This window comes from Camellia sinensis, chromosome 6, assembly GCF_055761805.1.
Source record: "Camellia sinensis isolate YWXY chromosome 6, ASM5576180v1, whole genome shotgun sequence".
NCBI lineage: Eukaryota > Viridiplantae > Streptophyta > Magnoliopsida > Ericales > Theaceae > Camellia > Camellia sinensis.
Window position 1 is genome coordinate 90,341,275 of NC_138966.1, and position 72,089 is coordinate 90,413,363.

The window sequence follows — 72,089 nt, forward strand, 5'->3', positions numbered from 1 at the left end:
TTGCAACTTGTTATTTTTTAATAAGAATTTATGTTTCTTTTAGATATTTTTTAATATACAAATTATTTTTTTTAGATTTTTGTATAAAAACAATTTAACAATCTCATTACTAACCATAGTGTATGGAAGTAGTTGAAAAGGGTGCGGCAGTAAGCATGAGAGGAGTCAAAAAGGCTTAGAAAATTTAGCTAAAACCCCTCTATTGGACCTTTGTTTGGTGAAAAGGATAGCCCATTTTATTTTGCTTCATAAACCTTATAAGGAGAAAACACATAATTGAGTAAGGATAGAGTAAAATATCTTCTTTTTTTGTATAAAAACAATTTAACAATCTCATTACTAACCATAGTGTATGGAAGTAGTTGAAAAGGGTGCGGCAGTAAGCATGAGAGGAGTCAAAAAGGCTTAGAAAATTTAGCTAAAACCCCTCTATTGGACCTTTGTTTGGTGAAAAGGATAGCCCATTTTATTTTGCTTCATAAACCTTATAAGGAGAAAACACATAATTGAGTAAGGATAGAGTAAAATATCTTCTTTTTTTTTTCTTGGACAATATTGTTAGAGTAACATGTTACTGTCAGACAGAAAAACATATTACTGTGAGACACAATAACATGTTACTGTCAAATAGAGTAACATGTCGTAATAATTTTTTTTAAAAAAAGAATTTCATAACCAACATGGATCTTATTTGATAGATATTGATGAGAGAATTCTAAAAATATTAATTTTATTAAAAATCGACATCTACATCACAAGTTATAATCGACATCCAAACACAGTCATATTCAATGACAACAGTTAAGAAATTAGTTTCAATTCACCTAATCCTCATGCAATTTCCACAACAATTATAATTATTCTCCGCCGATAGCTCAAATAGATATTTCTAAACAGATATATAATCTCCAAAACAGATAAACATTTTAAATTTCCATAGGTGAAAGATAACAATGTCCAACTCCACCATTTATATAAATATCTGTCCAATTACACATTTCCCATACCAATTCCATTATTTATACAAAATAATCATTTGAAACATTTTAGGGCAAAACTCCATTTTCTTCCAAATCCAATTCATGTGTCAAAATCAACAAATTTAACACAACACATCCTCATATCTATACCCATAACCATTTTCAATACATTCATTTGAAAACCACTCCTTTGATTTTAAACCAAAACCGTAGGTTTGCCTAAAATCCTCTGAATCCCAATATTAATTACACAATCAACAAATAACTAAGTTAAAAATTATACGAGAGTATAGAAAGTCCCTACCTCAAGCTTAGAAGACTAAAGCAACAATGGAGGAACTTCAAAGACGCCGAAACCAAATCTTGTTCGGACCAAAATAGAGCTCTTGAGACATTCTACCTTTTTAACAAAGGCACACGGGTAGAGAAACCAATGGATCTAGATGAAAATGTAGAGATAAGTTAAGTTTTAGAGAGAGAGGCACTAGATCTAGGGTTTTAGAAGGAAAAGAGATGAAAAAGTGATATATGAGGAGGCTGCTACGAGCTGATATATGCACAGTCCGCTCGAGCGCAAGAAATGACGCTCGAGTGTCAAACACAATAAGTTGTTCTGCTTGAGCACAAGAAACGACGCTTAAGCGTAGAATGCACACTCTTAATAGTTTTGCAGACAACAAATTAACCGCTTGAGCGCAAGAAAGGCCGCGTTCACTCTCCCAGTAGTTTTGCAGACCTGTAAAAGTACTAAGAGTTTACAAAGCCCGCTCAAGAGCAAGAAGTGCCACTCAAGCGGAGGAGCAAAAATTTGGGCAACAAAAGTTTGGAAATTAAGCAATCAACCTATCCCAAACGCAACCACAACAACCCAATAGCCGAATTCAAAGAAACACAAGGGAAGAAAGACAAGATCAACAATACAACACCATGAAACCCGAGTCCAGAATACAATAATGGTCGGGTCAAATCGGAATCACTATAAACAGGGTTGAGAGTGCTCATGCTAGATTGAAAAGGTAATTACGTCCAAGACAAATGACATTTGAGATTTCATTTGAAAAAAATATATTGTCTACTTGAGTTGTAGCACATTCAAATAAAAGCATCATTCGAGAAGAGTTTGACAACTGTGCATCATCAATTCAAACCTTCTCAATTCAGAGAGCTCCAGGGTAATGTATCTGTTTGTGCATTGGAGTACGTGTTGGCAGAGAGTAAGAAAGCAAATTCAGTTGGAATTAATGTTGCAACATGTGGATGTGTGCTTAGGCGCACGCATGGTTTACCTTGTGCTCACTAGATTGTAGATTACATAAGACAAGGCCATCCTATTCCACTCAGTAGCATACATGTACATTGGGCGCGACTTACTATATGTGTGCATAATCCAAGGTTGAGAAATTAGAATAGACTTGTATCTCAAAACTTGAGATGATTTTGAAGCGGTTCAATGAGTCTGGCATTGCTACGCAATTGGATATGTTGAAGAAGTTTAGGGAAATTGCAAATCCAGTGAGCACTTTTCTTATTGAGCTTGATGTGAAGTCTAATCCACGTTAAGGACATAAGAAAATTGATATATTTTGTCGTCATGACCCGTGTGCATTTGAGTTGGTTGGCGATGGCCATGCTAGCCAAAGCACACATTAGCTTCCAATCAATCAAAGAAGAAGAGAGCTTTGAAAGTGTATGAGAAGAAGCGGAATGTGAAGACAAAGACATATCGTACAAGAACAAGTTTACCAAGTGCATTTGCTGGTGACTTCCCACCTATGTTAATACCATTCGTAAAGTTGATGAAGGATGTAGATGGTGATGGAAAAATTGGTTTTAGAGCTATTGCGAGTTTACTTGGTCTTAGAGAGAATGGCTGGGTGCAAGTTAGGCGTGATCTGCTACATGAATTGAATAATCACATAGATGAATACGTTGTACTATACGGGGTCGCATGAGAGGGTTGAGGAGCTAACACACATCCTTTCATATTTTGAAGATAGCCCAGGCTTTGATCATTGGATGACTATGCCTAACATGGGGCACCTTATTGCATCATTTTATAATGTAGTCTTGTACCACTTGTCATTGCCATAGTGTCTCACTTTCTTACCTTTGAGATCACCGCCAGTAACCCCAGCTAATCATCGGGAGATTGCCATTGGATTTGTCAATGAAAATCATTTTGTGCAAGTATAACTTATGAAAACAACCTAACATTGTTGTTTAATATTTGTGTAATTACAAATTTGATAGATTTAGTAAAAATATGAAATTTTTTGGATGTACGTGCAAGTATTTTTGGAGGCCAGTCATCCAGTTCCTCCCATTGTTGTACTTTGGCGAGTTCACCATCACCCTTGCGCATTAGAATGGGAGAATGCATATGTTAGCCACATTCAACAATTCAAAGACAACATAGGACCTAATGTAGCTACTCGAGAGATATTTGATGTAGTTGACATAGATTGATATATTAGAGAGCAGTCATGAGAGGTTTAAGACATTAGTTTTTATGATTTACTAGCATGGAGTAACTAGATGGATATCATTTTCCCATTGAATTTTGTAATGGTCATTTTTTTTAATACAATAGCATATGAGTTATAGTTCTCTTATTTATGGAATGGATGTCATATTATTTTTACATTGTCTGAACACAAAACGTAATGAAAATAATATTTGCCAAGTGCAACTACTGTTAAAGATTATTCATATTAAACAACAAGTATCTAAGAAGAAATAGTAATATTAACTAGTAGTTCAATCCATCCACATCATCACAAAATATATGCCTCCTAGTACATAAGCCAAAGATAATAATAATATTTTTCTCCTTATACATCCACCAACACCATCAAAAACCGCGTGTGCTAACATTATGAACTACTATCAACTATGTGACCGGCGAGTGTAATGTGCTCCAAAACGATGTACAGTAGAAGAGCTAGGTGCAGACCGACCCTAAGCGGATGTGTTGGGTACAGCTTCACTAATATGCTGATCTTGAAGAAACTGTTCAATTGCATCAATTGCGTAGTAAAGTCTATCAGGATGTTGAACACTGTCCTCATAGCCAGCCTCAACGAAAGAATGAGTAATCTGATATATCTGTGACATACGTTGTATTACGAGAACAAATACAGCATTATATACAAACCTATAACAGTTTACATAAATAATTTGTAATGTAAATGAAAAAAAAATTACATGTGCTTCTTGGCAACGATATTGATAATGATGAATATTCGGGTCCACCTGAGAATGACGGGCAGGGTTTTGAACATACATATGGGTAATGGTTTGGCACCAATCCATGTAACCAGGAACACAATCCCAAGGTTGTCGTATCGATGTACTCGTCCTCCGATCAAATAACACATGGTTGTTCCATGCCACCCAAATGATGTCCAAGTATGCATACATAACATTGTAGCGTGGAACTGTGGCTTCTCGAAAAGCATGCATAGGGCCAATTGGTGGATTAGGGATTGTCTGCACTCTCCAAATATGTCTCAAAACTCTATCAGGGTGATATGGTTCAACTACTTCCAAACACTTTAGACAACCATGGTAGAATGTAACTAGGTGACACGGATAGACATCTTTGCAACTCTGGTACGAGTCCCAAATAACCTACAAACAATAACAACTGTAAGATATGACAATTATAAATTTTGTATGACATAGAGTTTCAAATTTTGAAAGACTTTTTAACTTACATCATGTACACCAAACCTATCAAGCTCCTCTCGAAAAGCCTGCAATTGTCTCTTCACAAGACTCTCTCCGAGAAGTCCAACGGTAAATATGTGGCATGTCTTGAGTGTAATTCATATTCAAGTGTGGTCGGAATCCACGAAAGTGCTCATAAATCCATTCCTCAACGAGTATCATGTAACTGGCTATTTGTTTCACGTCGGACCTACTAGCGTACCCCATCTGTCTATATAAGTATGCCAATGCAGCAACACCCCAAGCATATGAAAATACAATCGTCAAGTCGAACAACAAACTCTAATAAACAGTGGGAACCCTAGTACCAATCTTGTCACTGAAAAGTGTATAACCCAACAAAAATAGCAAGTATGCTCTACTTGCACATGCAATTCTTTCCATTGAATCATTGTCTGTGACATTATGAAAGTGTGCCATCAACCACTCAAGCCTCACTGAATTACCTCCAGCACTAGACATCTCATGTCTGACCTCAACCACTCAAGCCTCACTGAATTGCCTCCAGCACTAGACATCTCATGTCTGACCTCTTGCTCATCAATTTCCAAGGTATTAACTACTAATGCAATGGCCCTCCTTTCTGAAAACTTTCGCACACTAATAGATTTGCCTACAATAGGATGCCCTAAGATAGTGGCGACATCATCCAACGTGATAGTCATCTCTCCAACGGTCAAATAGAAGGTGTTTGTCTCCAGTTTCCATCTCTCAACAAAACTAGACACTACAATTTTGTTGACAAAGCGGTACGTGCTACGAATTAAGGGTGCAAGTCTTGACATCTCCACAATGTTTGCAAATGTAGTGTTGTTTCCTTGTTCCCATCATGGCCACGAACGAATCTTAGACGAATGATTATGACACTTCAAGGGCCCCCTTTCATTAGCACCATCCAAATACCTGCGGTAACATGACTTTTAAAACTTTCAAGAATTGATGGATCAGTTGGCCCTCTCAGAAATGGCTGAGTAAGGATATCTTCATCAACAATGTTCGCATCATCACCAGTAGGGTCATCATCCATAGCAATATCATCCATAACTGGTGCATCATGTATAGGATCATCATCTATGGCAATGTGTGTGTCATCAACATGCACTCGAGCACGTCCACGTCCAGCATTCTCTAATTCACGAAGTCTTCTATTTGAAGTTGTTATTGACCGACGTTGACTAGGACCAGTATTCATCTGCATAAGGAAAATTGTTCTCATCAACCTAATATAGCATTTATAGTGAAAACACTGACAAATATAAAATCAAATAGTCAAATTATAGTCATCAACCAACATAGCAATAACAACTACTTAAGCTAACAATGTAATGTGGAAATATCAATACTGTATAGATTTTTGTTTCTATTGTTATGCAATGAATTTCGCAAAAAACAATAAACACATAAACATACCCATAAATAAAATTGTTGGAAAAGAACTTAAAGTAAAACCAATCTTGGTGGCCTATGTAACTTGGTGTAAATTTATATATCATTAAAAAAAAAAAAAACTTCAGTGTCGAAAAACACACAAAGATTTCGGAAATCAAATACCGAAAGTATTGCATTACTTTGGAACTATAGAACCGAAACAATGTATTAGATTCGGCAAACAAACTTCAAAAGTTTATACTTTTTTCGGATCTAATTGGTCGAAATAATACAACTTATTCGGTGATTAAGTTCTGAATTAAACAAAAAAAATTTGGACAACCAGTGCCGAAAGCTCCAAACTGTAAACAACAAGGGAAAAATCGATGGTTTTATGCCAATGGAGTGCAAGGATATCCAAAAATGGTAAATGCAATAACAAAATGATAAATATAATAATAAAATGAAAAGATTTCTTACCTTAAACAAGGGTTTTCAATGATTTTTAGTAGAGGTTCAATGGAGGTCTTCAAGGTCTTCAATGGAGGTGAGGAAAGCTCAAAGGCTCTTGTTTTTCCTGTTTGAACAAAAGTTGGTTTGGTCTTCCCTTTTATGTCTCCAACAATCAAATGTGAATTAAGGTCAATAAAAGTGTGTGGATCTGGGGGTGAAGTGTATGTACCATGGTTATGAGTGAATGATGTAATTGTAATTTTAAGAGTGTGGATTGAGAAAATTAGTTAATAATCAAACTAATAGGTGTGTGTATTAAGAAAAGATTTGCCTTGAGTTAATAAGGTGTGTGGAAATAGAATTTCCCAAAGCTATCTCTTTTGGGTTCTAAAAAGCAAACATACATAACAGACTCAACCATGGCGTAAGAGTTTGTAGCATTGGCTTCTTGTAGCAAAGAGGCAGAGTGACTAAGTAATCTCTTGTTAAAGATTAAGATATAGCCAAAACCTATGCCACCAATATCTTTGCATTGCGCTAGTAAAGCAACTCTATCACGGGCTTATCGCCATGTCTATAATGGAAAGTACAGGCATATAGGACTGAGACATAGCTGTGTTAGGCAGTTAATCATAGAAGACGTGATTACCATTAGTTATATAAAGTCAAGTGAAAACTTGGCTAACCCCTTAGTAAAGGGACTTGCAAGGGATTTGGTGTGGAAAACATCAAAGGGGATGGGTCTTAGGCCCACTTAACATAATCACTCGACTCAACGCTTGAAAAAACATCAAGTCTTGAGTTCAATGAGCCCAAGTATACCATAGGTCGTGATTTCAAGCACTTAGTTTTATTTCATTTTCATCCCAAGTTTGAAGTGCTTAGTACCTGTAATGTGAAAAGAAAATGATAAGTTAGCAAACTCTTAATAAGCTTACAACTGGGTTGTTAGGGTACTGTAAATTACAAGGGTACTCTCAGTAAGCTTACATATGTGAGTGTAGGAGGTGGTGCCGCTTCCTATGAGTCCAAGGGCTTGACTATAGAGCGCTCATGAAACAGGATATAGACATAAGGCCAATTCACGTGTCTATTTATTTGAATACTTGAGGTAACATGTGCTGTGCATGAGACATTTCCGGTTAGTTGTATAAGATTGCTAGTTCAAAGACAAGGCTACGATGTCATCTTGACTAACTTTGAAGTGTCTTCACTAAGTGGATGATTCAAATCGTAAGATATCTTCACCTATGCATAAGGCTGCCAAGTAAACCAATAATCATCATCTGATATTTTGAAAATGATGTGGGAATGTTGGGGAATTTTCAAAATTTATAGTTTAGTTTTTAGGTGTTTTCAAAATATTCCTTGTTTTTCTTTAGAAAGTTTAGAAATAAGCTTGAGGACTTTCTCTTACATCGGAAAGAGAGAAAAACATGGAGCACTAAATAAAAATATGGAATTGTGGGATGGATGTTGTGTGAATGCACTCACACAGCAAAGATGGTGCTTTGTACCATCCGCACACACACACGCATATGCGTGGACGCATAGCGTGGACAGTGGGCAGTGTGACGTTTGATGGCGCACTTTACACTTTGCATCGACGCAAAGCGCCATGAAGGCGCTTTCCAATTTGCATTGAACAGGTTGAAGCGATGACGTGGATCCAACGTGGCATGGGTGATGTGGAATACAGTCAGCTCTGCATGGTAGTGATGTGGCGTCCTTTGGCGATGAGTCAACCAATCGATCTAACGGTTGTGTATCCGATCTAGAGCGGTTTGATCACTACAACACGTTGGGTCTTGAATGATGAATTTTTTTTGTCTCCAAAGAGCTAATTTCGTCACTATAGATATTTGTGAGGAAATATTTTCCTCACCGGTTTCGTCATTGAATGTTTGTTACTAAAAACCACTGCGACAAAAAATAATTTCCTCACCAATGATATTACTTTAGTGATGAAATTGTTTGTCACCAATAAAACAACATTTTGTCATCAAAAATCCTCATTTTCGTCAGTAAATAATTATTCCGTACCATATTTATAACTTTAGTTGACGAATAAATTTGTCACACATGTTGATCATTGATGAGGAAATAATTTTGTCACCATAAGATGTAAAGATGACAATATTTTTTGTTTCCAAAAGTCATACATGGGGGACGAAATTTATTTCATGACAAAAATATATATACGTGACAAAATTTTTGGTCACCAAACAACAAAATTAACCAAATATTTCATATATAAATTGCAATAAAGTTTGTCATAAAAAATATTTATTAACGACAAATAATCACTTTGTCATAATAACTAGTACAAATAACAAAAAAAAAATCCGTTACTGAACTTGTTCCATATTTTATATTTCAATTTAAATTATTATTTCACAAATATTCCTACTCATATCTCAATAGCCTTTTAAATGTACTAAGAAATCCACTAGTTGTTATACACCATTTCATAAAAAAATTCACTAAACAATTTATATTATAAATGAAAATATATCCATCAAACAAATTTAATAATAATCCATCAAGTATAAGAAAAAATTAAAAAAAAAAAAACTATCGTAGCAAATTCCAAAATGAACTAACGTTGAGTCCAAAAATAAATAAATAAATAACATTCGATCTTGATTTGCAACTAAAACTAAGTATCAATTCAGGAAAAAAAATTCAACAGTTGATCTTCATTTGCAAGTATGCTTCCAAACGTCATCAAAAACCAATCTGCAAAGAAAATAAACAAGGAAAGCATTAATATATTATCAATTACATCTAAACTCATATATAAATAATTTTATTTTATAAACCAAATTAGTAAAAATGCATATAACAATTCAAAATTTCAAAAAGTTGAGGTGATCCTTGATGATAAAGCAACACGGATAACAGAAAATGCCAAAAGATTGCAAGAATACCATATATCACTATCACTTATGGCAGAATATATATAATAGCTCCAAAATATAATGTAGCATTGAGGTACATTTGATTCACGACAATGGGCCGATGACTTCTTCAATGAGGTAAATTTGATTAGTGGAATTCAACATAAGAACCTTGTAAGACAACACAAGAATCTTGTAAGACTTTTGGGTTGTATTGAAGCACCTCAATGCCTTCTTGTTTATGAATTTGTACCCAACAAAAGCCTTGATCAAATCCTCTTGTGTAAGGAACCCTTGTGATTTTTAGTTTTTATTTATAAACATGCTCATGATCTTTTGGCTCTTTGGTTTTTTAATTTTGGCTGCTTTTGGCTAAATATAAAATACTGAATTGTTTAAATTATTGGCTTATTTTCATCTTGTTGCAATAAAATACACATTTTTACATTTCTTCAGATATTTAGAAGCCCCCATGTATCATTAGATTTGTGTAATTGAACTCAATTGTGTAACTTGCATTGCTACACAAATTAAAGGATTACTGAATTCACTCAAAATTGCAGTTATAGATGTATTCATATAATCATAGCACATAACAAACCATGCAAACATGCTTTCCTTTTTCCATTCATCTACTTATATACCTATTACTACTTTTACTATCACCTTATCTATGTGAGATTAATCCTACTCCCTTATGGAGTTTCACATGACTATGACCTGAAACTTGTGACTTTATTTATTTATTTATTTTGGCTATATCATAATTGACTAAAGCATATAAAGCAAAACCTGAGATATCCTTGCGCATTCTTTCAATTGTATCTTTAAGTGGAGACACTCTTTTATTCCATGCAGATAAGAACAAGACTCAAATTATAAGTTGCAAGCAGCGGTTCGACATCATATTGGGAATAGCAGAGGGGCTTGCATATCTCCATGAAGGTTCTCAAGTGAAAATTATCCACAGAGACATCAAAAGCTGGGTTACAGAGACATCAAAAGCTAGCAAATAATTACTCCAAATAATAGCTCTATCCATGTCAATACAAATTGTGTACACAATGACTCTAGCTTAAAAACTAGAAGTTCCTTTCTACATGGTAAGGTCCTATTAATCACATCACTAACTTAGAGCAACTCCAATATTGCCTAGCAAAAATACACAAAAAAGTAAACACATAGTTTTGTCTCTACTTTGGTTAGTGTGTATTTTAACTAAGGTCATGCTAAGTAAGAATTTTGATAATGAATCTATTTTCATTAAATACTTCTTGAAACTTGTTAAATCTTAGTTAATAAGTAGTCAAACTGCTGTGCTTTAACTAGTATATACTAACCAACATGAAAAAAATAAAAAGGTAAAACAAGCGAAACTTACCAAAAAGGTGATGTACAAGTTCATGAGATACCTCCTCCAAGGCTGTTCCAAGGCTATTCTGGTTCTAATTTGGCCTGGTTTTGGTGTGGTCCGATGGACTGGGTGGATCGTCTGATACCAAAATTGATGAAAAAGGATTGTGGATTGTCTAATACCAAAATGAATGCAGCGGACAGTAGAAGGAAAGAAAAAGCAAACAAGGGAAAGTAGCCAGACAAGAGTTGGGAAAGAAGAGAAGAATAAGAAGAAGAGACGGCCTGAGAGAGAGGGGTGAAGTATATAAGTTCCGTTCTCAATATTATGGCAATAACTCCAATAATTCAATACACTCAAGTCCTATACATAGACCAAAGTAAAGGAACAATCCAATAAGGCAACAAAAAAAATATTAAGATATAAAAACCTAATTAAACTTTTAACTCCTAAATAAACTAAACTCTTAATTGTTGCCTCCTTCGTGATCTCCATTAACCCCCTTATTCATTCTACCTTGTTAGTTTTGTAAAGTTGTACCACAGGACCTCTTGTCAACAGCGGACTTTCATTCCACGTGGAAAATTGTTACGTCCATTCTAAATATCAAAGAATAAAACTTATGTTCTGCCTTTTGCAAAAAAGGTACATTTTTTGCAAGCAAATCAGCGCGTAACTAATGATGATAGTGGAAATACCTTCAAGGAGTATTATCAAAAGAGGTTGCAATCTACTATTTTCATCCATTTGTCTTACATTATTCTCACACTTAGCGAGATTGTCCAAAGTTCGATCAGCCTTCTCAACAGTCAACAGATTTTTTGATTTGCTGCTAGTCATTCCAACCAATATAAGAATTGCTCCATTAACAGAACCAATCTTTTCACACAAAGTTTCAGACTTGGAGAGCTCAAACAGCAGAGAGACAGCCTCTTCCCTCTCTTTTGATTGCTCATGAGACAAGAACTTAACTATTGTTCGTACTGTGTTCCCTCCAGCCATTATCTCCAAAATAAAATTAAAATAAAATAAAAGTCATAAATAAGAGGCATTAATTGCATCCATGCCCTGATTGTTGGATAATTTGAACAATGACCCACCTTATTATCAGAGTCTTCCTCTGGTACAATTCGAAGAGTTTCCAAAGCTTTGCAACGAACTCTACGACTGCTGCTCTTCAACATGTCAACAATCGTAGGTATCAGCTCCGCATTGCGAATAACATATTTATTTGACCAGCTAAGCTAATTAACTTGTGTTTTGTTTTGAGAGAGAGGAGATAGGAAAACTGATAAACAAAAAAAAAAAAAAAAAAAAAAGGAAAAAGTTAGTAGTCTATTTTTTTTTTTTATCGCCCAATATGTCAAAAATTTCCTTCCAAAATTAGTGACAAAATAATTTCCTCACTAAAAAGTCTCAAAATATTAAAAATTATTAGTGACAAGAATATATTTCTCACCAAATGTTCTGCAAATATTTAAAATCAAGTTTCTCAAATATATATATATATATATATATATAATTATTAGTGACGAAAATATATTCCTCACTAATAATTTTATAATTGGTGATAAATTTTTTTCTCACCAAAAGTCTCAAAATTTTGGCACCACCAAACAAGAATTAGTGGAAAAACTTTGGGTGACGAAACTTAATTTTTCCTCACCTAAAAGAAGTATTTGTTGACGAAAATAAATTTCGTCACCTATTATTTTTTTTTATTATATGTGACAAAATTTTATAATTCGTCACGGATTATTTTTATTTAGTAACGAAATTTATTTTCTTCACTACTTTTCGTCACCATAAATTACTTTTGTTGTAGTGATAGCCGTTGATTGCGACTTAAAATACCAAATTTCTATTCTATATAAATAAGTTTATTGCCAAGTTTGAAAGACCCGAAAACTACCAACGGAAGAAATTAAGACGAATTGTTTCAACATTGCTTCCAACTTGCCAATTATTGTTCTCTTCTTGATCCAATCTCAACCTCTATCTATATCTTCCAGGGCAAAACTTAATAAAAGCAAATTAGTTTTTTGGCCCCAAAAAAAATTTTTTTTTTTTTTAAAAGTTGTTATTAGTTACAAAAAATTAAGTGTCACATTATTATTATTATTTTTCTTTTCATTCCCAGAAGAATACTTTTTAATAGCTTCTCAAACATATTAATTTTTTTAACACGTAAAAATGCCAAAACACCAATGTAATAAATAATAAAAAAAGTTAACCCCAAACCCTCTCTCAATATAATAAAGGGAAAATTACAGATCAGCCTAGAAAAAAAAATAGTACCAAAAACATGGAGGACACAAATTTTTTTTTGCCAAAAAACTAAAGCAAAAGTTGCACTTCATCTTTTAATAAGTATTTTTCTTACTTATTATGGTTTTGTAATTTTCACTATAATAAAAGATGATAGAGAAATAGAAAGTTTGGTTTGGAATTTGCAAAAATAATATTTTGAGTTTTCAATTTGTATTTTATTTTTGATTTTAGTGATTTTTGTTAATATTTTAATCATTTTTTTCAATTTTTAGATCCACTTAATCTATATACACTTAAAAAGTATAAAATTTTTACAAATTTTTTTTTAAAATTATTTGACACAAAAAAATATGAAAATATTCTGGGTCTTTATAAATATATATTTTTTGAAAGAATTTTACAAGTACACTTAAATAACGTGAATCTAAAAAATAAAATAAAAAATAATTAAAGTTTTAAAATTTTTTACTAAAAATATTAAAAAAATTTAAAAATAATTTTGAAAACTCCAAACTAATGAGATGAAACTGGAGAATGAATGCGGAGATTGGTATTGTCAATGTCTGCCCCTTTTAGTCAGAGTCAAAGGCTCCTTCAAGTGCAATAATGCCAATAATGGTAGAGCCTTTCAATTTGTTTGGTTGGTTGGATTTGGACTGGTCTCCCTCCCTCCATCCCTTTTTCCTCACCACTCATCCAGCCTCCACTTCTTAGAAGGTGTTTGATATGTACTAAATTAGTAGATTTTTTAATTTTTTATTAAAAAAATAAAATATAAATTAAATTTCAAATAATGTAGTAGAGAAGTAATATGACTTAAATAAAATAATATATTAAAATAGAATATATTATTTTAACACATCAAACAGTGTCTTAATCTATAAAAACACGTTTAAAAATTAACTATTTTAATTAATTCTTTAAATTTATATAAAAAAAATATAAAATAAAATGTGTCGGAAATTAACTATTTTAGTTGTTCTCCATTTCCTTAAAAAAAACAAAGTCTTATAAATGGGTCAAATTCTAACTTGACTTGAAGTAAAAAATCAAAGAGGAAAATGAAATTGGATATAAAGTATAAGTGTACATGCAAAATTTAATTTGCCCTCTATTTTAAATTAGCTTGTCATGTAAATAATTCAAGCGACAATTTTTCTTGAAATATAAATAAATTTTTTTAAAACAAATTTAATTCAATCATGCTGTTGTTAGTATCCTATAAAATAAACCATTCAAATAATCTAAATAGACTTGAAATAAACCTTATCAAAAGATATAACAAGCACCCAATCTCTCCTAATCTTAATTGATAAAAGTAATTTTCAACTTGATCAGCCATGTTTGTTTGATTTCCTGAAACTATTTTTAGAAAAAAAAATTTTAAAAAAATAAAAACTAATTTAATGAAAATAAATATCAAAACAATATTTTTCAAATTTTTAAATTATTTCTACTCTCTCTAAAGATAAAACTATATAAAATAATTATTATTATTTCTTTTTTCACTAAATTAATTTTAATTTTTAATTTTAAAAAAAATAATAAATTTTAAAAATCGAACTACACAGAACCGGTAAAGTTAAGAGTAGGCACTAAATGGTAATTACGGGCGGCTCCCCTAAGGATGGAGGGTATTAATACTTGGAATTATTTTCAATATTATTAATAGTGTATATTTTGGTGACATTTATTACTTGTAAAAATAAAATTTAAAAAGATAAATTACAAATACACTTGAGGAGGTTTACTTTAAATATTAATTATTCCTATAGTTAGAAATATTATAAACACTCTATTGTCAAAAAAAAATTTATTTAAAAGAGACAAATTTCCCTTTACCCGATTCTATTTTTGTTTATGTGTGGATTACCCCTCTCTCAATTAGAAATAATCACATAACTCCCTTGTAATTTGTAAACTAAAGTGCACTCTTAAATATTCTGTCCAACTTAACAAATGTAAAACACATATTAGATATAAATGGGTTATATACTCAATTTTAAATGTCAAAGACATATGGAATAAAGCACAAAAAATTGAAGTACATTTTGTCTCTCAACCAAATGACAAAATATTTGTAATTCACACACTTAAGTTACTTGTATATGGTGGTATTTTAGCTTTTTTCAATAAATCATTGACGTGCTTGACAGCTTGTTCTCGAATTGAATGGCGAAATCTCCTCCAAATAGTGCAAAGAAGATGATAAATTTGTAAGACTTTGACTCGAGAATATGATAGCTTATTCTCAAATTAAATTTGTAGAGTTCTCTCCAGTTTAGTAGAAGACAACCATAGATTTGTAAAGTTTGACAATGAACTTTGATTTGAATCTCTAGACTTTAAACGTGATAAAGATTGGTAGAGTTTTATTACCAACAATTTTATTTGATTCTTCAAGCTTTACTTTAAGCGTGACACAGATTTTGACGAAAAGACTTTTAAAGCTTTAAAGGCTTGAATCCGAAAGAACTTTCTCTTTACAAATGTAGATTTTTGTCTTTACATCTTGATTTTGTGTACGTAGAATCTAAAAAATAAAATAAAAAAATAATTAAAATTTTAAAATTTTTTACTAAAAAGAATTTAAAACAATTTTAAATAATTTTGAAACAAAAATGCTAGAGGTCCTAAAAATTCTACCAAAAGTTTTACCAAATGTCTCACATGGGTGTGGGACCCACATAAGACCCACATTGTGTAGGCCCCACACCCATGTGAGACATTTAATAAAATTTTTAGTAGAATATTTAGAATTTCTAGCATTACTCATTTTGAAAACTCCAAACTAATGAGTTGAAAATGGAGAATGAATGCGGAGATTGGGATTGTCAATGTCTGCCCGTTTTAGTCAGAGTCAAAGACTCCTTCAAGTGCAATAATGCCAACAATGGTAAAGCCTTTCAATTTGTTTGGTTGGTTGGATTTGGACTGGTCTCCCTCCCTCCATCCCTTTAACCCCACCACTCATCCAGCCTCCACTTCTTAGAAGGTGTTTGATATGTACTAAATTAGTATTTTTTAATTTTTTATAAAAAAAAATATAAAATATGAATTAAATTTGAAGTTATAGGATAAAGAAATAATGTGATTTAAATAAGATAATGTGTTAAAATAGAATGTATTATTTTAACACATCAAAGTGTGTTTTAGTCTATTAAGAGCACGTTTGAAAGTTGACAATTTTCATTAATTTTTAAGTTTATATTAAAAAATATAAAATAAAGTGTGTCGAATAGAAATTAACTATTTTAATTGTTCTCCATTTGCTTATGAAACAAAGTCTTATGAATGGATTAAATTCTAACTTGACTAGAAATTAAAAATCAAAGAGGAAAATGAAATTGGATATAAAGTATAAGCATACATGCAAAATGTAATTTGCTCTCTATTTTAAATTAACTTGTCATGTAAATAATTCAAGAGACAATTTTTCTTGAAATATAAATAATTTTTTTTAAAACAAATTTAATTCAATCATGCTGTTGTTAGTATCCTATAAAATGAAGGAGATTTTTTTTAAGGTCTCTGTTATTAAGATTTTATAACATAAAGAATATTCAATATTTTAATAATGTCTAAGGTTCCTCAAATTGATCTAGAGAAAATTCAACTTCACAGAGAAAATCTCACCGAGAATTTCTCTGGATTTTCACTTCAACCCAGAGAAAATTCAAATTTCTCTGGGTTCATTTTGACCAATTTTCTCTAAACTGTAAGACACAATATTATTTTATGAAATCCAGAGAAATTCCCCGAATACATCTTCATTTCCACATCTGGTTCCACATAACACAGCCAGCAATGAAAATAAACAACACAAATAAAGAGGAAGCCTAATCTACCAACACATAAACACATGCCCACTGATAAGCACCTTCCCGAGCCCCATCCAATACTACGGCCCAATCAGCCTTAGATTTCGAGGTGCTCTTTATCCTTCAAAAAATATCTGACCTTTGGAATGTAAAAATTTAAATCCACATAAGTATAAATAAACTACTTAATAACAATAACAATAATACAAAGAGGAAATTCACTCAAACCTAGAGAAAATTGAAATTTCTCTGGGTTCATTTTGACCAATTTTTTCTGGGTTTTCAAATTTCTCTAGGTTCATTTATAAGCCAAAGAAAATTCAAATTTCTCTGGGTTCATTTTGACCAATTTTCTCTAAATTGTAAGACACAATATTATTTTATGAAATCCAGAGAAATTTTCAGAATAAATCTTCACTTGCACATTAGGTTCCACATAACACAACCAGTAGTAAAAATAAATAACACAAATAAAGAGGAGGCCTAATCTACCAACACATAAACACATACCCATTGATAAGCACCTTCCTAAGCCCCATCCAATACTGTGACCCAATCAGCCTTAGATTTCAAGGTGCTCTTATCTTTCAAAAAAATCCTTGACCTTTGAAATGTAAAAATTTAAATCCATGTAAGTATGAATAAACTACTTAATAACAATAACAATTATATAAAGAGAAGAAAGAATTAAGATTACTGCTTGCAAAATTAGATCAGCTGCATCGCCTTGGAATTGCCTCAGACCTACAGTGGCCTGGATAGAAATCAACCAATCAGAACTGACAGGCATAAACATTATATCACACTAGGATATTTCAATGAGATATCAGTACATAAAAGATCCAAGTGTAAAATATAAAGGATCCAAGTGTCTAAATTGAGTGCAGGTGATGATGGCGGCAGATCCGTCGATTTGCGAAGTTGATTTGAAGGAAGAGGCGTTGGCAGCGGTGGCAGTGAAGCGGCAGCTGCAGTGGAGGTGAAGTGATGAGATCGGGGAGAGAGAGAGAGATGTGGGATTGATTTGGAATTTCTCTGTGGTATATATGAGCATGGAGGTTGAGAACCTTAGATAGAATAAAATAATATTGTGAATTTCTTGCATTACTAAATATGGGTGAGGGAACTTAGACAAATTTTCTCTAAAATGAACAATTCAAATAATTTAAATGGACTTGAAATAAACCTCATCAAAAATATAACAAGCAACCCCATCTCTCCTAATCTTAATTGATAAAAGTAATTTTTTCGACATGATCAGCCATGTTTGTTTGATTTCCTGAAACTATTTTTAGAATTTTTTAATTTTTTTAAAAAATAAAAACTAATTTAATAAAAATAAATATGAAAACAATATTTTAAAAAAAATAAATTTATTTCTACTCTCTCTAAAGATAAAACTATATAAAATAATTATTATTATTTATTGTTTTCACTAAATTATTTTTAATTTTTAATTTTTTTTGAAAATCTAAAGTTAAAGAGTACACTAACCGGTAATACGGGCGGCTCCCCTAAGGATGGAGGGTATTAATGCTTGGAATTATTTTCAATATTACTAATAGTATATATTTTGGCTGACATATATTACTTTTAAAAATAAAATTGAAAAAGATAAATTACAAACACACTTCATGAGGTTTACTCAAAATATGAATTATTTCTATAGTTTGAAAAATTACAAACACTCTATTGTCAAAAAAAATTATTTAAAAGAGACAAATTTCACTTTACCCCATTATGTTTTTGTTTATGTGCGAATTACCCCTCTCTCAATTGGAAATAACCACATAACTTCCTTGTAATTTGTGGACTAAAGTGCACCATTAAATATTCCGTTCAACTTAACAAATATAAAACACATGTTAGACATAAGTGGGTTATATACTCATTTTTACATGTGAAAGAGGCAAAAAATATATGGAATAAAGCACATAAAATTAAAGTACATTTTGCCTCCCAACCAAATGGCAAATATCCGTAATTTACACACTTAAAGTTACTTCTATACAATGGTATTTTAGTTTTTTTCAATAAATCATTAACGTGCTTAACAGCTTGTTCCCGAATTGAATGGAAAAATCTCCTCCAAACAATGCAAAGAAGATGATAAATTTGTAGGACTTTGACTCGAGAGCTTGACAGCTTATTCTTAAATTAGATTTATAGAATCCTCTCCAATTTAGTAGAAGACAACCATAGATTTGTAGGGTTTGACAATGAACTTTGATTTGAACCTCTAGACTTTAAGCGTGATAGAGATTGATGGAATTTGATTACTAGTAATTTGATTTGATTCTTCAACCTTTGCTTTAAGCGCAATACAAACTTGACGAAAAGACCATCAAGGCTTTAGAGGCTTTAATTTGATTGAGCTTTCTCTTTCTTAATGTAGATTTTTGTCTCTACATCTTGATTTTGTGTATGTAAAACCAACAATGCTATATCCCTCTAATTTACCACCCACAAATCACATGTGGCATTGAGATTCAACCTTACATGATAGAATGTTTGATAAATCAAAATTTGACACTTGTCAGACGCATGATTAGGAGTGGTTTTTAGGGGTGGTTAATTAGGTGCCTCAAGCATATGGTGATCGCTTATTTATAGGCATGGATGGAGGAGAGTCTTAATATACTTCAATTTCTTTGATAATTATCTTTGATTTATTTAGAGATAAATATCAAAATATCACTTTAATGGTATGTCAAAATTTTATTGGCTTGACCACCTCAAAGTGAAAAGTGACTTAATTTGATTAACCAAAGGCTTATTTACTACATTACGGTGGCTTAATTTGATTAACCAAAAACTTACTACATCAATTTAATACGTGATAATATTTGATTAGATCATCATGTAATCTTTATTTGAAATCAATTAAACAAATGAAAAAATTTGATTTACCAATAATTTTGTCAAATTTTATAAGTCTTTATAGTACGACTAGAAGAAGTGATAGTATATACTAAAAAAAAATTTAAAGAAAAATATGAACTGCAATATCAATTTCTATTGACATAAAAAGTAAAAAATAAAATGAAAAAACATATAAAGAAACATGTTTTCTTTTATCAACAATGGGTTTACACAGACACAATTACAGTAAAAAGGAAATAACCCTACTAATTGCTTTTTTGCTTTATCGTTTATATGAGATTGAAATGATGAATTTTTTTATTTTTTATTTTTTAATTTCTAGTTCCGTATTGATTGAGAATGTCTCATAGTTCAGTTTGTACATATCCTCTATTATATATATATATATATATACATATATGAGGCCAATGTGATAATATATTCAAGTTAAAATCAAATTACAGTTAAGAACATATTTGATTATATCAACAATGTTAATTATCAAGTTTGGGTACATAAACATTAATATAAAAGAGGTGACTACTTAGATTTTTTTTAATTTTATTATTATTATATATATATAATCTAGGGAGAGAAAGGCCATAAAGTTTGGAGATTAATTAGTAACTAAGCCTCCGTTTGGGAAGTGGGTTGACTTTTTGACTTTTTGGCTTTTTTGGCTATTTTAGCCTGGGCTTAAAAGTTTGGTTTGGGAAGAGCTTTTTGGCTTTTTAAATTTTTTTGTGAGAGAAAAATGTAATGATTATGGGTTGGATGTGATGTTTTGTTTGTTATGGCTAAAATAGCCTATTTTGTCTTTTGTGGCTAAAATAGCCAAAAAAGCCCAAGAACCAACTTGCCAAACAGAGGCTAATACTGGTGTAGTAAAAATGTTTATTCTCCTTCGTTGGGTTTGTTGTATATTTGTGATTATGTGTGGGACTTTCTTGCATAATTAAATATTCAATTTGATGTAATTTTCATAATATTTATAATTTATCTTTTATTAATTAAAAAAAAACAAACAAACAAAGAAACAAACAAAATTCTCTGGAGCCACCAATGCTGACAACTGCCCACCCCAACCCGCATTGTTGAGTTTATTTAAACCAACAGAGTTGACTTCGATTACACTTTTAAACCCATTTATTAAATGGGCCAAACTTGAGAGTAATTCTCGACCACTAAATTTTAAACTTAGGATATAATGACAAAAAAAACAAACAAAATATGTGTTAAGCTCAAATTTATTAATTTTTAACTATCTGAAAAATATTTATTTTGTACTGAATATATGAGTGCAGTGCCAAGCTTCAAATTTTAAGGCTTAGAATCGAATTGTAACCCCAACAAAACTTGAACACAATTTTGGGCTCACTCAACCAAACTTGAGCATCTAATTTTTTTATTTTTTCTTTGGTTTTTTCCTTGTCCATTAGAAAAGACACAATTTCGACATAACAAACATTCTATAAAATTGCTCTTCCATTTGAACCCATAGCAGAAGATATTTGACTGATTGTTCTAATATGAATAATCTCTATTAGTTTGTGATTGTATTAGTTCTTATTCTCAATATTCATAACCATCATCGACGTATCTAGGCTTTGCAATATTTGATTGATTACTAAGACAAATGTTGACCATATAAATTGTTTATTCTTGCATTTCCCATATGAACATGTGAGTGATTCATTCATACACTTTCTTACTTTTATCAAGGATTCCACTAATTGATATGTTTTCACAAATAATTGAATTCACCTCCATCTTCAGATTTTGGATTCTTGTAAAGTTCTTCCCTCAAGGCCTTGATCAATGAACCTACAAAACCCTTCTCACTAAACCCATGTATTATAGACATTCCTTCATTTCCATCCCATAACATTTGAAATTTCCCATTTATCTAAAACTCGATTATTCGTTCCCATAATTTCTTTGTTTTTTTTTCCAACTTAGGCCCTATCCGAACCCAACTCAGCCAACACAAAATTTCTTTATTTTCTCTAGCTTAGGCCCGGCCTGAACCCAGGTTGCTGCCCACTCCTATCTCCAACTACTCAAAACAATTGGACAATAATACATTTAACCTCTGTTTAAGTTCCATCCATTGTAACCAAATTGGTCCACAATAATAATCCAAAGGCTTCACAAGTATATATCATATGCACAAAGAAAACGACGGAAAATAATAGAAAGATGAACTCATTCCATCAATAAATCTAACATTATCTGACCAATACTTATATTTAGCAAAGAAAGTTAAATCCGGTACTCATTTATTGAAGGGCCCAGGCAACTATACACTCTAGAAATAGATGTTTTGTATATTTATATAGGCTCTATATAAAGGGGAAGAGAGTTGACAAAATGGTGGCCTTCCTTTAGGCAAAAGCCCACAACAAAAGTACAATACATACAGCCTCTCCCTAACCCCCTCCCCTACTCTCCCGGACTCTTATTCCCCTCTTAACTAAAAAACATTTTAATAAAACGCTTAATCTGTTCTTTCCCTCATTGATCTTCTAAATACACCTGGTTTCTTGTTGTCGAAAGGGTTAGCCAATCCTAATCTGTCCAAGTCAGTCTCCCTACAACTACCACTACTTTCTGACTTTCTACACTGTTTAGTTGAGTCAGAATACAAAATGGGAAAACTAGACTTACCTTCCCAATTGCCGCTCCCGCCCCAGAAACCGTTGTTGTCCGTATCTAATTCCGAGTTTCGAATTTGAAAGCTGCTGGTCTCTGATGAATACCGATCAGAGTCGGCAAGGGGTGAATGCCTAGAGTATAAGGGTGAGGGGGAGGAAGAGGTAGATGAGTCGGAATCCGATGAGTTCTTCCACGGACTATTCCAATTTCGACCTGGATCACCAAAAAAGTGATCGTAATCATCGGCACTGGTAGAATCCCTGTTGCTGCTCTCAGTACTACAGGAACTGCATGAACATCCCTCGGAGAAGAAGGAAGAATTGTCACTCCAAGAGTCCTCTTCCAAAATCGTTCGGATAGGCTGGAAACTCGTATGTCCATTCAAAAGATCAGTGCCAGAAGCATCCGAAGGATGTGTGGAGCGTGATTTTGATTTAATTATAGGATTCTTTGGTTTTCTTTGATCGTGCGGTATTATTGAATTCCTTATCAATCTTGGGGCCCGGGGAGAGCATCTATAAAAGTATAATTAGTTAGACATCCAGTTAGTAAGATACAGAAATCTCAACCTGAAACAAATAAATCTGTTACCTAGCATAGAGAAGCATGTAGGCTCTTGTTGTTAAGACGTTATCCAGTTCCACAGCTTTTACCTACCCAATCATAACAAGCATCAGATAAAATGCTTCAAGAAAACAACGCAATTGACATAATTTCAATATTTCAGTAGCTCAATTTAAAGCATGGACACAAAACTAGCATGCCGACACTAAAAATTTTAAAAAATATAAGACGTGACACGTTGAAGACATGTGCAAAATATGTAATTTTATATATTTCTTATATGCCATATATAAGAATAAATACTCCCTATGTCCCAAATTGTTTGTCCGACATGGAAAACAAAGAACCTGAAAATAGTGTACTTTTGTGCCAAAATTTTCAAATTTTTTTTCACAAATTAAAAGTACTTAATGAGATCTTTTAATTGGTGAAAAAAATTTAAAATTTTGGTACGAAAATAAATTATTTTAAGTTCTTATTGTCCATGCCAGACAAACAATTTGGGATAGAAGTAATTATTATATGTCATATATATATTTAAGTCAAATATAATTATTTTGAAGTCTAGAGGAAAATAGATATAAATTTACATTATTTTCCTTTTATCATTGAATTCCAAGTCATTTTATTCAAACTTGTGATGTGTTCATGTGTCTTAGTGTTGGGAAGTGTCCAATGAGCTCATGCCACGTTGGACACGACACGCTACATTCTTGGAAATATCCATGCTTCTTAGGTAGCTCACTATACCCATATGATAGGAAAATTTGGGCAGAACTCAACTCTGTTTTCCACCATCAGTGCAAGAAAAAAGGAAGAAAGAAACAAAAGCCAAATACTCAAATAAAATGCATATGTAAATTTCTGAAAAATAAATGAAATCATTTTAACATAACATGCTAGGCATTCTAATTAGTGATGAATTAGAACATACCGTGCTGTCATCAATCTTGAACCATTTGTTCTGGACATTCTTAACGTAGCACACATAATGACCAGAAAATGCTGCATTCATGACATCCAAGTGAACCACCACTCCATAAAGTCTGTATATAGGTGATTTGTCGCTCGTCCCACTCATATATGGGGCTAGGTCCAGAATCTCAGGAAACTGAATCGACTTATTAAGCTTTCCAAATTTACCAGTCTGTAAAATTCATGCCACGTAAGCAATAGAAATTTAAAACACCATGAAGGGCAAAGCATCAATCCTAGATTTACAGGGTTACCTGAAACCGCTTTAGTGCAATAGTAAGAACATTAGGAGCCTCTAGGACAGTCAACTTCTTTTTGGCTCTCTCATAGGATCTGCATCTGTAAAAAGATGATGATATAAAGTCAGTACATTATCCGAATGGCTAATCAATATCCCAACGAAAATAGAGAGCCTCAATTCATTCTAATTGAAAACGTCATGCATCTATACAACTTTATCATGCCAGATGAGAGGTAATATTAAGGTATAATAACATTTAGTGCTATCTCCAAACTATAGGATGACTTCAATACAATGGTATCAATCCAAATCATACACAATCTGGAAAATGCTCAGCATTAATGGAGATCAGCTCGATCAGATCTCTTATCATGATTAAGACATACAACATCATAACGCGCAAGTCAGTTTAGTGGGTTTCCATAAGACGGGAGTAGAGACTGATGGAACTATCCCAAGCACGGTCTTTCAAGGGCAAGACAAATGGCCCCTGATTTCAGACTAACAAAATTATTTTATTGAGCTATTGTGAATTATCAGCAGCCAAGATGACATAAAAAATCAAACATTCTAGTAATTATCTACATATAAGAGTAACAATTAATATGAACCAGAATCATGAAGCCTTTAAGCCCAATTGTTTGAGTAGGCTTGAGGCATCAAACTTTGATCCATTAAAGTGTTAAAGTTTTTGAGATTGGTTGAAAGCCCAATTTCAACACTCCATAATTTGAAGCCGAACTCTTAAAAGGCCACTGGTGGCAGGAGGCACCATGAGCTTTCGTCAACACCAGTTGACTAGCAAGTAACCTGTCAAATGACCATCCAGTTTATAAGTCCTGTGACCAAGGAATGGCAACATGATTTTTTTGTTTTTTATATGCGTTGAATGACCATAAACGGTTTCCCTAGAGTTTAACCACACAACAAAAAAATTAAATAACAAAAAAATAAAAAAACAATGAAATAAAAAATTAAAAAAAAAATCTGCAAAGAAGGTATAAGGCCTGTTTGATGCGGAAGATGCATTAAACTCTCAAGCATTTGGAACCAAAAGTGATTGCATACGATCCCCAATTCAAAAAACAAATATATATATATATATACACACACTAATAATTGACTCTCGTGGCTTGTTTTTTTATTTTTTCCCGTTTTGCCCTTTTTTTGGTTTCTCTGGCTTGAGCTCTATTTTGTCTTTTTTGTCAATGCTCTCTTTTTTGTTCGGTTTACCATTTTGGCATTTTCATTTTCTCACAGCACAGATTCTTGCATTTGGTTTGTTACAACTAATAAAAAATTAATTTTGTTGTTACCGATAAATATGAGATGATATATTATGGGTCATTTTAGAATACACACAATCGAAATACAAATTATGATGTTTGTGATGTTGATTATCACAAATATCATAATTAAATTTTTTAGTCATCATTATAAATTTTTTTTTTTAAAAAAAAAAAGGGCAATGCATCATAACTAAGCAACACATTGCCGTACAACTAAAGATTTTTTATCATAACCAAAATAATAATTACAATGTGTCATAACTAACAACACAATAGATCAAAACAATAAACCACAAACATCATAATTGGGATATATGCTACACATCTTAAAATGACTACAGACATCATAATCGGGCATATGATACACATTTGAAAATGGGGTGTGTATTATAGAATTTCCCAATATGTTTTTATTACTGTATTAATTCATAGAATTATATATTCAAAAAGAAAATGTACATTTAAATGGTAAGTATTTCACCAATTGTTGGATAAAAAAGCTTATTATTAAAAAATAGCATGAAGTTCAATTTTAAACAATGGGGTTACACATATCCGATTAATTCGATCTTTTTTTCTAGATGATATAATTGGCAAACCCTACAATATGAACTTTCAATTTGTTTAATCTTCTACTCCATTCAATTCCAAGAAGAAAAATCTTATTTTGGGATAATAATCTCCAATAATATTTAATTAATTGGAATGAAGGCCAAATGCTATTAAATTTAGTGAAATGAAATGAAATGATTATTTTTTAACCTTTACAAAATATTCATTCGATTGTATTTTTTCCTATTAAAACAAACTCTACCTTAAAATCAAAAAGTAAAATAAAATAAAATAAAAAACTGTATACCCAAAATATCTGAATTTGTATAATTGCGGCGCTACTGTTTGAAGAGCAGGACACAAGTGAAGAGAGGGAGAGAGAGAGCAAGAGAGAGATTCCAGTGGATAAATTTTTGTCGGTAGAGAAGATCATTCCGCAGGAACTAGCAACAATAATTATTTTTTGACCTATACAAAATAATCATTCGATTGTATTTTCTTTTAATAAAACAAACTCCAACTTAAAATCAAAAATTAAAATTAAAAAAAAACAAAAACAAAAAATTGTACACGGGACTTTATGCTAGTATATCCAAAATATGTGAATTTGTATAACGGCGGTGCTACATGCACCAATTAGTGTACTAACTAATATACCAACACTAGTTATGATATTATTATTGACCCCACTCATGAATCACATTACAAATACCAAAAACTTCATAAATTATGCCACATCATCAATTGGTACAGTAGTTAGTACACTAATTGGTACATATAGCATTATTCTTTGTATAATTGCAACACTCTTGTTAGAAGATCGGGACACAAGTAGAGAGAGATTCCAATGGCGAAATTTTCTGTGGGTAGAGATCATTTCGTAGGACCTAGCAACAATCCATGGCCCATGAACAAAGAACCACCACCTCACTTGACCACCACCTCCCCAACAACAACCACTACACCGCCGTCCCAATCCACAACCACAACTAGTATATATATAACCTAGGAAGTACCGACACGTCTCCAAAAGCCACGTATCAGTGTCCGACATGTGTCGGACATTGACATGCGCCTAACAGGCAATCAACACGTGGCCGACAATCAGTTTAGCATGTCCCTTTTTTTTCATCTTAGACACGTCTTGGACACTTTCGAGACGAGAGAGAGAGAGAGAGAAGAAGAAGAAGAAGAAGAACAAGACTAAAGTCCCTAAAACCGAACATCATTACATTTAGTGAAATGGAATGAAATTATTATTTTTTAACCTTTACAAAATAATCATTTGATTGTATTTTTTTCAATTAAAACAAACTCTACCTTAAAATCAAAAAGTAAAAGAAAATAAAATAAAAAACTATGCACGGGCCTGTTACACTAGTATACCAAAAATATATGAATTTGTATAATTGCAGCACTCCTCTTGAAAGAGTGGGACACGAGTGGAGAGAGAGAGAGATGAGAGAGGGGGGGGGAGAATTTGTAGTTGTTTGCAGCACTCCTTTTAGAAGAGCGGGACACAAATGAAAAGAGAGAATTTGTAGAATTGCAGCAATCCTGTTAGAAGAGCAGGACACAAGTGAAGAGAAAGAGAGAGAGAGAGAGAGAGAGAGAGAGAGAGAGAGAGATTCCAATGGTGAAATTTTTTGTGGGTAGAGAAGATGATTTTTTGTGGACACATGTCCGACACTCAATTTGGCGTCTCTCTTTTTTTTTTTCATCTCAGACACGTCTTCGACACTTTCGAGACCCCAGAGAGAGGAGAACAAGACGACGAAAGTCCCTAAAACCAAAATGCCAATAAATTTAGTGAAATGGAATAAAATTATTATTTTTTAATCTTTACAAAATAATCATTCGATTGTATTTTTTTTCTATTAAAAGAAGCTCTAACCTAAAAATGAAACAGAAAAACAAAAAAATAAAAGACTACACACGAGCATGTTACACTAGTATACCCAAAATATGTGAATTTGTTTAATTGCAGCATTCCTGTTAGAAACGCGAAAAAGAGAGAGAGAGAGAGAGAGAGAGAGAATTTGTAGATTTACAACACTCCTGTTAGAAGAGTGAGCAAGAGAGAGAGAAAGAGAGATTCCAAAGGCATAATTTTCTGTGGGTAGAGAAGATAATTCCGCAGGACCTAGAAACAATTAATGGCCTAAGAAACAGAGAACCACCACCATCACTCGACCACCACCACCCCAACAATCACACCACCCACCCAACATACAACCACAACTAGTATATATATATAGCCTAGGAAGCACCGACACGCCTACAAAGGCCATGTATTAGTGTCCGACATATGTCGGACACCGACACAAGTCTGACACGCAATGGGCACGCGTCAAACATTCAATTTGGTGTGTCCCCTTTTTTTTTTCATCCGAGACACGTCTTGGACACTTTCGAGACCACAAAGAGAGGAGAAGACGAAGACGACGACGACGACGACAAAAGTTTTTAAAATCGAATGCCATTAAATTCAGTGAAATAGAATGAAATTATTATTTTTTAACCTTTACAAAATAGGAAAAATTAGTGAAACGTCCCTCTCTAATTTTGTGTAGTAGGAGAGATCCAAGATATTTTTTTTATTAGCTAAGGTCCCTCAACATTTTCACAGAAAAATTTTGCCCAACTCAGAGAAATTTCAATTTTCACAGAGATATTTCTCTAGTATGATCACAATGAAAATTGAAATTTCTCTGAGTCGGGGCGAAATTTCTCTGAGTCGAATTTTCTTTGTGAAAATGTCGAGGACCTTAATTACTATGAAAATATTATGTCATTTATATTATAAAATCTTAATATTAGGGGCCTTCAAAAAAATTCCCCTCCAAAATAATCATTCGATTGCATTTTTTTATATTAAAACAAACTCTACCGTAAAATCAAAAAGTAAAATAAAAATAAATATAAAAACTATACATGGGATTGTTACACTACTATACACAAAATATGTTAATTTGTATAAATGCGGCACTTCAGCTAGAAGACCGGGACACAAGCGGGGAGAGAGAGAGAGAGAGAGAGAGAGAGAGATAACCCGATGGCAAAATTTTCTGTGGGTAAAGAAGATCATTCCACAAGACGTAGCAACAATCCATGGCCCATGAAACAGAGAACCACCACCCTCACTCGAGCACCACCACCCCAACAAAAACGACCACACCACCCACCTAACCCACAACCAAAATATAGGGCTGCAAATGAACCGAGCTGTTCATGAACAAGATCGGCTCAGCTCGTTAAGGGCTCAGATCAGCTCGGCTAAACGAGCCGAGCTCGAGCTCGCATAAGCTTGGCTCATTTATCTTTATTTAAATTATATAATAAATATATTATTTATATATTAAATAATATATTGAGTAGTTATACCATGATTATTTGTGGTGAAAGAGTATAATAAAAAGATAAATGGAGTTCCAAAAATGACTCTGTCTGTCATGTTTCTTACTAGAACAAATGATGTCTTGAAACAAACATTGTTTTGACAAATATGTACTTTGGGTAATTTGTATTTATATGCACTTTACTTCCATTAGCATAACTATATTAAATAATGTTTGAAAAAACATTATCGAGCCAAGCTGAGCCAAGCTCAAGCCCAATTCCTTATACAATTGAGTTCGAGCTCAATAAACGAGCTTGATAAGTAAACGAGCCGAGCTCAAGCTCAGCAAAGCTCGGCTCGATTCATTTGTAGCCCAATATAGATATAACCTAGGAAGCACAGATGTCTCCAAAGGCCACATATTGGTGTCCGACAGTCAGTTTCGCGTGTCTTCTTTTTTTTATTTTATTCATCTTAGACACGACTTGGACACTTTCAAGACCAGAGAGAGAGAAAAGAATAAGAAGACGACGAAAGCCCCTAAAACTAAATGCCATTAAATTTAGTGAAATGGAATGAAATTATTAATTTTTAACCTCTACAAATAATCATTCGATTGTAATTTTTTCGATTAAAACAAATTCTACCTTAAAATCAAAAACTAAAATAAAAAACAGTAATGAAAAAAATAATCATTCGATTGAATTTTTTTTTCTATCACAACTCAACCTTAAAATCAAAGAGTAAAATAAAAAAACTGTACACGGGCCTATTACACTAGTATACCCAAAATATGTGAATTTGCATAATTGCAGCACTCCCATTAGAAGAGCGGGACACAAGTGGAGAGAGAGAGAGAGAGAGAGAGATTCCAATGGCAAAATTTTCTACGGGTAGAGAAGATCGTTCTGCAAAACCTAGCAACAATCCATGGCCCAAGAAACAAAGAACCACCACCCTCACTCGACCACCACCACCCCAACAACCACCACCACACCACCCACCCAACCTACCTACAACTAGTATATACATATAACTTAGGAAACACCGACACGTCTCCAAAGGCCATGTATCAGTGTCCGACACGTATTGGACACTAACAAGCGTTTGACACGCAATGGACACACGTCTGACACTCCGTTTGGCATCTCCATTTTTTTTTTTAATCACAGACACATCTTGGACAATTTCAAGACCAGAGAGAGAGAGAGAGAGAGAGAGAAGAAGAAGAAGAAGAAGAAGAAGAAGAAGAAGACGACGACAAAAGTCCCTAAACCAAATGACATTAAATTTAGTGAAACAGAATGCAATTATTATTTTTTAACCTTTACAAAATAATCATTCAATTGTATTTTTTTTTTCGATTAAAACAAACTCACACCTTAAAATCAAAAAGTAAAATGAAATAAAATAAAAAAAACTGTACACGGGCCTGTTACACAAGTATAACCAAAATATGTGAATTAGTATAATTGTGGCACTCCTGTTAGAAGATCGGGACACAAGTGGGGAGAGAGAGAGAGAGAGATCCCAATGGCCAAATTTTTTGTGGGTATAGAAGATGATTCCACAAGACATATGAAATAGACAACCACCACCACCCCAACAATAATAGCCACACCACCCAACCAACCTACAACCACAGCTAGTATATATATATATACAACCTAGGAAGCACCGGCACGTCTCCAAGGGCCACATATTAGTTTCTGACACGCGTTTTACCCGCAATGGACACATGTCTAGCACTCAGTTTTGCATGTCCCCTTTTTTTTAATTATCTCAGACACATCTTTGAAACTTTAGTGAGCACACACAGAGAGAGAGAGAGAGGAGAAGAAGACGAAAGTCCCTAAAATCAAATGCCTAAGAAGCATGGACACGGACACGTGACACGACACGAGTACGACACGGACACGCTGACACGTTAATTTTCAAAAAATGTAGGACACGACACGTGAGGGACACGCATGAAATATGTAATTTTGTATATTTATTATATGTTATATATATGAATATATCATCAAAAAGATAATAAAAAATATAATATGATACTAATTCCTATAAATTTATATAGTTTTTGTTTTATTATTGTATCTTAAGTTGTTTTGTTCAAACTTATAATTAATTTCACATATGTCTAATTGTTAGACACTTGTATTTAAGCGATGGGCACGTATGTCCTTCAAGTGTCCAAAGAGTGTCCAAGTCTTTAAAAAAATTTCAAAAATAGGACACGTTTTGAAGAGTGTCGGACACGTGTCCTGAGAGTGTCCAAAGGGTATCGGTGTCCGACACGGATACGACACGAATACGTCACCTTCTTAGAAGTGTCCGTGCTTCTTAGTCAAATGCCATTAAATATAGTGAAATGGAATGAAATTATTGGGCTTGTTTGGTTTGTTTTTCAGAAAGATTTTTGGGAAAAATTCTCTACAAATAAATTTTTAAGAGTAATCAAACCAAACAAATTTTTCCAAAAAAAATTCAAAATTTTGTTTGGTTACCTACTTTCCAAAATCACTCTCTCTCATACATATCAAATCAATCACTTTTTTTAAAATTCTCCCCAAAACAATTTTCCAAAATCATTTCTGAAAAAAGGTAAACCAAACAAGTTTTCGTACTTTTTATCTCAAAAATTACTCTACAAACACAAACCAAACACACCCATTATTTTTTAACTTCTACAAAATAATCATTCGATTGTATTTTTTTCTATTAAAACAAACTCTACCTTAATATCAAAAGGTAAAATAAATAAATAACTTTACACAGGCATGTTACACTAGTATACCAAAATATGTGAATTTGTATATTTGCAGCACTCTTGTTAGAAGAGCGGGACACAAGTGGAGAGAGAGAGAGAGAGAGAATTTGTAGATTTGCGGCATTTCTGTTAGAAGACTAGGACACAAGTGGAGAGAGAGAGAGAGAGAGAGAGAGAGAGAGAGATTCCAATGGCAAAATTTTCTATGGGTAGCGATGATCGTTCCGTAGGACCTAACAACAATCCATGGCCCAAGAAACTAAGAACCACCACCCTCACTTGACAACCACCACCCCAACAACCACCACCACCACCCACCCAACCTACCTACAACTAGTAAATACAAATAACCTAGGAACCACCAACACGTCTCCAAAGGCCATGTATCCGACACATGCCAGACACTGACACGTGTTTGGCACGCAGTGGACACGTGTTAGACACTCAATTTGGCATCTCCCTTTCTTTTTCATCTCAGACACGTCTTGGACAATTTTGAGACCCGAGAGAGAGAAGAAGAAGAAGAAGACGAAGACGAAAGTCCCTAAAACCGATTGTCATTAAATTTAGTGAAATAGAATGCAATTATTATTTTTAACCTTAACAAAATAATCATTCAATTGTATTTTTTTCCGATTAAAACGAACTCTACCTTAAAATCAAAAAGTAAACTTAAATAAAATAAAAAACTGTACATAGACCTATTACACTAGTATACACAAAATATGTGAATTTGTATAATTGCAACACTCATGTTAGAAGAGTGGGACACAAGTGGAGAGAGAGAGAGAGAGAGAGAGAGAGAGAGAATTTCTAGATTTGCAGCATTCCTATTAGAAGATTGAGGCACAAGTAGAATGAGAGAGAGAGAGATTCCGACGGCAAAATTTTATGTGGGTAGAGCAGATCATTCCTCAGGACCTAGCAACAATCCATGGCCCAAGAAAGAGAGAACCACCATCCTCACTCAACCACCACCACCCCAATAGCAACAATCACACCACCTACCCAATCTACAACCACAACTAGTATATACACAACCTAGGAAACACTGACATGTTTCCAAAGGCCACATACCAGTGTTCGACACGTGTCGGACACCGACACACATCTGACACACAGTGGACGTGTGTCTGATACTCAATTTGGTGTGTCCCCCTTTTTTTTCATCTCAGACAAGTCTTACACACTTTCGAGACCACAGAGAGAGGAGAAGAAGAAGACGATGACGAAAGTACCTAAAACCGAATGCCATTAAATTTAGTGAAATGGAATGAAATTATTAATTTTTAACCGTTACAAAATAATCATTCGATTGCATTTTTTTTAATTAAAACAAACTCTACCTTAAAATCAAAAAGTAAAATAAATATAAAAAAAACAAAACTATACACAGGACTGTTAAACTACTATACCCAAAATATGTGAATTTGTATAATTGCGGCACTCCTGTGAGAAGAACGCGACACAAGTAGAGAGAGAGACATTTCAGTTGCAAAATTTTCTGTGGGTACAGAAGATCATTCCGTAGGACCTAGCAACAATCCATGGCCTAAGAAATAGAGAACCACCACCTCACTAGACCACTACTACCCCAACAACAACAACAGCCACACCACTCACCCACCCTACAACCCCAACTAGTATATGTACATATATAGAACCTAGGAAACATCAAAACGTCTCCAAAGGCCACGTATTAGTGTCCGAGACTAAGTTTAGCGTGACTTTTTTTTCATCCTAGACACGTCTTAGACAATTTCGAGACCAGAAAGAGAGAGAATCCAATGGCAAAATTTTTGGTGCGTAGAGAAGATCATTCCACGGGACCTAGCAACGATCCATGGCCCAAGAAACAAAGAACCACCAACCTAACTCAACCACCACCGCCCCAACAACAACCACCGAACCACTCACCCAAGCTACCTACAACTAGTATATATATAACCTAGGAAGCACCGACACATCTCCAAAGGCCATGTATCAATGTCCGACGGATAGTGACACGCGTTTGACACGTAGTGGACACGTGTCGGACACTCAGTTTGGCGACTCCCTTTTTTTTCATCTTAGACACATCTTGGACACTTTCAAGACTAGAGAGAGAAGAAGAAGAACACGAAAGTCCCTAAAACTGAATGCTATTAAATTTAGTGAAATGGAATGCAATTAGTATTTTTTAACCTTTGCAAAATAATCATTCAATTGTATTTTTTTTTATTAAAACAAACTCTACCTTAAAATCAAAAAGTAAAATAAAATAGAATAAAAAAATTGTACATGGTCTTGATACACTAGTACACCCAAAATATATGAATTTGTATAATTGCGGCACTCCTATTAGAAGAGCAAGACACAAGTGGGGTGGGGTGGGGTGGGGGGGGGGGGGGGGAGGAGAGAGAATATGTAGATTTGCGACACTCCTGTTAGAAGAGCAGAACGCGAGTGGAGAGAGAGAGAGAGATTCCAATGACAATTTTTTGTGGGTAGAGAAGACCATTCCGCAAGACCTAACAACAATCCATGGCCCAAGAAATAGAGAACCACCACACTCACTTGACCACCACAACCGCAACAACAACAATCACACCATCCACCCAACCTACAACCACAACTAGTATATAACCTAGGAAGCACCGACACGTCTGCAAAGGCCACATATCAGTGTCCGACACCGACACATGTCTGACAGGCATTGGACACGTGTCCGACACTTAGTTTGGCGTGTCCCCCTTTTTTTTTTAATTTCAGACATGTCTTGGACAATTTCGAGACCACACAGAGAGAAGAAGAAAAAGACAACAAAAGTCCCTAAAACTGAATGCCATTAAATTTTGTGAAATGGAATGAAATTATAATTTTTTAACTCTTACAAAATAATCATTCGATTGTATTTTTTTCTATTAAAACAAACTCTACCTTAAAATAAAAAATTAAATTAAAAAAAAAAAAACTAAACTAAACTAAACACAGGACTATTACACTAGTATATTCAAAATATGTGAATTTGTATAATTGCGGCACTCCTGTTAGAAGTGCAGGACACAAGTGGGGAGAGAGAGATTCCAGTAACGAAATTTTTTGTGGGTAAAGAAGGTCATTCTACAAGACCTAGCACCAATCCATGGCCGAAGAAACAGAGAACCACCACCACCCAAACAACAACGGCCACACCACCCACCCAACCTACAACCACAACAATTATATATATAAAACCTAGGAAGCACCGACGCGTCTCAAATGGCCATATATTAGCATCTAACACTCAATTTGGAGTGTTTTTTTTCAGCTCCGACACGTCTTGGACACTTTCGAGATAGGAATGGCAACGGGGCGGGGCGGGGCCGGGGATCACCCTCCCCGTCCCCGATCCCCGATGGCCAAAACTTCCCCGGCCCCGGCCCCGATCCCCGACGGGGAACCTTTCGTAGTCCCCATCCCCGTCCCCAACGGGGATCGGGTTTCCCCGACCCCGAAATTCCCCGATCCTCATCAACAGATCAAAAACCAACAGATCAAAAACAAACAGATGAAGCTCATCATCAACAAAAGAGATCAAAAACAAAAAAATTACAGCTCATCATCAAATTACAGATCAAAAAAAAAATTACAGACTAAAAAATTACAGATCAAAAAAAAATTACAGATCAAAACAAAATTTACAGATTAAAAAATTATAGATCAAAAAAAAATTTACAGATTAAGAAATTACAGATCATCCGCGGTGGAGATCGGCGGATGAGGAGATCGGAGGAGATCGGCGATGGAGTCTCCAGTGAGAGATCGAGTGAGAGAGTTGAGAGAGTGAGAGATCGGCGATGGAGATCGACACGAAGCTCTCCAGTGAGAGATCGAGTGAGAGAGTTGAGTGAGTGAGAGATCGGCGATGGAGATCGACCAGTGAGAGAGAACGAGAGTTGAGAGAGTGAGAGAGAAGAACGAGAGTGAGAGAGTGAGACCGAGTGAGACCGAGTGAGAGAGTTGAGAGACAGAGAAGAACGAGAGTTGAGAGAGTGAGAGTGAGAGTGAGAGTGAGAGCTTCGGGGACGGGTTTATCATATATATATATATATATGTTATATATATATATATATATTATATAAGGGGTATAAAAGTAATTTTATTTCGGGAAATTTCGGGAAATTTCGGGGACGGGGTCGGGGCCGGGGACGGGGACGGGGACGGGGCCGGGGCCGGGCCGGGGCTTAAACACTGATCACCGTCCCCGGCCCGAAACAGATCGGGGATTGATTTTCAAATACCGTCTTCTCCCCGTCGGGGGTATTTTTCGGGGAAAAACCGTTAAAATCGGGGTCGGGGTCGGGGATCCCCGTCGGGCCGGTTTCAAATTGCCATCCCTATTTCGAGACCACACAGAGAGAAAGAGAGAGAGAAGAAGAAGAAGAAGAAGAAGAAAGCCCCTAAAACCGAATGCCATTAAATTTAGTGAAATGGAATGAAATTATTATTTTTTAACCATTACAAAATAATTATTCGATTGTATTTTTTTCGATTAAAATCAAAAAGTAAAATAAAATAAAATAAAAAACTATACACAAGCCTGTTGCACTAATATACCCAAAATATGTGAATTTGTATAATCACGGCACTTTTATTAGAAGAGCGAGACACAAGTGGGGAGAGAGAGAGAGGGAGAACTTGTAGATTTGCGACACTCCTGTTAGAAGAGCAGGACATGAGTGGAGAGAGAGAGAGATTCCAATGGCAAAATTTTCTGTGGGTAGACAAGATCATTCCACATGACCTAACAACAATCTAGGAAGCATAGATACGGATACGAGATACGGATACGACACGATACGGATACGGCGATACGATAAAATCTAAAAAAATAAGATATAGGTACGGCTAGGATACGTTTGTGAAAAATATATTTTTAAAATTATTAATAGTGAGTTACACATAAGCTAAAGAACATTGAGAAACCACAATGTAATTTTATAATGCAAAATATTAACCTTTAAGAATTTTGTATTAATTTAAGCTAGTAGCTTGTTTACTTCTTAAATTTTTAATAGGTCTTATAAATATTTCATTTCAATATTAAGTTTAATATATTTATATTACAATAATCGAACAATTTACAACTTGTCCCTATACTTTTTTCTTTGACACTAGTGAAAAATATTGTATTCAAGTTTACTTGCTTATTTATTTATTGATAATTAATTTTACCATTATTACATTCTCTTATTAATTCTTACTTTCTATGTAGTATAGGGGACAAGCATGAAATAATTATGATACATCAATTTGATAAATTCTATTATTTAACTCACTACGTTATTTTTATCGAAGAACTTAACAAAGGATTAGAAAAAATATTCTTATATTTATACTTGCAATTATATTATATTATATTATATTACTATGCAAGAAATGTTACAATTCTAATTTCATAAAACAAGTAAATGACTTGGAGTATCCGATACTTCAAAATTAAGTATCCGATACTCCAAAATTAATGAAAAAATAATTAAGAAGTATCCGATACTTTTAATAAGTATCCGATATGTATCCACGAGTATCCAAGAAGTATCGGTATCCGAAACAGATACGTCAACCCATTTGAAGTATCCGTGCTTTCATAGACAACAATCCCCATGGCCCAAGAAATAGAGAACCACCACCCTCACTAGGCCACCACCACCACCACCACCACCCTAGTGTTTTTAAAAGCTCAAAGCGCACTAAGGCGCTAAAGGTCTCTCGAGGCCTAGGCGCAAGGCGAGGCGCGGGCTTTATTGAAGCAAGGCGCACAGTCTTAGTAAAAAATAGATAAATTAACATAGATCAATCATTCATAGTACTAAGACAATTTTTTTTAAATAATATGTTCTTGTTAATTTTTTTAATTTTTTTTTATTTTATATACATATATTTGTGTTTTTTTTTATTAATATGTATAAATATATATTATATAAGATAAAATATATAAGACAATATATGCTTATATGCTTATATATATTATATAAGTACATATATATACTAATACGTATATATATTAACATAAAAACCAAACTGAGGATAGATAAGCGCAGAGGGAAGCCGAGAGAGAGAGAGAGAGAGATCGCGAGCTCGCGAGAGGCGAAGGCGAGAGAGATAGAGCGATCGATGTCGAAGGGAGGTCAAGTCGTCGAAGTTGAGAAGACGAAGTCGACAGGAGGTCGTCGTCGAAATCAAGAAGAAGTCGGCAAATCGATTCGAATCACCCAGGCCTAGCAGTAAACAGCTAAGGAGAAAAGGAGAAGAAGAAGAAGAAGAAGAAAAAGCAACGCTGACCTGAATCGAAATCGAAGTCGAAGTCGAAGTCGAGAGAGGAAACCCAGAGGAAGAGAGACGACACAGATTTGTTCGATCGATTAGGGCTTTGAGTTGTATTACTGATTTGGGTTGAGTAACTCATTGAATGAGTTGTAATCTTATGTGGTTGAGCCTTTCGAAGACAAATCACAGCCATTAGATCAGCAGCAGAAACGACAAAAACAAAGCCCGCTTAGGCGCGAGCCTTGTGCCTTTCGGGGCCTGCCAAAATCGCATCCAAGGAGCGCATTTCATCTAATGCACCTCGCCTTGAACCCCTTAAGGCGCACTTCATGCGCTGCGCCTCGCACCTAGGCACGCTTTTCACAACACTGCACCACCCCAACAACAACAGCAACCACACCACCCACCCAACCTACAACCACAACTAGTACATATTTATATAACCTAGGAAGCACCGACACATCTCCAAAGACCATGTATCAGTGTCCAACACATGTCTGACACGTAGTGGACACGTGTCCAACACTTATTTTACCATGCCCCTTTTTTTTTCATCTCAGGCACGTCTTAGACACTTTCAAGACCAAAGAGAGAGAGGAGCAGAAAAAGAACAAGAACAAGAAGACGAAAGTCCTTGAAATCAAATTCCACCTGCGATGAGAGAGTCGAAGCTTCAATGTCGACCAATCAGGCTTTCCACTAGCAATGAGAGAATCGAAGCTTCCTGTTGCAACAAATGTTTGACTTCTCCCCTTTTAGTTGTTTTGTATTGCAAAGAAAAGAAAAGAAAAGAAAAGAACAGGGTGTACAGCTCATTAAAGCTTTCCACCGACCAGATTAATAATGCTTCCACCTAGAAGTCAAATGGTCAGAACAGCTGGCTTTTACTACTAGTCAAATGGTTAAAATAGCTATTTGAAATGCTTATATTTTCTCGTGTGATAAGGTTCATGGCTTTTTAGATGTTCTAACTTGCACCTGTTGGTGACTGTCTGCAAGTACATTTGTAATGTTTTTTAATTAATGTTAAATTATTAAAATTTTCATAATTTTAACAAAATATATATATATATATATGAGGCATATTATATAAATAAATAAATGTATTTTTAATGTGTCCTTAGCGTGTCGTGTCCGGCATTTTTTGAAAAGTAACGTGTCGGCGTGTCTGTGTCGTGTCACGTTTCCGTGCAACATAGTATATAACTTGTGACAATCCATATGCAGAAGGAAAAAAAAATCCCCCATTATACTTGTTTAAATGAACAATGAATGTCACAATCTAACAATTATAACAAAAGTAATATTCTAGAGGTACAAGAACTAAAACAAACTAACGAACCTGCTGCACTGGTACTTGTTTTCACCGTCGAGAATCTCAGTGCCCGTAAATTTTCGTAGAGCCTCTTCTAGAGTTCCTATATCTCCTCCTATTTCAACAGTGAGATCCATCATCCTTTCATGCCGCTCAGATTTGCCTCCACACTTAATGCATTTTATCTGGAGAGCAGGGCATAGAATGCATATGCATTATTTATATTCCACAGAGAACATTCTGATAATGTTAAGATGAGAGAGAGAGAGAGACGGACAGACAGAAAGAGAGAGTTGTATTAAGCTCTGAACATTATACCACAGACTACCTTTGATCGAAGATAGCCACCAAATGTAAGGCCTATGAGAGTTGTTTCGTCTTCCAAAGAGCTTGATTCATTTAATCCAGCTTCCTTAAGGCAAACGGACTGCATTGTATCAATAGCATACCTGCGGATTTCATTCTTAACTGAATCATGATGAATCATAAAGACACATGACATGCATAAATTTATCTAATTATGCTCCACATAAACAAACATAACTCGCCTTAGAAATTCATGTGCATCTTCTTCACTCCCATTACCAAGATGACTTCCAATGTTTTGAATCCGGGATAGTATCCGAATTGGAGACACTGGAGAAGTCCCTTCCTTCGCCTTCAGAATTAAACTCTCAAATTCACAGGTGAAGCACCATTTTCTCTTGTCACCTTAACATCGAAGACAAAAATAAAGGAATGGAATGGGACAATAAAAATGCATGTCACTCAATAAACTAATAAACTCACACATGATGGATCCAGAAAATTAGGTCATGATTAGAAACATACAAGCTTTAGAATGAAATCCTTGCAGAAGATAAGCAGTGAGAGGTGGCGTACAAGCCAAGCACTGGAGCACAGCATTAGCATAACAGCTGCATGGGGATTAAAAGAATATACACATACATGTGTTAAAAACATGAAGGCAGAGAGAGAGAGAGAGACACACACACACACACACACACACAAAAAAAAAAAAAGAGAAGTAAAATTAAAATAAGTGAATAACTAAAAGCTTTATCATTGGCTAAAGCACACACTAATACTTCTCTAGAAAAGAAAGAAATTCCATGTGTCACGAAGACATAGTTCTCAGTATTTAGATCCATATTAGGATTATGATAAGTATGAGAAAAAATAAAATCTTAAATATTTTATGACAAATAAGTCGTAAATATACTCCTCTATTGGTAATAAAAAGAAAAAAGGCACTAAGATTTGTAATCTTGACAATATGCCGACAAATGCTTCAATGACCATACATAGTCAGCATATACACAAGTCAGGTATAAAGATGTGCCCACTGATCATCATAGACCTATACAAGAACTAAACTTGTGTGCTTGCATTGTGCATGTCTGTGAGAAATTTTTTAAATTTTTTTAGGGACAACTACAAAAAATAAAAATAAAAATAAAAAAATCTTAGGGTTTGAGCCTTCTAACAAAATAAATCCTAAATTTTTAATTTTGTCAATTTAAACCCTAATATTTTGATTTGTTTTCAATCTAAATCATTCGCCTATTTTTGTTAAGTAAAACCGACAAAAAAAGAGTATTTTAGTTATTAAACTCAATGTAGATATATATAATATGTCTAAAATACCCTTTTTCATTTTTCATTTTTCATTGAGTTTAATGACTAAAATATCCATTTTCCCATCAATTTTACTTAACGAAAATAGGCAAATAATTTAAATTGAAAACAAATCAAAAACTTAGGGTTTAAATTGACAAGATTAAAAACTCAGGGTTTATTTGTTAGAAAGGTCAAACCCTGGGATTTTTTTGTAATTTCCCCTTTTTTTTATTATTACATATGTTTACAATAAATGCCTTAATCTGAATGTAGGACATGCAATTCACTAAAACCAGATATTAAAAAACATCTACAGCTTTTGCCGAATTTGTGCATCATGGTTTGGAGAACTAATGTGCTCCAACTCATATCAATAAATATGATTTGCCAAATCAACAAATTTTCTTAATCAAGTCATTGCAAAACTAAGGCAAGATTAATGCACTCAAATATCTTAATAATATTTTAGTACAGGAAAATGACACAGTGCAAACAATCCTCAATGTGGCAGCACAAACAACTTCAGTAGAAAACATATGTGACATTATCAAATACAAGTTCACTAAGATGATACTATTTTCTAGAAAGAAATAAGAACCATTTAAAGACTCAATAATCAGCTTTATCCGATATAATTCAAGAAGCACACATAGACATGTGATACAACATGAACAAGCAGACTTCGAAATTTTCAAAAAATGCAGCGCATGACATGTGGTGGACATGCAAAATATATAGTTTTTTATATATTTATTACATATCATATATGTAAATACTTCATTCAAATCAAAGATAATAAAAAAATAAAACATAACACTAATTCCTCAAGTCTAAAGGAGGAAGGATTAATATGTATAAATTTACAATGTTTTCCTATTATTAGTGGATCCTAAGTTATTTTCTACAAACTTGTAATCCAAGTCTACAAAAAAATAGAAAATATAAAGACACATTGAGACGTGTCTGAAACTTGTCAGGAAGTGTATAGTAAGTCTTGATGTCCAATGCAAACACGACATCTTCTCAGAAGTGCCTATGCTCCGCAGGATATAATAATGTGAATAAGGACAAGATCAGGCTATTGAACATGGAATCAGAAGAAAATTACGAGTCAGAGATCATAAGGGAAAATCAGCTCCATAAGAAAAAAGAGAGGATAGCTAGCCCTCGGGGTTTTATTTTCCTAATACCATATTCAGGTTAAGGTCCTATGTGCTTTTCCAGAATGAGGAACTACTCTAACTGACCTGTTCCCACAATTTGTCAGGCCACATGGCTGTAGTTCAATCTTGTTCCAATTGTAAAGTTTGACAAACAGCTTGTATGGAAACAAACCCTGTAAAACCAAAGACATCCAATTTAGTGTATCACATCCCAAAATATATAAGTTGCAGGCACAATATAGCATAACAAGATTCTGCTAACCTTATTGTCATATCTTCCAGCAATCTCATTCCCAACCCCTGACTGATAGTTTTGTGAGGATTTAGAAGGTCTGAGCTGGTCAACAACTTTCCGCATTGATGTTTTCAAGCCATTCCTAGCATTTGGTGAATAACTTGCGTACTCAGAAGTAGCAGCAACTGGATGAGCACTATCAACCTTCCCAGGATTTGCATCATGAAGACAATGTCTTCTGGTGCTAGACGATAGACGAGCAACAGAAGCACTAGACGATAAAGATCCACTTTTTTTAGATTCCAATGCATGCAAAGTATTTCTCGTGTCATCAACCACGTGATTTGACCTTTCAGGGCTCGAGGACTGCATGTTACTGGATTTTGAAGCGCGTGTACTAATTGAAGGCCCTCCAGCACTTGAAGTTGGGTAAGCATAAGCACCAGATGAGTAAGATCTATGTTCTCTGGGCTTCAGTGCAGATGAACCACTGCTAGCATAAACATCCAGATGCTCAGACTTTTCAGGGCTCAACAACGGTGAGCTCCTGCCATTTGACGCATCTCCACTTACTTCTGACAAAAAAGCACCATGAATGGGCTTCTTGATCGCAAAAGTAGTTGAATGAGCATCATCTGATATGTCTGTTTTGGTACCAGAACCCTGTACATCTACAGGGGGATCAGCATTCTTATCAATGTTGAAGGACAAACTTGGAGAAGATCGAGAATCCAGCACATCAGCTTCTCCAGCACCACTGGAACTGGACTGAGCAGAATCATCAAAGGCATCAATTTTGGGCCTACTGGAGTTGATAGTTCCTTGCCAGAAACCAGAAGAGGGGGTAGAAGGCTCAGAAAAGAAAGACTCATTGGAGCCATTGGCACTCCAACCAGAAGAGCTTGTTGATTCACACTGAGTGTCATGATTAGTACAATCGGGCTTGATCTGATTCAACTTACCTGAATTAGTCAGGCAATCCACAGAATCAACCAAAATTGTGTGCTTGTAAGATGGTGGCCCATTTTGATCCACATTGTTAACACGATTAGTCACACACTTCTCAGGGAAAACATTAATGGACTGATGCCCATCTGATCTCTCAGTTTCATGTGAACTAGAATTTGTGCCTTTCCCATCAACAAGGCACTCCACTTCACTGTCATCATTCCCACAAAATACTTCAGGCGAGCAATCTGAATTTAAAAAAGGAGGCTCCTCAGCGAAATTTTGAACTGATTTAGCATGCTGCCTCGCCTCGGTCTCAAAGCCGTTGCCATGAATCTCATATTCATCTTGTTTCAACACCTTTTGGTAGGAATCATCTAACGCGTCATTGTTCTGGTAAGAAGAGGTAAAAGGACGGCATTCTTCCTTGTGGCCTTGTCTCCAATGAATAATTTGACACTTACCAGAGCTGAAATGGTCAAATTCTCATATGAATAACTGCAAACATAAAAGAACTCCGAAGGCCCGGAAAACAGCAAGATATTGGAGTATTAATGGCATGAAACATGCTGGTTATTGGGTAAAAGACTACATGCATTTAAACAAAAAAAATAAATCAATCCCTACTTTCACAGCTGCTGCCCACATGCATGGAATGGAATTACTATGGTAGTTCCTTATTTATTTAGTTTTTCAATGGTAGTTCCTTTAGGGAACACATCCCACATCCTATCAATCCCTTAATCCACAGCACGTGAATAAGGAAAATGTGGGTGGGTGTGAGGTGTACGTAAAAGGCTACACATAAAAATAAGCAAATGTGAGTTTGAACAACCATAAACCATTGGGGATGGCGTAAGTAGGCCCAGGTTCCTGGGAATGGGTAACTTCAGATAAAATTAATTAAGGGGATTAATAAGAGTACACATGGGAAAATTCAGAGAGAAATGAGAGTTTTCAGAAAAAAAGGATTAGACAGCAAGTAAAAGCTACTAGAAACTAAGCACATACCAGAACATCTAAAGCATTAAAACTGTAATGTCCTGGGGTTTTGGGCTTGAATTGTATGCATTTCTTTCGGTATTTTGTTTACCATATCAGATCGTTAAGACTCCTTTTCTACTCCTACTTAGCCTCTCTTAACTTTTCCGGGTTGCAAATTTTGAGTTTTGGCCTTTGGAACTTGTTTCAAAAGACTAAATCAAACTCTAGTCTTTGGGCAAAACTGCTCGTGCGGAATTGGGAGCCACCCGAGGGGATCGTTGTAGAGTCTTACTGATTTTCTGGGTAGAAAACCGCTCGAGCAGATTTTGGTGACTTTTTCTTGACAACTCTCTAGAGCAATCTACCCATGAAACAAAAAATTCCGCTCATGTGGATTGGGAATTCCGCTCGTGCGGAATTGAAACTGCCAGGGTGGATTTTGACGCGTCTGTCTCGAAACTCGTGCTATTTTCCTCAAAACTGATGCCAAAAGTTATTTTACACAAATTTTCCTCTCCTCTCTCCATATTCATCTTTTTTTTTTCCTTCTCTTTAAAAACACACCCAAATCCAACTTCTCTCTAAAATGTAACTCAAATCTTCAAGAGTTTGAACGCGGGCTTTTTACACCAAATCGAAGAGGGCGACGAAGGCTGCGTTAATAACCGATTGGATTGTGTTTTTCGTCAACTTTGATTTCTAGGGTTTTCTTCCTCTTCAACTCCCAAGCTTGAAGTAGGGATAATCTTTGAGTAATATATATATATATATATATTTTTGCAAGATTATTTTTGTTTAAGGCATGTATTATATGTTTGAGTTATGATTTTGAGTTGTTAAAACCTAGACGATATTAGAAGATGATTTTATCTACGTTTCCCAAAACTTTTGAGAATATGAGTTATGTTCTAAGTTGTGGGTGTTGTTTTTGGTGGGAACTCTAGAATTTGAGGATTTTGGAAAAAAATTGAGATATGGTGAAATTTGTGCTTGGTAAATTGTTATATGAAGAAATGATGGAGAAATTTCCTATGGTTGTATCAAATGAGGGAACTTCATGAAGTAAATAAGAATAGTTGATTTTAAAACTTATCATTAGTTTGTCTTGGAAAACCAAGTTTAGAAAACGATATTTAACATGCAGAGAATACATGAATGTTGATATTATTATATTGTCTCTTGGAAAAATATATTATGATGTTATATTGATAAGAGATACAGAATTTGATCACAATGGAAGATTGTGTGAATGAATTGAGAAATTGAGAAGTTTTGAGGCATTGATAAAGATATATATAGCATTGGCACTTGATTTAAATTTTTTTTTTTCAACTTTCAAATTGATATTGTTGAGATGTTTAAATGGAACTTTATTATTGCATTGGCATTTGCATAGCCATTCCATTTTTGTCATTAATACAATTGATATTGAATATTGCATTGAAAAAATGTATGGTTTTGAGAAATGAAATTGTTTTGTGACACAAGATCATATTGATTTGTTTTTGGGGTAAATATGGTGAAAAATCCTGTTAAGGGGTGTAGTTTGAGAATTAAGTTGGCCTGAGTGTCCTTAGTGTAAGACAAGAAACACACACATGGTGTAAGACAAGAAACACACACATGCGGGTGCCTAAGCCCTCCGGTTAGAAGCCAGTAAGGTAAGATTTGGTAGTGCCTGATATGCCTACTTGCAAACACTAGTCTTGGGGATTTACTTGAGTCATATTTACAGCCCCTTTGAACTACATTGAAACCTATTGAATTGTTAATTCTCAAGATTGCATTATGTACAAAAGTTTCAAAGAGAAAAATATATGTTTTTGAACATGGCATGGCATATGCATTCATCCCAGGAGATTTTATAAAATATATATAATTTGTTGAGATTTTACTACTGGGCTTTGTGCTCACCCTATGAGATTTTGTGCAGGAAATGATATGGTGATCTCGCCGAGTTACAGGCGTAGAATATATTTTGAGAGCACAAGGCTCTTCTCCTTCTTGTAATTATCTTTGACAAGCCAAGGGCTTTATATGTATGGGTTCAAAAATCACTTTTGTGTAACCGGCCTTAAGCCTTGGAATTTGTAGCCCTTGGGGGCATTTATTTGTACTTGACTTACCATGTCACATGCTATAGATTCATATACTAGGAATGTTGAATGTATAGTCGCATGTGGAATATTCTTTTGTAAATCTCTTGATGGTTATGAATACAAATGTTGGAGATTTGAGGATGATATTAATATTGAGACTTAATTCCGTTCACATTAAACAATGAAAATTGATGAATCTATTTTGTGTTAATTTTCGGGGCATGACAAAACTATCACAATTATATACTTACGCAAAACAATAAAATTAAAAAAATTAAAAAAACGAAAGAAAGAAAAAATACAATCAAACAGTTATTATACAAATAGGTGCTCACTTTAAAGAAAGAAAGAAAGAAAACAATCAAACAGTTATTATGCAAATTCGCACTCACTATGTAAAGGGCATGCTACCTTTCTATGAAAGGTTAGTATTTTGTATTTACAGCATAATAACTCTGGATCATTTGTCCAGACAATACAACTCCTCCCAAAAGTAAGAAGCATATATGCATGTCACATAGGATATTCTCACCATTCACCAAAATATCCAACCCCTCATATAACTACTACCTATATCAGTCTGAATGCATTTGTAACATCTTTTTCCGATGCATTAGTTTGGTCCTTTTCCCAACGATATAACATTCTCGGTTGCCTCCAGGTCAGTAGGTTGGTCACCCCATAGCTAGTGATTAACTCTTGTATGAGGCTAAATGTTGACTGCCAACAAATTCTTTCCAAGAAGTGTGTATATAAACAAAATCTCCCTTTAGCATTTGATTATGTCAAATTCCCTTTCACAATTTGTTTTAAAGACATCTTGCTTACAAAATAATGATATTTTTTAAGAAACAAATACCTTCATAATCAATTTGGCACATCTACAGTTTGTTCTAAGGGGGTGGGGTAAAAAAAAAATACTAACAAGCAGCTGGTAGGCGGAACAGAATGTAAGGAATGGATGACAAAACTACTAGATACCATATATCAAGTTATAGAAACATCGATGAAAAGGATCCTATCTTCAATTAAGGACAAGGCCCTATTTGGCAAACCATATTTGCACTGTGAAATTTAATGCTTAAGCAATTGTACTTTGAAAAGTTTAGGAGTAAAGTAAAAATTTTCAGATTTTCAACATTTATTTTTCCAACTCAAAAAAGCTATTTCTTAACATTGGGTTCGCGATGCTTTTTTCAAGCTGCAAATAAGTTTTACCAAGTGGGTCATCCTAACACGACGATCTTATAACCAAAAAGTAAACCTTCTTTCTTTTCTTTTTGTTTTTTGTCCAATGGTGATGGGCTACAACAACCAAGACTAGTCCTCCCCTGCTTATGACTCCCCAAAACCAAATGAAGGTGAGATTTAATCGCACGTATTTTGTATGACTATGAAAAGATTTTAAGCTAACAAATAGTGTTAAAATTTATCAATAAACCTACCACCACTACCACCTCACCTACTCCACTAAACCTAACCCACTACACCACTACCACCTCACCTACTCCACTAAACCTAACCCACTACACCTACATCTATATAAGGAACCATTTGTAATAGACAGAATATATCAATTCATCAATCAATAATATACATCAATTTTTTACATGGTATCAGAGCTATAGGTTAAAGATCTTGGTGTTCTTCGCCTTCCGGCGGGCGGCAACCTTGCCTTGACCGCCCGCCGGATCTCAACCAATTCAAACCTCCCTCTCCGTCTCGGCACCTCCTTAAAACACACCACCATTGTATTAGATGGAAATGCCAAGTTGGTCTAATCAGGAGTTTCCCTCTGGCTCATCTGAATCAGAATCACTTACATTGTAACCTGGGCGTTTATTGCTTACTTTCCAAACTGAGGATCTAATTCTAGAAGCTCTTGTCATCCAAATTCTTCCCTCCTTGGCATCCTTGAGGGTGTTTTGGAACCACCGCTTCGCACAATCGGAAACCACCCTTGCCAGCGGCGTACGGTGGTTCTGCTCCTCAGCGCCGCCGCCCCCGGTGCTGCTGCTACTGCTCTTGTTGTTCTCCATCTTCTTCTCTGACTTGGGCCTCCTCAATTCGCAGCAGAATCTGGGTGTCTCCAGCGGTTGTTCCACCAACGAGAAGCTGCAGAATACTATGGGTCCATCAAACTGAGCTCACTGTTCTCCATTGAAGTTCACAGAACACGTTAAAATGATTCATTCATATGTTGAAGTGCTATGGCACTCTACTCTCTGTTTCTTTTATGATGATGGTGGGGACAGAAACAGACAAAAGAGAAAACATCTTTCTCTATACCCAATGTCTTTTAGTGTTGCTTACAGCTGTGTTTTTTCTTTGGTCACGTGGGAGTTGAATACCCATAGAGCCCACTGCAGGGACAACATCATTATCTCACACTTTCTTTATTATATATATATATATATATCTTTTTATTATATTATAAAAAAAAAAAAAAAAAAAAAAAAAAAAAAAAATCATCATCCCTCCTCCGTTTGATTTCAAACTCCGTTATTTTTATTTCTTTTCTCCAAATCACTTTCCTTATTTCTCCCATCTTTCATTTTTGATTTCAAATATATTTTTATTATTTTTACTTTCTTTTTTCTTTCACATTATTTTTAATCTTTTTCCAATTCCATTCATACCATATAGCTTTGCACACCAAATCATATTTTATTCATCTCAGGGATCAACCCCGATCACAATTTTACAAAAAAAAAAAAAAAAAACAACAACAACAACAACAACAACAATTTTGTTTTCTTTTCTGCAGCCGGCCACCAACCGACCTCACTTCTTCGCCTATTCCGCCGGTCTCTTCTTCTTGCCTCCGTCTTGAGCGACCCTTGACGGTGTTGCCTCCGTGTTTCCCACTCCACTGGGCACTATCACTACTCCCTGCTCCTCCACTGCAGCATATGGCGGCCCTCCAAATCGGAACATCACGGTGGCCTTCCGCTTCAGCTCCTTGTTTTCTGCCCTTAGCACGCTTATCTCTGCTCGCGCATCCTTATACATGCGTTGGAGCAGAGCCAGCTGGGAGTTTAACTGCTGCACCTCATTTGCCCTACTCTGCAGCCGGTTCGACAAGTTTGTCACCGCAGTCATGGTTTCCACACATGACTTCAAAGTATACTGATTGGCCTCCACATCCGACTGCACAGCCATTTTTTGCTCCACCGACCGCATCGGAAAGTTCAACGGCGCAAAACCGGCAGTGTTTGGTTGCGGTTCACTGGCCACCGCACCCGTTATCTCTCTTGTTGACTCGTTGAGGTCAGGAAAGAGAGTCAGCAGACCACGGGACGACGAAGCCATTTTTTTCTCGCAACAGAGTGTTACAGACTCTCTCTCTCAGCACAACAGTGTTACAGCCTCTCTCTCTCAGCACAACGAAGAGTTTTACAGAGGATTTCGCAGGTTTTTTGCTTCTGCCTCGGCCTCAGGCTCTGTCTTGGTTAAATAGCCGAGGCAGCCACGCGCATCGCGCGCCTCTTGACGCCGACAACCTGGCACGCCTTTTCATGGCACGCCTTTTCATGACTCGGGCACGCCTTTTGATGACACCTTTTGAGGGCGCAACTTTTGATGGCACGCCTTTTTTGAAAAATTGGGCACACCTTTTGAGGGTGCGACTTTTTAAGGGTCCGACAAGACTCTGTAAACTGTCCCGACATTGATTCCGGTTAGTTTCTACAAGGGTCCGACAAGACTCTGTAAACTGTCCCGACATTGATTCCGGTTAGCTCCTTTATGGGTCCGACAAGACTCTGTAAACTGTCCCGACATTGATTCCGGTTAGTTTCTACAAGGGTCCGACAAGACTCTGTAAACTGTCCCGACATTGATTCCGGTTAGTTTCTACAAGGGTCCAGCAAGACTCTGTAAACTGTCACAACAACTGTCACAGCATTGTCTGCTACAACGGTCCGACATGACCCCATAAACTGTCTTCTACATCGGTCTGACACTGCCATCCAGTGTCCTCTACACCGTTATGACACCACCATACAGTGTCCTCTACAACGTTATGACACCCCCATACAGTGTCCTCTACAACGTTATGACACCACCATTCAGTGTCTTCACCAATGGTCTGACACGACCATACAGTGTCTCCTATCCTTTTTTATTTTTATGTATTTTCTTGTTTTGTAACTCTCTCCAAACTCAAGTTGGTTAGTTCCTATCCCCCTTGAGTTTGCGGGGGGCTGTTAAAATTTATCAATAAACCTACCACCACTACCACCTCACCTACTCCACTAAACCTAACCCACTACACCACTACCACCTCACCTACTCCACTAAACCTAACCCACTACACCTACATCTATATAAAGAACCATTTGTAATAGACAGAATATATCAATTCATCAATCAATAATATACATCACCTACTCCACTAAACCTAACCCACTACACCTACATCTATATAAGGAACCATTTGTAATAGACAGAATATATCAATTCATCAATCAATAATATACATCAATTTTTTACAAATAGTAACTTGTTTCTCCTTTTCTTTTCCCATTTTATGCCACCCGTTGGGTGGAAGGTTTGCCTCAGTTCCTTGTTATGCCAGCTTTAAGCAAATGTAGTTGATAACCTGCGATTGCATACTGTCACAATTTAGTTAAAACTCTGTCATGATATGTGATGATTGTTACCCATTTGATTGATTTGCTAAAAATTGATAACTCAAGGTGATTTATATAAATTGACACCAACAGGAAACAATCATCATGAAAATCTTGTTCCATATACAAACTTCCTAATTATGCATATACTTCAAGAGGCTTCATGTCCGAAGGAGAAAAATGAAGATATCTTTCTCATCAACATTCCTTACAAAATGGATTTGACATATAAGAAATCACCTCTAATCAAAACAATATCCATAACACTCTATTGATGGAAGGTTATCAACATTGGAGTAATAAAAGTATATGGACAGGGTGGTATGATCCTCTCTTAAATGACCACCAAATTAAGACCAACTAATCTAGCTTCCAAAATACGTAGTCATAAAGTTCGAGACTTTTATTGACGGAATGATTTACTAAAATCGGAGGGTTGGCGTGTAGATCCAAAGAGAGGAAGATGCAAACTAGGGTTCCGACAATTTTCAATCAACATTCACTCAATCTAGCGTAAGTATTTTCCATACACCATCTGTTATATATAGCTACTGTATGGATAAGAAAATAGGAATTTAAAATAAATAAATAAAATAAAATAAAATAAACTACAAACAACAAAATAAAACTAGAAATAATCCAATTAAGAAAACATGATTCCTAATTATACTAAAATTTCTATATTCTTCAATTTATTGTCATCCGATGGCTTTCCGACCACCATCAAGAGAGAAACTAATTAGAAATCTTTTAGGCTCCGTTTGGTAAGCCTCTCTAATTATAGTTCCACCCATTAACTTGAGTGTGGTGTTTGTTTTGAGTTTTCAAATCATAATTCTACACCCATTTCTCAAAACTCAATTCAAAACATAATCATTACTTTTCAAAACTCATAACCAAACACATAATTCAAAACTCTTTTCAAAACTCAATTCAAATCAATATTTTAATTTTGTTAAGATTTTAAATATTTTAATATTTAAATATGTTACGATTTTTTTAATTTTTTAATTTTTTAATTTTTTGAATATTTTTAAATATTACGATTTTAATTTTTTTAATTTTAAAATATTTTATAAAAATAAATTCAAACTCTATTTTATAAAAATATTTTTAAATGTTTTAATTTTTTTGTTATCTATTTGGTTACAATTTGAGTGTAGAGCTGTGAAAGTAGTATGGAGTTTCGAATTATGTGTTTGGTTATGAATTTTAAAAATAATTTCTTAATTGAGTTTTGTTTTATGTGTTTGGTTATGATTTGAGTGTAGAGTTGTTTTTAAATATTAAAATTTAAAATTATTTAAATTTTTTGAATATTTAAATTATTTAACTTTTTACAATTTAAATTTTTTGAATATTTATTTTAATTTTTTATTTATTAAATTTTTTAGATTATTTAAATTATTTAAATATTTATTATTTAAATTTTTTGAATATTTATTTTGAAAAAAAATTATTTCTTTTGTAGTATTTTCAATTAAAAAATTGATTAATGTTATTTTCTGTTAATAATAAAAAAAAAATAATTGAATTTTAAAAAGAGTTTGGTTATGACTGTTGATCAGAATTTTTAATTTAATAGTGTGAAAGTAGGTGTTTTGTTATGAGTTATAACAATTTGAATTAAATTTTGAAACCTCTTTTCAAAACTCATAACCAAACAAATTTTCTTACTTCACATGTCAAATCAAACTTTGAAAACTCAATTCCGCACCCAATTCAAAACTCAATTCAGCACTCTATTCAAAAATCATAACCAAACAAATTTTCTACACTCAAATCATAATTTCAAAATATACAAACTCAAAATACAACTCATATTCTCAAATCATAGTTAGAAGTCTTACCAAACGGAGCTTTAGATTCTCATTTTCCTTGTATAAACTTTTAGAACCCTTTTTATATGCAAAAAAAAACCCTAAAAACTTTAAATCTTAGCTATTAAAAAAATTCTAACCTCAGCTGCACATATCAACTTAAATAAAGGGAGAATTACATCCAGTGGACATTTTTTTTTTTTTTTTTACACAAATATGGAGGGGTGCAAGTTACACTTGCACGCTGCACCCCATCACAGAATCGCATGCACCCCCTATATTTTTGTAATTTTTTTTCTCTCTCCCACTGTGCTGTAATTCTCCCTTAAATAAAAGACCATTAAAAAAAATAATAATAAGAAAAGAAAGAAAGAAAAGAGGAGAGAGGGAGAGGGGGAATCTTAATAGAGTACATGGTTTGGCTTCTCTCAAGTTTACCAAAAAAACTGAACTGTCCAGACCATATTTTGAGAGTATGATACATAATGATTTTGTGCGATCAATGGTCGAGACCGTGAAGAAGCAAAAAAATGTTGTCTTAGTAAGCAAACAGCGCCATCCCTCTCTGCTGTTGCCCCTTCTCCCCCCTCCCCACCTGTGGCTGGCACCATCACCATCCTCTTCTTCCCTCACCATGAAGAAAGAGTGAAGGGGAGGGACGACGCTGGTCATGGGTGAGGGGTTGCACCGAGGAGGGAGGAGGATTAATCATTGGCAAGGAGTGGAAGGGAGGGCTTCTGATCATGCAGGGTTGGGAGCTGAACAACTGTACATCGTTAGTTTGGTACTTGGGAAAAAACCCACTACATTTTAGGCTCTATTGTTTAAGTGCATGTGTGGCACCATCTGATCTGTTGAATGAAAGAATGGCTGATGTGGCACAACCTGATCAAATATACTGGATGATCCAGTTTCTGGACAAACTAGAGAGAAGCTTCTTTCTTAGTAGCAGTTACTGTAGCATGAAAAATCCTGCTACAGTATCATGAACAGTACTGGTTTGCCACTAAACAACTTCTCCTGCATCCTAGAGGCAGGCCTTTGGATTCAAAATTCATCTACTACAGATCACAAGTAAAATAATGGCTCCTTAGTAGTAATCTAGATGCACTAAAGGTGACCCACCTCAATACCCTATTTGGATGGTTAAATGCAATTGTAGATAACGTAGACGGAGGTTCTAGGGCAAGGGTATAGCTACATTGGGATGAGAAGAGGCAATTGACCCCACTAAGTTTTAAAAAAATATTGTTTTACCTATGGTTTGCAATTTGTAAATACTTTTTCAAATTTGCTCCCATGGAAATTTTGGAAAAATTAATTTTGACTATGACTGTAAATGTTCTCAAAACTGCCCCCATTGAATGCGAATTGACTGGTCCATTTTTTATGATTTCTACAGTTGTATTAAATTAGGACAAACTTACATATGTTCTCAGCACACTTACATACATAAATTTACATACAGTTGTATTAAATACCTATGTTCTCAGCACACTTACATACATAAATTTATATATTAAATTAGGACAAACTAAGGGTTCAATTTTATTAGTGCTTCAAAATATTCATTTCTGTCGAATGTCAAACATAAAACATTTCTTGTACAAGCTAACTAGTTTGCCCCCACTAAAGAAAAATCCTAACACCACCCTTGTTTTAGGGGTAAAAGAGGGAAACTAAAGTTGTGTTTGGGAACATCACAGCCTAAGAAACACGGACACGTCACACAACATTGCCACGCCGACACAACAATTTCAAAAAATATATGACACAGGGGACACATGAAAAATATATAATTTTATATACGGCAATGCTACGTCGCTCGAAAAAAGTCCCCCCGAATCCCCCTAATCCCAGAAACGTCGTTTCTGCATTTTTTTTTTTTTTTTTTTTCCAGGTTCAATCAGAAACGAGGGAGAAGAAGAAGGAAGAAGGAGAAGAGAAGAGAAGAGAGAAGGAAAGAGGAGGAGGAGGAGGAGGAAGGAGGAGGACTGGATGGGGCCATAACCACGGGGAGGAGGAGGTAGAGGCGAGGCGAGGCAGAGGCGGGGGCTGCCGGAGACGACGATCGGGCAGAGGCAGGGGCTACCGGACACGACGATCGGGCAGAGGACGACGATCGAGCTCCTCCTCTTCCCTCTCTTCTCTTCTCTCTCTCTCTCTCTCTCTCTTCTGAAATTAGAGGGATTCGGGGGGAGGAAATTAGGGGGACAAATCATTATTCTTTTATATATTTATTATATGTCTTATATAAAAATAAATAATTATTATATGTCATATATATGAATATTTAGGTCAAAGAAGTAATTTTTAAAGGCTAAACAAGGATAATAGGTAAAAAATTGCACTGTTTTTGTTTTATCATTGAATTCTAAGTTATTTATTCAAATTTATAGTGTGTTTCATGTGTGACCAAGTGTTTGGAAGTGTCCAATGAGTATCATGCCATGTTGATGTCTAACACGGTGTCCGACACGACACATTACCTTCTTAGAACACATACTTTTTTAGAAGTGTCCGTACTTCTTAGATCACCACCACCCACCCCAATTATGCTTCAAAGGTACAAAATTACAACTCAATCTCATGGAATTCTACCATTACCCCCATTACATAAGTCCACGAGTTATTAAACTCTCATTTTCTTCATTTCTCACGACTCCAAAGATCCAGCCATTGTCTCCCTATCTGCCAAATCGTGTCGCCGTGGCCATAGTGAAAATGCCTCCATTGCTGCCATCACTAAAGTTGTAGACATGAGATGAAATACATATTTCCAATGCAATACAAGACAGTAAATTTAAATTAGATCTATTGCAAATCTACTAAACACCCTTTCTCCCTCTGTCACACTGTCATCCTCACCATCATATCCTCATCTTCAGGTATGCATTTTTTGTAATCCGTTTAATTTAACACTCTTCCTCTCATCTGTTGTCCTTAGAAACAAGACAGGATGAGATAAGTGGGAGATACTTTTAGAGAAGTTTACCAGGAGGGTGTTCAGGACTGAAAATTCAAATGCGTCACTAGTTCAAAGTCGAGAGGAGATGAGGGTTTCTTCTGGCACAATAGGTTCACCTTAAATCAAACCCCCAACTGTCATTCCTATCCATAATGTTCACCTCAGATTAGCTTAGTGCTAAACAGGGCGTTGTACCATAATGAATCCAAACGTTATAAACTTATAACCATAAAGCATTTAATGAGTCACTTTATTTTGCTCCCCCAGTCCATTGCTTCGCTTTTTTTGCATGCATAGTACATCATGAGCCGTGTATATGAACATACATTCATACTACATTCATAAGTCATTTGTATGTATTTTAGATGATGCTACGTCACTCCCCTAAGACTGTTTTTAACTTAGTGGGACAAATTGCTTATATGACTCAACTGAGTACACTGCGTGGCACGGTTCGGCAATTCAGAATCAGTTTTAGGAACATATACTCCCTTCCCCAACTTATGAGTCCATTTTTAACCACTAATTTCCTTCTTTAGTCCAGAACATATGGATGATACAGAAAACTGTATTAAACCGAACACGAATTAAAGAATCAAACGTCTCTCTACTAACCGTATCAGCTCATCAATTTCTACAATTCCCACCTATAATTCTTCTTAACAAGAGATCAAGTCCATTCTTAAATAATTCCTCCAAAATCACATGCAAATTAAATCCAAGATCAAAACTTGCCAAATTTATTGAGCTAAACTATATGTAAACAAAAATACTGGAAAATAAAAAAGCTTAATTTCATGGAAAAAGGTTCTGAATTACAATACCAGTATCGAACCGCTTTGCACCGAGAACAGAGCCGTTTAGTTGGGAAAAAACACACAGCGCACTGATACTGCAAGGGACGAGGAATCGAGACCGTAGGAGGAGTATCGTAGTAGGCGATCGAAACCTCGAACTCAGCCCTAGCTTCTTCCTCGGAGGCGAGAACGAGAAGCCTCTTGATCTCCTCGGTCCTAGCCACCGAAATCCGCCATTTGCGGCGGAGAAAGAAGACGATGAGCGGAAGCACCAACAGCACCACCAGGACCAGGTACGAAAACCCTAGATCCCCTCCAAGAAGCATTTATCTTGCCCCCAATAACATGAATCCAACACAATGAAACCCTAATTTCACACACATAGATTCTCCGGCGACGATGATTGGGGAAATTGAGCATGCAGGTGATGAAAAGCTCCGATCAGAGAGTTCGTTCGTGTGTGAATGCAATGGGATGGTTTCGTAACAGTTGAGGTGAAAATGGACGGTGGTTGCAGTGTTGTTGACACAAAACAACAATAAACAACATTTATACAAGTTTTTATATTTTATATCCTCCAATTCCAATATATATATTATTTTATGCAGAACCCGATTGGGAAAGCAAGTAGCTATCAAACCCCTCAAATTTTTCAGATCGAGATTTCAGGGCTTTTTATAGAGAAGGACACAGAAAATATTTTTAGAAAAATGCTTGGGAGCACTAATTAGTGCTCCCGCTAATTAGGTGGCAGTGGGTCCCGTCATTAATGATGTGATGTTTTGGTCTTGGAGTTGTGTTTTTTTTTTTTTTTACTTTTTTAATGCATTAGTGCTATTAGTGGTGATGTTTTTAGTGGGATGAATCATTGTTGATATTTTTATTGTAGATATGCTATGATGTATATGTAGATATGCTATGATGTATATGTATGTATAGATTTCCATATTTATTGTAGATTTTCCATGATGTATGATATGTAGATATGCTATGATGTATATGTAGATATGCTATGATGTATATGTATGTATAGATTTCCATATTTATTGTAGATTTTCCATGATGTATGATATATGCTATGATGTGTATGTATGTATAGATTTTCCATATTTATTGTAGATTTTCCATGATGTATATGTATGTTAGATTTTCCATATTTTTATTGTAGATATGCTATGATGTATATGTATGTATAGATTTTCCATGATTCATTTGTAAATTTGGTTATTTTAGTTAATTTTTTTGGCTATTTAATTATTTTAATCTGACTTCTTTTTTTTTTATTTGTTTTGAAAAATTGTGCAGAAAAAAATAATGTGATTTAAAAAAGTCTAAATGTCAATAAACTATCTTTTAACTTGGGAGTTTTTTGGAAAGAGGATTAAAAGTTAGGGGTTGTTTGGAATGATCTAAATAAGTATACTTTTTGACTTTTTATGAAATATAGAGTGATGTGACTTAAATAAGATGATGTGACTTAAATAGGATAGTGACTTTTTGACTTTTTGACTTTTTAAAAACTTGCCAAACCAGCTCTTAGTTTTTTAATTTTTTTTTACTTTTTTTGAAAAAATATATAAAAAATGTGAAAGATGATATAATTCAAAATAGGTAAAAATTAAAAGATAATTTTTAACCATCTTATCAAAATAGCCCTTAATTGCCAAATATGTTTGGGATAATAGTTTTTTTTTTTAATTGATTTGATGACTATGAGATAAAAAGTAAAATAATTATAATTTAAATATTATAATTTTATCTTTTAATTATTTTAATTTATTTTCTTTTTTCTTTTTCTTTTTCCTGACTACTTTAACCAAAACAAAAAAAAAATGACAGATAACAAACACCCCCTCGAGGTTTGGTAAAAATACAGATTCTCCCCTAATATTTGAGTTTTTAAAATTGTTAGAAGTTACTTATTAAAGTAATTATCAATGGGTATATTATTGAAGAGAAAAACAAAAATGTGGTGAAGTTTGAAATTTGCTTTGAAACAGTGGCGACTCTAGGAATATTTGTCAATGGTGTCAATCAAAAACTTAAATACCATATATCTTACAGAAAATTCACATTAATCATTATATCACCTACGGAGAAAAAAATCAACAAATTAATTTAAATTCTAAAATTATAAACAAAAATATTTCAATATATTGATACTATTGTTTAAGCAAAAAGCCATGCTAATATCTAATATGGGTTCAAAATTGGTGGGTTCAAAAGAGTATGACTTAAAACTATGAGTTCAAAATTGTATTTTAGTGGATTCAATTACTAATTTTTTTCCTAAAATCTAATATTTATATAATAAATAAATAAAAAAATTCAGCCAGGGGTTCGGGTGACACCCCTGACCAAGCCTTGGAGCCGCCCCTGCTTTGAAATATGTATTATAATAAAATAGATTAAAAGGCTACCACAAAATATTGTAATTGTCATTTGAAAAAAATAAAATATAAAAATATAAAAGAAATCAAACTTTAAAATGTGGATATTTATACTATAATATTAAAGTGAATGCTGAACTTCACCCTTGCATGTTTCTCCTTATACCACATGTCCCTCGTATTTTTTATTTAAAACAAAAAAAATTAGATAAATAAGAGAAGTGAGACTCAAATCTTAGACTTTCAATATATTAAAGAAAACTCTTACCACTTGAGTGGCATACAACATTAAATAATTTTTTTATTTTACTTTTTATATTTGAATAGTATACACATCACGTGTACCAACCACTAATATAAAGATAATGTGGACAAGAAGAAAAAAAAATTAACATAATTTTGCGAACTTGAATTATACATGCTTTTTCTCTAAACTAAAAAGATACATAATGTTATGAGACTCAATTTTTTTTATTATATTTTATTTATCATATTATATGTTAATATTGTATTGGCAATAAGTATGAATGGTGGAACTTGTTAAATCAATACAATATTGACAAATAAATGCTGAACAAATTATAATAATTATAAAAAAAGTCATTATATTTTTAATGCAAATTTTTTATATATATTTTTTTTATAGTAAATTTGAGTTATTATAGCGTTTTTAGGCCTATTTTGGCAATTAAGAAAAAAGTCAGTTTATTGACTTATTTGGATCACATTACCTCTTTATTTTTATTTTTTTTATACAATTTTTTAACAAAAGAAACCCAAAAAAAGTTAAAAAGTTAGTTTTATTTCTTACTTTTCAAATAGACCTTAATTTAGGAGGTGGATACTTTTTAGTCTAAATTTTAAGACTGAAGGGTGTTGTTTGGGTGTGTGAAGTCCACCATATCTTGTATTGATGATTTGAATAATTTATTTCGTCGAGCACTTCTATTTTATCAAAATAAATTAATTAGTCATAATCTATTTAAATTATTAGTTTTGTCAAAAAAATAAACGATAATTGTATTTTTAAAAATAAATCATTTATTATTTTAATGACAAATATAATAAATTAAATATGTTTATGATTATATTATCAATTTAATTTGGTTATATAAATAAAAAAATTTAAATTACTTAACAAAATCAATCATTCAAATTATTGAAATAAAACACTAATTTACCGATTTTTTTTGTGAATATTCTGAAAAAAAATAAACTATTTATGTAAATAACTAACTTTTCAAATTATTTATCAAATTCATTCATTTTTTTAAATTACAGGTTCAAAATACAATTTCGTGGTAAAATTACATATTGAACATGCAATTTTATATTGAAATGGCCCACATTTATACATTAGTGAGTCAAATTAATATGAAATCACATTTTTAATATGTCATTTTACCATGAAATCGCATTTTAAACATATAATTTCATAATAAACTTGTATTTTGAACTTATATTTTAAAGAAAAATGTCTGAGACCCTCACAAAAGAGGACACTCAGGACTCTACTAATGTATTGACCATTAATGTGTTTGAATTTTATTTGGAAAATTGTGTCTGACAATGACATGAATGATTCAAATCATTTTGGGGGTTGTGGGGTTGTTGTTGGCTTATTTTTCCTACGAAGGAAAATATCATAAATGCGAGCGTGCCAGCAAGAATTGAAAAATCCTTACAGATTAAATTCAAGCCAATTATCAAGCGATTGTGTTGACGGTTCTTTTGCCTCAACGAAAAGGACTTCAAATTTGCCAAGTGTAGCGAAAAGAAAAAGTAAAAGAAGAAAAAGGGACGGAGAAAGATGATTGAGTGAACAATCAAAGTAATAATTACTTACCTCTACTCCTATGCTGCGAAAAGAAAGTGCATAAAATGCTTCGAAATGGAAATGCTGAAAATAAATGCTTCGAAATATAAATCTATGTTAAACTACTCCTAAGATAAGGAAAATGACAAGAAATATTGAAATCAATTGTCTTTGATTTAAGTTCTGGATCTCTTACAATGTAGCCATTAATGGCTATTTATAGAAGAAAAAATACAGCAATAACTACTTAGTAACTACCCATTTCTTCCATCTTCATTCTTGTCTTGCCATGTGTCCTTCCACTCATCCACTTTGTCCTCTCACTCATCCACTTTGTCCTTCATATTCTCCATTATCTCTATAACTTCTTTTAACTTCCAAATGAATAAGAGGATGCCACGTGTCCTGCAATTATATAAATAATAATAAAAATTGCAGATTTATGGTGCTAACATTACCCCCTCGCGGCCCTTAAAAATGATGTTTATTTGAATTTTTGAAGGGCCGAACCAAGCACATGACTAACCTAAGCAGCAAAGTGCTTCGAATGATGTAACAACACCAATAAAGTGCTTCGAATAAGTATGAAATTATGACTAAATGACTCGAATTATTACTAGTAACAAGCTTCGAAAGTGATATAAAGGACCAAAATCATTCTTCGAAGGTCGATGGAACCGACAAAAGACGAATTACATCCTCAAAAATACTCGACAAAGCTTCGAAGGTTCACAACCACCATTATTATTTCTTCGAAGCTGTTGTTGATGCAAGATAGAGTGCTTCGAAGCTTACAAAATTATGGCAAAACGGCTTTCGAAGCAACTTATAGCAAAACGGCTTTCGAAGCTGTTTTTGGCCAACCATTGTGGTTTATTCAAAACTTATATGTTCTGGTTCACACATAATTAATGAAAATATTAATTTTATGTTTCGAACCAATTATTAATTCTTCGAAGACACCAAAACTGTTGTTCTTCGAGCCAACTTATGATGCCAAAAACAGGCATTATTCGACAACTAATTAATTGTCATTTTACATATATTTGAAGAGATGTACACATTTCGAAAGTTTTCAAAGTTTTATACAGTTTCGAAGGTGAAGTAATCAACCTTCGAAACAACTCTTGATGTTTCGAATGTATCTTCAAAGCTTTATACAGCTTCGAATGTGAAGTAATCAACCTTCGAAACAACTCTTGATGCTTCGAATGTATCTTCGATGCTTTGATTGTGTACATACAAACAACTGGCCATCAATTTGAAAAGATAAGTCATTCTCAACCATTTATTTAAATGCACAGGCTTTTTCTAGCCAAGTTCATGCATTTTAAATGGTCATCCCTTGTTCTTAGTGCTTCGAACTCATAAGAACAATTTGTTAATTTTATTAGCCACATCATCATAATTATATTTTGATGTGAACCACAAATCCAAAAAGGACTTTGAACACCAAAAGTCATGGTATAGTGTGACCATGAAAATTTATACTTTTTGACATTTTGAAAAATATCAAAAATTTTGAATTCATGAATAGTGGCTTGTTCATTATTCTTGACCATGTTTGTTTTAAAAACATGACTTTTGCCGAATAGGTTTTCATAATTATTTGGCAAAGTGTGTTGTTTTTCCATGTTAGCCATTAATGGCTTATGAAAATCACCCATAGATATATTATTTTCATGACTTGACTCTCTAAAATTTGGTTTTTTGACCCCTCGAGTCATACATGGAACATCATTCTTAGCCAAATTTGGCTCAAGAACATGCTCTTTCGTTGTGTTAATTTCATAATTTGGCTCTTTTAAAACGAACTCTTGAACCCCCCAAGCCATTGATGAAATAAATTCTTTGCTTTTGCTATTTTTAACCATGGAAAAATTCAGAAAAAATTCAACAATTCCGACCATTAAAGCCTCAGTTAAAGACTTGGTAGTGAGAGTTGATAACTCATCATTCCATTGGCGAATTTCCATATCAAGTTGATGAATTTCTCCAATTAAATGGTGTCTTGTTTATTCCACCAAATAATATTGTAAGGGATGAAAGTTTATTTCATCAAGAAAATGGATCTCTTCTTGAAGATCCAAAATTTCTCTTTCACGCCAATATATTTCATATTGACAAGTTCGAATGGCGAAATCCAAATCGTTTGTCATTTCTTACACTTAGCTGTCCCACTGAGCGTGCCAAAAAATGTTGGCTTATTTTTCATACGAAGGAAAATATCATAAATGCGAGCGTGCCAGCAAGAATTGAAAAATCCTTACAGATTAAATTCAAGCCAATTATCAAGTGATTGTGTTGACGGTTCTTTTGCCTCAACGAAGAGGACTTCAAATTTGCCAAGTGTAGCGAAAAGAAAAAGTAAAAGAAGAAAAAGGGACGGAGAAAGATGATTGAGTAAACAATCAAAGTAATAATTACTTACCTCTACTCCTATGCTTCGAAAAGAAAGTGCATAAAATGCTTCGAAATGGAAATGCTGAAAATAAATGCTTCGAAATATAAATCTATGTTAAACTACTCTTAAGATAAGAAAAATGACAAGAAATATTGAAATCAATTGTCTTTGATTTAAGTTCTGGATCTCTTACAATGTAGCCATTAATGACTATTTATAGAAGAAAAAATACAGCAATAACTACTTAGTAACTACCCATTTCTTCCATCTTCATTCTTGTCTTGCCATGTGTCATTCCACTCATCCACTTTGTCCTCCCACTCATCCACTTTGTCTTTCATATTCTCCATTATCTCTATAACTTCTTTTAACTTCCAAATGAATAAGATGATGCCACGTGTCCTGCAATTATATAAATAATAAATAATAATAAAAATTACAGATTTATAGTGCTAACAGTTGTATTTTGTGAGAGTCTCTATCATTACTGCATTTTAAAAAAAGTAAATTAGTTTGATCAATAATTTAAAGAGTAAATTACTTTTTAATTTGTTTTTTTTTTAATATTTATAATATATAAAAGATAAAAAAAATAAACATAAGAAACTCCTTCCGTCTCTTTGATTTAAATAAGAGAATTTGAGGATCCGTGAATTCGATGGTTGCGGACTGGACGAAAGGAATTTTGTCTTTGATGGAGAGCATCGAGAAGCGTGAATTCTTCGCTCATCAAATATTCGGACCGGTCCCATCTTAGACCAATTAGTATTAGTATAATATTAGGACCGGGGGACCATCCTAACCGTTTTGGCGGCAACCCATGAACCAGAGAATAAACCGGTTCGGATTGTAAGAAAATTTTGCATCTGAATTGAGCCGACTAATGTCATGCTTTGTTTGATGATTTAACAAATTTAAAATTGATTTTGGAATGGTTTAGAGATGATTTAAATAAATGTATTTATTTAAGTCACGTCATAATTCTATTTTTTACACATTTTTTGTAAAAAATTAAAAAATACACTAACTTGTTTGGGAATAGGTTTTTTTAGTAATTTTTTGACTTTTTAGCTAAAATATGATATAAAAAAAACTAGTATATTTGGGATAACTTTTTGAATTTTTATAAAAGATGTGCAAAAAGTAGAGAGAAAATATAATTTTTGACTTTTCAATAATGCTAGGTATCATGAAAACAATGTCATGAAAAATCTTCATGAATATTCTCCACCCTGGATTAGTTTATAGTGTTTGTAGGGTTTTATTGTATGTTATGCATTTACCATTAGATTAGTTTCATGAAGTTTTTCATGATATTTATTTCATGATATGTAGCATTACTCTTGACTTTTTGGTATAGGTTGTTGGCTTTATAATTTTTTTAGTAACTTTTTAACTTTCTAACCAAAAAAATACTCATCAAATGAGGCCAACAAATCTCAAATAACTTCTTATTTAGGGGTCGTTTGGTTTTTGAGTTGGGCTAAAAAATTACAAAATGACAAAAAAAAGTCAAAAAATCACAAAATGACAAAAATCACAAAAAGACAAAAAATAAATTTGACATTTCAGCCAAAAATCCAAAAAAGCGAAACAAAAATACCAAACGACAAAAAAAGTCCCAAACTGACCTTGTTTTGGATGTTTTAAATAAGAGTACTTTTTAACTTTTTACAAAATATAGGTTGGGTTTGAAGTGATGTAGTAGAGAGGTGGTGTGACTTAAATAAGATGATGTGACTTAAATAAAATAGTAACTTTTTGATTTTTTGGTTTTTTTAGGACACCCTAAATAAGGCCTAAAAAAGTCAAAAAAATTAAAAAGTTAACTAAAAAAAGCATTGCCAAACGAGCACTTAGGCATCGTTTGTGATGTGAGTTGTCTTTTTGGCTTTTTGACTATTTTAACCTGAGGTTAAAAAACCTCGCTTGGGATAAGCTTTTTAGTTTTTTTGACTTTTATGAGAGAAAAAATAGAATGATTATGATTTGTATGTACCATTTTGTCTTATTAGGCTCAAAAGTCTATTTTATCTTTTTGTAACTATTTTAACCAAAAAGTCCAAAAACCTCCTATGCCAATCGAAGGCTTTATGAGTTGAATATGAATCGAGCTTAAGTAACTTGATTTTTTATAATATATATGAGCTTATCGAGTCAAATAGTAAATGGTTTAAATTCAACTTGAAAACTTAATCAGTTTTAAATTATATTTAAACTTAATATATTTACATAATATTTAATTTTGAATAAATTTTTAATAAATCAAATAGGAGTTAATTTCAAATAATTTCACTCCTTTAACAACCTTATATTTGCATCCCCTAATAACAAGTTTTGAATTCAAACATTAATCTTCTAGATAAAACAACATTTCATCTATTGTATATTTTTATATTTTCTTTGTCAAATGGTGATGGATTATATAATTATAATAACATCAATATTTCTCCTCCATGCAAATAATTTTTTAAAAAATTAACAAATTAAGTTAGCATTTTTTTTTAAAGAAAAATTAATAAATTCAGTAAGAATGGGCTGCATGACAAATAAATATTAGGAGTGACGTCTGATGCATTGATTAGTGTAAAGTCGTAAATAAGACGTGGTAAAGACAACATTACCTCTCATACGATAGATCAGATAATTTTTACAAGTTTGATTTTTTTTACATACCTTAAAGTGTGTAAATAAAATATAACTCTTCATTGATACAATATAATAGAGCACCACTTTAGATGAGGTCAATGGGATATGGATCAACAATTTTGGACTAATTAAATTTTATATTTTGTTTGCCTAATCTAAAGAATAAATTCATTTTTTGTTCTCATTCATTTTATTTAAAACTTGCTATAATGTTATTTAACTTATCAATAATTCTCCCAAATCTAAATTTGTTTACACATTTTCATAGCGTGTGAATAAAACATAACTTTTCATTATTCCGAAATAGTAAGATCAATATGATATGGAACTCACTACTTTAGACAAATTAAGTTTTATGCTTTGTTTACACACTTTCAAAATGTATGAAAAAAGTTTCAACTCCAAAGAGAGAGAGAGCAGAGCTTCTCTCTTTTGGCGATTTATGACAGTGCTCTAATGATATGTTGATAACTCCTTTTACACTTTTAAAGTGTAAATTTGAAATTTTTATGATTGAAATAGGAGTGTGAGAGTTTTCTCCCTCAATTTTGATATAAATTTTTAGATTTTCAGCACCCACAGTGGTTCTCTTCTCTCTCAACGCTTCTCTCATATCATTATGGATCTACTTCCTCCTTAACTATAGCTTCTGGCAGTGTCCAATGTACGACAGCAGTGGAGTTGGGTAACAACGACAAGAACGACGTCAATGAGAATGATGGACTTTCAAACAGAGCTTACTTGATTTGATGTAGATCTTGCTTTTCAAACATTTTTGAGAAGATTGGTGTTTTTCTCTAAATTGTAGCTAGTTTTTTTGGCAAATTTGTTATTTTGTTTGTTTGTTTTTTCATTTTATTGTATAGTTAATATGGCCTTCGGGGTCTTGTTTCTGTGTGTTGTTTTTTTTTTTTTAATATAAATATTTTTCATATTCTCAAAATGTATGAAAAAATATATTTTCAACTCTCACTCATTTTATTTAAAACTAGATAGCATCATATAACAATAATATTGTCATATAATTCCTCAATTTTATTATTATTATTATTTATTTTGGTGAAAAAATTGCAATAACATCAATATATTAGACTAAACTTCCCATGAGTAAGCCTCATTTGGGAACATACTATTTTAGTTATTTTTTGACTTTTTATAAAAATATGTGCATAAAAGTAAAGAAAGTGGTATGAAAATTTATAATAACTTTTTGACTTTTTAATTAAAATATATAGTTCACAAACGAAACCTAAGTTAAGAGCTCATTATCGTTAGAATTTGTGGCGGCAAATTAACACTTTTATTTTTCTTCTCCAAGGTATTTCTTAACGGATGATTATTGGACATTCCGGAAATACGTCCACGTGATTCTATATATTATTATAATTGGTGGAGAAGGTAGGGTATTATAATTTGAAAAATGATTTTTCTCCCGAATTTTGCCCCCCCGCGAATCCCCCGACTGCCCAAAACGTTATTTTTTTGTTTTTTCCCCTGTATGCAGGTCTGAAATAGAAGAGAAAGAGGGAGAGAAGAGAGGAAGAAGAGAGAAGAAGAGAAAAAGGAAGGGAAGAGGGAATAGAGAGAAGAGAGGGCCCCTCCGCTTCCGCCGTCGGCCGAGCCCCTCCGTTTCCGCCGTCGACTGATCGTCGCAGCTCGTCGCTCGTCCCTCGTTGCAGCTCGTTCGCCGTCGCCTCCGCCTCCGCCTCCTCCACCTCTGCCTCTTTCTTCTTCTTCTGGTTGATATTGGCTCCTCCACTTCTTCTTCATTTCCTCCTTCTTCTTCTTCCTTTTTCTTCTTTCTTCTTCTTTTCAAATTCGGGGGATTCGGGGGGCTCTTTTCGAGCTACCAATCACTGTTGTTATAATTTTGTGTTGAGTGTTTGAGAATCATGAAGAGACATAATAAATGATAATTAATAAAAGAGTACGAACACTTAATACTCCATATGTACCTAATATTTTTCCTTTATTAACATGTAGCTAACAAGAGAGAGAACCCCAGAATCCCTATGTTTATGTTTGAGGTTAATATGTTTATTGTCTTATTAAAAAACTTTATCAATTCACTTATTTGTGAGTTAATTGATGTATTTAATTGTAGGAATTACAATTCAGTGAAGTTTTTATAAAATAATTACCATTTATGAAGAAATTTAAGATTCTAATTTTTAAAATTTGTAAACTTCATCACTAATTTAAATTTTTTTTTTTTGGTTAGAAATTTCAACCATATTGAAATCTCCCTATTTAATTCATCAATACAGTTAATTGACATCTTTAATTTGTTTGTAACTTCTTTTTGTAAAAGGTGTGGCTTGTACCCAATTTGAAAAAAGACTGAATTATATTGTTGGGTCCCGTGAGCTCACTACGAAACTCGTATCGATAATCTGAATCGGTTAATGTGTAAAATTTATCGAATATTTTATTATGTAAAAAATTATATTAAGTGAATATCGCTAATTACTTATCAGATTATTGGCTATCGATATCTATTTAATGTAATTTTTACAGAATAAAATACTCAATACATTTTACATACTAAATAATTTAAATTATCAATATAAGTTTGTGAACTAGTACTAAGGCCTCGTTTGGGAATAGGCTAATTTAGTAACTTTTTGACTATTTGACTAAAATATGAGCTAAAAAAAACTAGTATATTTGGGATAATTTTTTGACTTTTTACGAAAAGATGTGTAAAAAGTAAAAAAAAAATAGAATCTTTAACTTTTTGATATGAATTGTTGGCTTTTTGACTAATTTAATAATTTTTTGACTTTTTTACTAAAAGGGAGGGTTCCCAAACGAGGCCTAAAGTTCAATTCGAAACCGGACGGAAGACCTGCATACAATAAAAAATAGGGCAAATTACAAACACCCCCTCGAGATTTGGTAAAAATACAGATTCCCCCCTGAGGTTTGAAAAATTACAAATTGCCCTATGAGGGTCAAATTTTCATAACAAATTAAAAAAAATTAGGGGAGAATCTGTATAAAAATAAAAATCTCAGGGACAATTTGTTATGAAAATATAAACTTTAGGGAGTGAAATGTAATTTTTCAAACTTTAAGAAAAAATTTGTATTTTCACCAAATCTCGAAGGGGTTTATAATTTGCCCTAAAAAATAAAAATGAAAAGAGAAGGAGCAAAATGGATTGTACGGACCGGACGGAAGACCTGCATACCCTTTTGAAAAAGAAGATAAAAAAATAATAAAAAATAAAATGAAAAGAAAAGGAGCAAAATGGATCGTCCGATTGATTGAGAGTGGATGTGAAGTGAACAGTGTGGGGATGGAGAAATTATAATGTGCTCCTGGGCAAATCTAGTGAGTGGTTTGGAATATTTTAAATAAATGTATTTTTTAATTTTTTTTATAAAAAATGTGTAGAAAAATAAAAAAAAGTTAATAGAAAAGTAAAGAGAAAATATTGATAGTTGTTAATTGATATGACCCAAATAAATATATCTATATATATGTGCAAAAAAAATATTTTTTTAATATATGCCAAACACCTACTAGATGTTAACCCCTGATAGAGACCCCCTCTAATCACCACCCCACAACGCGGCAGGTGGTGATTGGAGGAGCAGGAAAAAAAGAAAAAAGAAAAAGAAAATATAACCAATGAGAGAGAGAGAGGGGGCCAAAGGGGGTGGGGGAAAAGGAGGCATGAAACATTTTTGGTTTAAATATTAGTGGGTGTTTGGCAAATGATTTTTTTAACTTTTTGAGTTAAAATTCACAAAAAGATAAAATAAGTTAAAATAATCAATAAGACAAAATGTCACGTCAAATTCGTAATCATTTCTTTTTTTTCTCACAAACAACAAACATGACATCCAACTATAAAAAAATCTAACATCTTCCTAAATGCAAATATATTTTAATCTACTAAAATAGTTAAAAATTAAAATAACCTATTAAAATAATCAATTTTCCAAACAAGGCCTTATTGGTTAAAGTAGTTGGTCCCTCCTACCATCCTTTTGACTCTTTTGAAAAAATAACAAGATATTTATCCAAATATAAGTGGTGTGTGGAATATTTCAAAACACTGGTGATGGAGACTACTAGTAAAGCTGTTATAGGGGTTGTTTGTAATGACTTAAATAAGTGTATTTTTTATCTTTTTATGAAACGATGTACAGAAAAGTAGAGAGGTGATGCGATGAAAAAAAGATAAAAAGATAGATTATTTTTGAGTTGTCAAACTTGGCCTAAATGCAACTTTACTGAGGTGGAATCCATTTTAAAAAACAAAATTAAAAAAAAAAAAAGACAAATTAATACTCCCTCCGTCCCATAATATTAGTCCCTTATTCCATTTTTCATTGTCCCAAAATATTAGTTCCTTTTCAAAAATCAAGTACAAAAATAATATAAATTTCCCATTTTGCCCTTCTTTTAAATTCATAAATAATATAAAAAGTACAATTATGACATTGATATTCTCAAAAAAGTGTACTAGCAAAGGGCAATTTTGGAAAACCAACTTTTTAAAAGTACAATAATTATACTACCAAAAAAAGTTGAATTCCTCAAAAGGGACCATTATTTTGGGACGGAGGGAGTACTGTTTTAGTGTGCTCCTAAACTATTTTTCAGTTCAAAATTGTCGAATAACTTTTCGTAGGGATAAGGAATCCAACGATTGAGATGGGACTGTTTTTTCGTACGTGATATGATGATCATAGAATAGCGTACCTATGTGGGCATGAGGAATCCAAGGTTTGAATAATGGAACCCATGACTTTTGTTTTTTGGGTGGGTAAGGAAACCACGACTTTAACTTCATTGGATTTCCATTTTCTATGAAATGATCAACGCTCTATAGTCTTGACTTGATTGGCCCAATCAAACATCAACTTGGTTATAAAAAAAAAAAACTAAACTTATTTTTGAAAAGTAGATTAAAAATTATTTTTTGTTTTTTTTAAATATAAAAAAATAAAGAGGTGATGTAATCTAAAAAAATAAAAAATTAAAAAAAATAACTTTTAGTCGAATTGTTAAAACAAGCCAGTTTCCCGTCACATGTTAATGGTTTATATTGGTTTTGTTTGGGATATGAATTTTTTGGTTTTTTTAGTTAAAATAATTAACAAAGACAAAATAATTTAAAATAATTAATTAGATAAAATATTACATACAAATAATAATAATTAAAATTTTTATCTTATAATTATCAAATAAATTACAAAAAAAAAAAATCAACTATCATCCAAAAGATAAATTTTTTAATCAAGTTAAAATAAACAAATAGTCAATTTCGTCTAGTTTGAGGTATAACTTTTTAACTAAAAAAGGGGTTAGAAAAGGTATAAGGCGAATTACACTGCTGTGTTTGGTTGGGGGATTTGAGGAGGGATTTGGAAAGGAAAATGGAAAAGTTAGGTGAAATGTGAATAAAATATACCTATATTTCACCTAGTTTTACATACATTTTCCCTTTCCCTTTCCAAATCTCTCTTCAAATCTCTCAACCAAACACAGCATAAGAGTCCCTATAGTTGGAATTTGTGTCACTTTGATTCATAACATTTCAATTGTGACATATTTGACTATAAATTTTGAATTTTAATCCAAATAAGGACAATTGAAGATATCATTGCTTAATTTCAATGGCAAAATTGTCAATTTGATAAAATATAAACTAATTTGACAAAAATAAATATCAAAAATATATTTTTAAATTTTTAAAAATTATTTACAAACACTAAAAATAAAATTATGTAAAATTGATAAATCTTTTAGACATTTACTTATTTATTTATTTATTCAAATTAATTTTTATTATATGTTTGGATGATGGTCATGTAATGG

The 72,089-nt window shown here is 33.6% G+C and overlaps 2 protein-coding genes and 1 long non-coding RNA gene across 4 annotated transcripts; all 3 read right to left on the reverse strand.

The window, feature by feature from the left end:
- Positions 1-8,973: 8,973 nt before the first annotated feature.
- LOC114260450 (U-box domain-containing protein 43-like) lies at positions 8,974-12,018 on the reverse strand. 2 transcript variants are annotated; one of them, XR_014331710.1, is made up of 2 exons: positions 10,223-12,018; positions 8,974-9,269 (listed from the first exon to the last, which is right to left on the reverse strand). XR_014331710.1 is itself a non-coding variant. In XM_082873078.1 (2 exons), exons 1-2 carry the CDS (start codon positions 11,784-11,786, stop codon positions 9,202-9,204), a joined length of 372 nt encoding a protein of 123 aa, XP_082729204.1. In that variant the 5' UTR covers positions 11,787-12,018; the 3' UTR covers positions 8,974-9,201. The 2 variants fall into 2 exon arrangements, 1 of the variants encoding a protein (XP_082729204.1); XM_082873078.1 differs by having other exon boundaries at positions 11,483-12,018.
- Positions 12,019-16,760: 4,742 nt separating this feature from the next.
- On the reverse strand, positions 16,761-17,909 carry LOC114300225 (uncharacterized). Its single transcript, XR_003642601.2, has 3 exons — positions 17,574-17,909; positions 17,387-17,480; positions 16,761-17,015 (listed from the first exon to the last, which is right to left on the reverse strand). It is a non-coding gene; the product is annotated as an uncharacterized LOC114300225 (long non-coding RNA).
- Positions 17,910-21,986: 4,077 nt separating this feature from the next.
- On the reverse strand, positions 21,987-57,699 carry LOC114300224 (ubiquitin carboxyl-terminal hydrolase 16). The gene is made up of 11 exons (XM_028245111.2): positions 57,023-57,699; positions 42,773-44,162; positions 42,595-42,683; positions 40,559-40,644; positions 40,276-40,438; positions 40,056-40,176; positions 39,755-39,912; positions 24,187-24,271; positions 23,892-24,104; positions 22,985-23,046; positions 21,987-22,908 (listed from the first exon to the last, which is right to left on the reverse strand). Exons 1-11 carry the CDS (start codon positions 57,319-57,321, stop codon positions 22,236-22,238), a joined length of 3,339 nt encoding a protein of 1,112 aa, XP_028100912.2. The 5' UTR covers positions 57,322-57,699; the 3' UTR covers positions 21,987-22,235.
- Between the last annotated feature and the right edge of the window lie 14,390 nt (positions 57,700-72,089).

Bases quoted from the DNA above. Each gene is read 5' to 3' on its own strand.
- LOC114300224 (XM_028245111.2), bottom strand. From the start codon at position 57,321: ATGCTTCTTGGAGGGGATCTAGGGTTTTCGTACCTGGTCCTGGTGGTG. The intron at 40,645-42,594 runs GTCAGTTAGAGT...ATCCCCATGCAG, and splicing joins CTGACAAATTGTGGGAACAG to CTGTTATGCTAATGCTGTGC. The intron at 39,913-40,055 runs GTAGTCTGTGGT...CCTGCTCTCCAG, and splicing joins GTGGCTATCTTCGATCAAAG to ATAAAATGCATTAAGTGTGG.
- LOC114260450 (XM_082873078.1), bottom strand. From the start codon at position 11,786: ATGGCTGGAGGGAACACAGTACGAACAATAGTTAAGTTCTTGTCTCAT. The intron at 9,270-11,482 runs GTATTTCCACTA...TTTTCTTTGCAG, and splicing joins TTTGATAATACTCCTTGAAG to ATTGGTTTTTGATGACGTTT.